The 59448-nt window shown below is 39.8% G+C and overlaps 2 protein-coding genes and 1 long non-coding RNA gene across 3 annotated transcripts; 1 reads left to right on the top strand and 2 right to left on the bottom strand.

Moving 5' to 3' along the window:
- Positions 1 to 13612: 13612 nt before the first annotated feature.
- On the bottom strand, positions 13613 to 38119 carry LOC309700551 (adhesion G-protein coupled receptor G7-like; the record flags this gene model as incomplete). Its single annotated transcript, XM_082524150.1, has 17 exons — positions 13613 to 15501; positions 19691 to 19847; positions 20203 to 20361; positions 26130 to 26211; positions 26526 to 26884; positions 27185 to 27297; positions 29769 to 29921; positions 30418 to 30608; positions 30804 to 30917; positions 31376 to 31524; positions 32136 to 32224; positions 32315 to 32455; positions 32628 to 32737; positions 32818 to 32922; positions 33497 to 33621; positions 36415 to 36460; positions 38116 to 38119. The coding sequence occupies 17 exons, from the start codon at positions 38117 to 38119 to the stop codon at positions 15292 to 15294; spliced, it is 2307 nt and encodes a 768-aa protein (XP_082380276.1). The 3' UTR covers positions 13613 to 15291.
- Positions 38120 to 39155: 1036 nt separating this feature from the next.
- ftcd (formimidoyltransferase cyclodeaminase) lies at positions 39156 to 53623 on the top strand. The gene is made up of 14 exons (XM_082524433.1): positions 39156 to 39318; positions 40850 to 41033; positions 41108 to 41236; positions 43009 to 43097; positions 43304 to 43483; positions 43785 to 43922; positions 45826 to 45957; positions 46045 to 46106; positions 52049 to 52175; positions 52254 to 52415; positions 52570 to 52613; positions 52855 to 52993; positions 53230 to 53325; positions 53409 to 53623. The coding sequence occupies exons 1-14, from the start codon at positions 39265 to 39267 to the stop codon at positions 53490 to 53492; spliced, it is 1620 nt and encodes a 539-aa protein (XP_082380559.1). The 5' UTR covers positions 39156 to 39264; the 3' UTR covers positions 53493 to 53623.
- Positions 47123 to 48723, bottom strand: LOC309700702. Its single transcript, XR_014274723.1, has 3 exons — positions 48663 to 48723; positions 47778 to 47901; positions 47123 to 47452 (listed from the first exon to the last, which is right to left on the bottom strand). It is a non-coding gene; the product is annotated as an uncharacterized lncRNA (long non-coding RNA).
- Positions 53624 to 59448: the final 5825 nt, after the last annotated feature.

Raw genomic sequence — 59448 nt, 5'->3', positions numbered from 1 at the left:
ACTATGGAGCCTGAGTGTGTGAATAAAACACAGGAAACCAAAGTAGAGCTCAAAAATATATATATTATGTTTGTTTTGAGAAATGTATAGACAGATGTACAAAAAAAATATGCATATATATCACAAACAGAAATAATGTTGACAATACAAAACAGCTTATTAGGTTCCAAAAGGAGGTGGGATGAGGTGTAGTCCAGTATGAGATTTAGTTTAGTTACATGGACCTGTGATAGGTCATGTGTCATAGTTAAATTCAGTCCATAGGTTTACGATTCCTACCGCAACGTAGCGGTGGTCGGGTGGCTCGCCATCCCGCGCTGATCAGGGCTGATCGCGGGAGGAAAAAAAAAAAACCTGACCTAAACAAGGTCAAAAACATAAATTATCATTCACCGAAGAAAATGAAACAGCATTCTACTGCTGTGACAAAATAAATACATAAATCCATAAATAACAAAGACAAGTAATTAATACCATGTTTCATACACCAAACCATCTCTTATAATGAATTTCATTCAACATACTATTATAGAAAAACATTCTCATGGGTCCCATCAAAGTATATCAGCAATAAAGCTAATAAACATTATCCAAAGTTACTCAAGTATATTTACAAAACTCATTTAACCACAGGTGTTGCGCAACAGATTCAATAATCTCAATGGAATTTAACTCCATTCAAAATCTCATAGGCCGTTTTGGCATTTCACCAGAAAAGTAACAAAAACATCCAAAACTGACAAAACTACAAAAATCAAATCACTCGTTCAACTCTAGATACGTTAAGTCAACATTCGGCCATAATGGAATAAACAAAAACAACAATATTCAATAAATAAAACTAGTAATTGCACTTACTGTCGCTAGCCTAGCATTAGCTTACTGGCGTTTTAGGATGTTCGATCGGGGCTCCGCATTTTCATTAATTGTGACAAAACAAACAAATAACTCACCGTTGAGTCGATTGTGAGGTGGTGTAAAGATGAATGAATCGGCCGGGTTATTGCACGCTGTCAACTGGTCTGCAGTGTAAAATTTGTCATATCTGACAAGTACGTCAACCACAGGGACAACAGCAGCCAGAGGAGGGACATGCAGCTGATTGACCCGGAACTTATATAGGGTTCATTCCCGCCACAATAAAGGGACTGGCGGAAGTGGGGTCAGAAGTTACCGTGGTTACACTCAGGTCTTTTGGACTCTGTGGTGGCCTTAGCCATCTTTTACGGTGTGGTCTGCTGGGGTGGCAGCATCTCTGCTGGGGACAGGAAGAGACTGAACAGGCTGATCCGCAGGGCCAGCTCTGTTCTAGGATGTCCTCTGGACCCAGTGGAGATGGTGAGTGACAGGAGAATGGTGGTTAAGCTGTCATCCCTGTTGGACAACATCTCCCACCCCATGCAGGAAACACTGACAGCACTGAGCACCTCCTTCAGTGGCAGCCTGCTGTGTGGGACGGAGAGACTTCGCAGGTCTTTCCTCCCCACTACTGTCAGACTCCACAACAAAGACTTCGCAACTGACCAAACACACACATCCACATATGTGCAACAGCAATAACACTAAGTGCAATACTCTTTTTCTGACAATGTTGTACTTTACACAGTTGTATATAGCATTTGTATTCTATTTTATTCTGTTGTATATAGTGTTTTATTTTATTCTATTCTATTGTGTACAGTATCTTATTCTTATCCTATTCCAGTGTTTTTTCTCATTTTTGCTATGTAACTTTGCACTGTCCACTTTCTGCTGTGACAAAACAAATTTCCCACGTGTGGGAATAATAAAGGTTATCTTATCTTATCTGATTATCATAGAGCGATAACATTCAATAAACTAGTACTCAGTGGTTTGTAATGTTAGTTAGCAGCAAAAACATGCTGACCATGTTAGTGGTTTCACATAGTTTCATCAGCCATCAACACTAACTAATATATCTCTTCACTCTACAGCAGGAGAAGGAAAAATATAAATTATTTTAAATACATGCTGCAAGTGTTTTTATCTCCCATTCTCACCCCGAGACATAGTGATTGATTTCTCACTGAGCAAATACGCTGATCACTGTTTAACCTTTCATTCTCAGTTTGTGTTTGGAGTTTACTGCTGTCTCCACAGCGCCCCCTGGTGTCCACAGTTTGTTGGTCATGACCCAATTGGTGTCCGTTTCCCACAGCTGAAGCTCACAGATTTATCAGGAACTTATAAACAGCAAACATGAAATTAGATGTCAGCTGTTGTTGTTAATTTATTATTAAAAGGCTGTTCTCTTTCCATTCTAGCTGAATGCAACATGTGGACATTAAAATCCATTACTTCAACCATGAAAACAGGCACACACACCAAGAACTAAACAGTTAAAAGAGTTTCAAATTTCAGATTTTGAAAGGATTGCCATAAAACAACAACTTAAGTCTGCATCTTTTTTATTTACATCATCTCATTGACTGGATTACTTCATATCAGAAGTGACAAAAAATGAAGCCCAAATATAAGTAAAGGACAGTGTCACATCGAGATACTTTTTCCCCTGCGGACATATTGATGGATGTTATGATTTCCAATTGTCTTCTGTAAGAAACTGTTATGTTTGTGGTGTGATACACATGTAATAACCTGTTATATAGTAACCTGTTTGGTTGTGTTCCTGCTGTTGCCTGGAAACTTTTACAGAGCTCAGAGGGAGAGGTCCCCCCTACATTTAGAACAACCAGGTAGAAAACTATAAAGTTTTTGAACCTCTAATTAAACTATGTTTATAACTGAATTATTCAGCTGCTGATTCAGGACAGTCTTCCTCGTTTACCTGAGCACAGAGGGGACACCTTGGTGTTCCCGTGCATCCTCAGCGCACTCCAGTGGATCACGCAAGGCAGGGACTCTGTGCTGGCCGACCTGGCCAAGTCGACATTGCCGGTTAAACAGAGTGTCACGGCCAAAGCTGCTCCCCTCCGTGAGGCCGCCGAGATCCACGTCCTCATCACCGGAAGCCTCCACCTGGTGAGCGGAGCACTCAAACACCTGGACCCAGCAAACATCTCTTATATTAGTCCATGTTTTATCCTTTGAATCCGCTCTTGCATTATTAAACTCAAAAAGTAGCGCGCATCAGGGGTGGGCATGGCCAAAACAACAAACAAAACATTCTAGTCATGAAATGGAACTGACTTACCTGTAATCAGAAACCCAAAAGAAAATACAGGCCTCTTACCTGTCTCTCTAACCTAAACGGGAGAAAAAGGTTCTAAAAGAAAACTGCATCCCACCCCTACAGCTACTAGATCAACAAAAAAGGTCTGTTCACACTATTTACAATATATACAATGCAGCCAAGCTCTTCTCATCACAGAAACACATTCACACAGCACACTACAAGGCACAGGGCTAAATGCACAGCTCGTTTGAAGCAGGATGTAGGCGGGGCTGCCAGTCTGGACGGGCCACAATAAGGCCGGTCCACATTCTCAAGTACGCGAGTCTGGACTAGCCAAGAATGCACGGGAGTACGGACTTGCCAAGGACGCGAGCACGGACTCGCAATTTGTACAATTGGAACACCAGCGTACTTGATGATGTCGCAGGTCCGGAGTCCCCCCCCCCCGTCTAATTTAACTGTGATTAATATATTATGAAGCTTAACTTTAATCTCAGCCAAACCAATTTACTCAGGAACAAAGGAAACACTGAAATAAACCAAGAATTAACATTTAGAAGTGATCTAAGTGACTTATATATCATGTTTAACCTCAGTTGCGAAATCTCAGTTAATAAAACTAGTGTACATGTATGCCTTAATAAAAAGAAACAGGTGAGATGTTAGAACACCTTTATTTTTATTTTAGTGAACACTCAAAAATTACAATAGACAGCTGCTGGGGTTTGGAAGAGAACTGAACACATATTTAAAATATAATCTGATTATTTTGAAGCAGCCTTCAAAATCTCCACGTATTAACATTATTAATGCTGTTTTTGTTCCAGGTGAAAATCTTTCCTCCTGAATTGAAATATATCTCAGCCAAAATGATTTACTCAGGAAAAAATAAAACACTGAAATAAACCAAAAATTAACATTTCGAAGTTACCTAAGAGACTTGTATATCATTTTATCCTGAGCAGCAAAAGACAGCGGGGGGATTGACAACGATGTGCCGGGAGTCTGCTGTTGTCACCGGCTAATCCTCGACCTCCCAGTCTGCTATGGAGCTGGTGGGTAACAGACGTCTCAGAAAATGTCGGAGCACGTTTGGAAATATATGATATCTTGATAAATCGAGCAGATGTTTGAAGTTTACACAGCTACATTCTCGCTTGAAAATAACTTAAAAGTTTATTTTGTGACCCAGAAAGAGTAATATTTAAAAGTTTTTAGCCACGCTCGTCCACCATTGCCGCGTTTGAGTTTTGGGCGAAATGCATTCTGCGATATTTAGCTGTACCAAGTCCACACAAGTCACTACCAATGCATGTTCGATAAAACAGCGTTCTTGGCTTGATGCGCACTTTGAATTGTAACAGTACTTGGTCTCCGACTGATGACGTATCACGAGTACACGAGAACGCAAGTACGCATAAGTACGCATAAGTACGCATATTGAGACAGGCCTTCAGGCTGTGTCCCAATCCAGTGACCGCACACTTTGGAGTACGCGCAGTTCGCATACTATGTACGGTGTGTACTAGGAAGTACAAGAAGTGCAGAAGTGAGAGGCTTGTGAAATAGGACGGTCTACCCTTCAAATTTGCGTCACCAGCTGTACCTTCCCATATCACTCCTCCCGATCAGCAAAATGGATACAGACCACATCCTTGCGTGTGTAATTTCTCTGCTAATGGAAGAGCTCCAACAACCCACCCGTCACAGACGACTGATTCTGTTGCAACTACGAGACAACCACGTTCAGGTACAGTGATAAATACATGTCGACATTTCTCCCCCCTCAGATATTTGACGTGTGTACCTGTGTACTAGCGTAACACCCTGATATATACCACTGAAGATGTGAGTCCCAGATAGGAGTGTTTGCACCCGTAGCCTGCACACTGAAGCAGTACATCCTAGGACATTCTACAAAAGTGCAATTAACAAAAAACCCAAATACTGTTTCCACAAGTACAGTGTCCATTGTCTGCTAAAAGAAGAACAGCAACAGTCAGAATAATGACAAGAATAAAACAATGTCTGTCATTTCCTGTATTTGCCTTCACCAGACCAGACCCTTGTTCTGCAGAATTAACCTGAGTGTCCCAGTCCTGGACAGATTCTTCAATAATGAGGACACCAGGCCTGATTTTCGCCTCAGCAGGGAGTCTGTGAGAGCACTGATGAATCAACTTAACCAGGTTTGGAGACATGGTTGGGATGCCCCGATTGAGGCCCTTGTGTTCCTTTTCTGGCTGGCAAGTGTAGCATCCTACAGGGTCGTGTCCAGGGTGTTTGTAATACCCTGTTCCACTGTTCACCGCATTGTGCACACGGTCACAGAGGAGGTGTGGCCACTCGCCACCAGGTCATCCACCTCCCTCGGACCCCAGAAGACCTAGATGCCATGTCCAATGGGTTTGCACAGCTGGCAGGACACAGAGCCTTTGTGAAAGCTGCTGGTGCAATTGACTGCTGCCAAGTCTGCATCAAGCCTCCCAGTGGCCCTGATGGTCAGTGCTACAGGAACAGGAAGTTGTTCCCGTCTATAATCCTGCAGACGGTATATAACCATCAGGGTCGCTTTGTCAATACACATGTGGGCTGGCCGGGGTCAATGCATGACTCCAGGGTCCTCTGCAGCAGCCCACTGTACCGACAGGTCTGTAACCCTCCCCCAGGGCATTTCATCCTTGCAGATGGAGGGTACCCATGTTTCCAACATCCACTCCCACTCATCACCCCCTACAAGAGGCCAGTCCACGGTGTGGGAGCCCAGCGCTTCAACGCACATCATTCCAGGGCATGCTCTGTCATAGAGCGTGCTTTTGGAATGATGAAGACGAGGTTCCGTGTCATCTTTCTGCAAGCGCTGGACCTTTGTGCCACATGTACGTCAGTCTAATACAATCATCATTGTTGTTTGTCGAATCATAATGGTAACTGTAGTGTGTAATCTGGCATGTACACTGTGCTTACAAGACAAAACATATGTTGCAGGTCATAACAGCATGTGCCATTTGCATAATATCTGCATTGGTGCTGGTGACATTGTGGCCCCAGATGAGGAGCCCGAGGATGATACCAAAGATGAGGGGGAGACTGGTTTGGAGGCAGTCAGTGGTGCACACTGGCGGGACCAATTCAATTCAATTCAATTCAATTCAATTTTATTTATATAGTGCCAAATCACAACAAAAGTCGCCTCAAGGCACTTTATATTGTACAGTAGATACAGAGAAAAGCCCAACAATCATATGAACCCCTATGAGCAAGCACTTTGGCAACAGTGGGAAGGAAAAACTCCCTTTTAACAGGAAGAAACCTCCGGCAGAACCAGGTTCAGGGAGGGGCGGCCATCTGCTGCGACCGGTTGGGGTGAGAGAAGGAAAACAGGGTAAAAGACATGCTGTGGAAGAGAGACAAAGATTAATAACAGGTATGATTCAGTGCAGAGAGGTCTATTAACACATAGTGAGTGAGAAAGGTGACTGGAAAGGAAAAACTCAATGCATAATGGGAATCCCCGGCAGCCTATGTCTATTGCAGCATAACTAAGGGAGGATTCAGGGTCACCTGGTCCAGCCCTAACTATATGCTTTAGCAAAAAGGAAAGTTTTAAGCCTAATCTTGAAAGTAGAGATAGTGTCTGTCTCCCGAATCCAAACTGGAAGCTGGTTCCACAGAAGAGGGGCCTGAAAACTGAAGGCTCTCCCTCCCATTCTACTTTTAAATACTCTAGGAACAACAAGTAGGCCTGCAGAGCGAGAGCGAAGTGCTCTAATAGGGTGATATGGTACTACAAGGTCATTAAGATAAGATGGGGCCTGATTATTTAAGACCTTGTATGTGAGGAGCAGGATTTTGAATTCAATTCTGGATTTAACAGGAAGCCAATGAAGGGAAGCCAAAACAGGAGAAATATGCTCTCTCTTTCTAGTCCCTGTCAGTACTCTTGCTGCAGCATTTTGGATTAGCTGAAGGCTTTTCAGCGAGTTGTTTGGACATCCTGATAATAATGAATTACAGTAGTCCAGCCTGGAAGTAATAAATGCATGAACTAGTTTTTCAGTGTCACTCTGAGACAGGATATTTCTAACTTTAGAGACGTTGTGCAAGTGGAAGAAAGCAGTCTTACATATTTGTTTAATATGTGCGTTGAAGGACATGTCCTGGTCAAAAATGACTCCAAGGTTCCTCACAGCGTTACTGGAGGCCAAGGTAATGCCATCCAGAGTAAGAATCTGGTTAGACACCATATTTCTAAGACTTTCAGGGCCGAGTACAATAACCTCAGTTTTATCTGAATTAAAAAGCAGAAAGTCTGCGGCCATCCAGGTCTTTATGTCTTTAAGACATTCCTGCAGTTTAACTAATTGGTGTGTGTTATCAGGCTTCATGGATAGAGCTGTGTGTCATATGCATAGCAGTGAACATGTATGCTATGTCTTCTAATGATACTGCCTAGGGAAGCATGTATAGTGTAAACAGAATTGGTCCTAGCACCGAACCCTGTGGAACTCCATAATTAACCTCAGTGTGTGAAGAGGACGCTCCATTTACATGCACAAATTGGAGTCTATTAGATAGATATGATAGCTACAAACCACTGCAGTGCAGTACCTGTAACACCTACAGCATATTCTAATCGCTCTAATAGGATATTATGGTCAACAGTATCGAATGCTGCACTAAGGTCTAGCAGGACAAGCACAGAGATGAGTCCACTGTCAGAGGCCATAAGAAGATCATTTGTAACCTTCACTAAAGCTGTTTCTGTGCTGTGATGAGCTCTGAAACCTGACTGAAACTCTTCAAATAAACCATTCCTTTGCAGATGATCTGTTAGCTGTTTGACAACTACTCTTTCAAGGATTTTTGATATGAAAGGAAGGTTGGAGATTGGCCTATAACTAGCTAAGACTGCTGGGTGTAGAGATGGCTTTTTGAGTAAAGGTTTAAATACAGTCACCTTGAAGGCCTGTGGTACATAGCCGATTATTAGAGATATGGCAGGACTTCTTTGAGCAGTTTTGTAGGAATGGGGTCTAAAAGACACGTTGATGGTTTGGAGGAAGTAATTATTGAAGTTAACTCAGAAAGATCAATTGGAGAAAAAGAGTCTAACTTAACATCAATGGTACTAAGAGTAGCTGTAGATAATATTACATCTGTTGGATGATTATTGGTAATTTTTTCTCTAATGATTAACATTTTATTTGTGAAGAAGTTCATGAAGTCATTACTAGTTAACGTTAAAGGGATTGTTGGCTCGATAGAGCTCTGACTTTTTGTCAGCCCGGCTACAGTGCTGAAGAGAAACCTGGGGTTGTTCTTATTTTCTTCAACCAGTGACAAATAGTAAGATGTTCTGGCTTTGCAGAGGGCTTTCTTATAAAGCAGCAAACTATTTCTCCAGGCTAAATGATGATCCTCTAAATTTGTGACATGCCATTTCCTCTCCAGCTTAGGAGTCATCTGCTTTAGGCTACTTGTTTGAGAATTATACCACGGAGTCAGGTACTTCTGATTAGAGACCTTAGTTTTCACATGAACTACAGTATCCAGAGTCGTACGTAGTGAGGAGGTAAAATTATTAACAAGATAATTGACCTCTGATGGGGTAGTGTTCAGATAGCTGCTCTGCTCTATAAGCATTGAAGATGCTTATCCACCAGTATGTGAATGTGAGAGTGAATGAATAGTGGAATTGTACAGCGCTTTGAGGGCCCCGAAAAGCGCTATATAAATGCAATCCATTATTATTCATTATTATTAAGATGATTACAGTGGGTGGATTATATTCTTAAACTTAGTTACAGCGCTTTCAGAAAGACATCTACTGTGATAAAGTCTACTCTCCACTGCTGTGTAATCAATTATTGTAAATGTAATCAGGAAATGATCAGACAGGAGAGGGTTTTCAGGAAATACTGTTAAATGTTCAGTTTCTATGCCATATGTTAAAACAAGATCTAGAGTGTGATTAAAGTGGTGGGTGGGTTCTTTTACATTTTGAGAGAAACCAATTGAGTCTAATAACAGATTAAATGCCATGTTGAGGCTGTCATTTTTAGCATCTACATGGATGTTAAAATCACCCACAATAATTATTTTATCTGAGCTGAGAAGTAAATCAGAAAAAAAGTCTGAGAAATCAGACAGAAACTCTGTGTAAGGCCCAGGTGGACGATATATGATAACAAGTAAGACTGGTTTCTGAGTTTTACAGCTGGGGTGGACAAGACTAAGCATCGGGCTTTCAAATGAATTAAAAGTCTGTCTTGGTCTTTCGTTGATTAATAGGCTGGTGTGAAAAATTGCTGCCACACCGCCCCCTCGGCCTGTGCTTCGAGATTTCTGGTAGTTAGAATGACTCGGGGGTGTTGATTCATCTAAACTAACATAATCATCCTGCTGCAACCAGGTTTCTGTAAGGCAGAGTAAATCGATTTGTTGATCAATTATTAAGTCATGTACTAACAGAGACTTGGAGGAAAGAGACCTAATATTTAATAATCCACATTTCACTGTTTTACTCTTTGGTTCAGATGTGGATACTGTATTGTTCCTTCTTTGTGATTTTTTATGTTTAAGTTGTTTGTTGCTGGTTTTTAGTTTGTTTTTTGTCTTTTTGGGAGCTGACACAGTCTCTATGGAGATGGGTTTTCTGGGGGGGTAGCAGAAGGAGAGAAGCTGCAGAGAGGCGTGTAAGACTGCAACTCTGCTTCCTGGTCCCAACTCTGGATAGTCATATTTTGGGGGGTTTAATAAATTTGTCCATATTTCTAAAAATGAGAGCTGCTCCATCCAAAGTGGGATGGATGCCGTCTCTCTTAACAAGACCAGGTTTCCTCCAGAAGGTTTGCCAATTATCTATGAAGCCCACATCGTTTCTGGGACACCACTCAGACAGCCAGCAATTTAAGGAGAACATGCGGCTAAACATGTCACTCCTGGTCTGATTGGGGAGGAGACCAGAGAAAACTACAGAGTCCGACATTGTTTTGGAAAAGTTACACACCGATTCAGTATTGATTTTAGTGACCTCCTCCCGTGTAACCGGGTGTCATTACTGCCGACGTGAATTATGATTTTACTGAATTTACGTTTACCCTTAGCCAGCAGTTTTAAATTTCCTTCAATGTTGCCTGCTCTGGCCCCTGGAAGACAAATGACTATGGTTGCCGGTGTCTCTAGCTTCACATGTCTGAGAACAAAATCACCAATTACCAGAGTTTGACCCCCAGCGGGTGTGTCGCCGAGTGGGGGAAAACGGTTAGACACATGAACGGGATTGTGGTGTACCTGGGGCTTCTGTTTAAGACTATGCTTCCTCCTCACCGTCACCCAGCCGCCCTCTTTCCCCAGCTGCTTGGGGTCTGCCGGGGAACAGCTAGCGGGGCCTACGCTATCTTCGGCTGCAACAGCACTTCAGCAGCACTGCCCGAGACTCCCTGCTCAGCCAAATGTCAGGCCTGGTCAACAATGCCTGTGCATACTGGGACACTCAGGTTAATCCTGGACCACAATGGGCATTTCATTACCAATAATCCTGTTGTGTTTTTCGTTGTACTGTTGTTATTTTCGCAGTTTGGCAAATGCAATAGGTCAGGCCCTCAGAAATTGTTTTATGGAGTTCGTTACAAACATGCAAATACAGTTGGGATGTTACGAATGTCTTTATTTACATAACTTAAATCATCTTGTTTGTACACAACAAAGGTTGGGACGCCAACATAAATAAAGTATGCAAATATGTACATTAGATGTCTGTGAACACGACTCAATCCTTTTTCTGCTCGACATGCTTCTCAAGGACACCTAGCAGCCCGTCCATCCTCTCGGCTCTCTGTTCCTCCATTTGACGTTGCTGTGCCATGTCCTCTTTTATTAGAGCAATGAGTTCATCCTCCCCGTCCCTCTTTCTTTTCGCCACTCGTGCCTCCAGCGGCTCCTCATCCTCCTGCTCTTCCTGGTGAGGAAGTGGGTTGCCCACTACTGCACTGGGCCCTGGTGTGTCCTCCTGGATGGAGGAAATTAGGACTGGAGGCCTGGTAGAGGGCCTCTGTCCTAACACCTCATCCATGGGTCCAAACCAGGGCCATGTTGCAGCAGTGGGCTTCCCACTTGCACTATTGCCTGTCGCTGGATACTTGCACTCCTAAAGGCAGAGTACATCAAAAGTGGCAGTTGGCAAAAACAGCTACAGTACAGGTTTACATAGATGACTTCGCAGTATTCCGTGTGGAGATACATCTGTCAATACCACTGTACATTGTATTTCCTTTTTAGATTCTCCCATTTTCGTTTGGCCTGCACAGGGGAGATTTTCCCTACCAGGTCCATCTTCTCCACGATTGCTCTGACAGACGAAATATGATAGAACATGAAAATAAGGTTATTCCCTGAATGGCATCCACAGCAAAATGTACTAGATTAGGACCGCAGGGCAGACAGTTCACTCTCCCTTGTGCCTCACTGATTGGAAACCTCATACTGTTGCTGTACCTCCAACCCACTGCGGCTGAGTGTTTTGCACCGGTGAACAGGTGCTCATTTTCACGGCGGAGTCGAATGAGTTTGGCCGTCTGCTCCTTGCCGTTGGAATGCAGCAAGACATTGGATTACATTCCTGACCATCTTGCACTTCTGTTTTATCAGTTCCCTATTTTCCGTATGTTCAGCATATTCAGCTGTGTGGGACATACAAACTGAAATGTCAGGTAAAACGATTTATTGTGGGACAGGGGCAGCACTAACTGAGGCCAAACATTTACTTTTTAAGGTTCTAGGTTAAGGTCAGGGGGTTCTCTATCATATTTGACATGGATGGTGTGACAACCTTTGCAAATATGTGATGTCTTGGTGGCTCACGCAGATATTTGGTGTGTACACAGCTACATTCCTGCCTGGAATATGTTGACATTTCAGTTTGTGGCCAGGGAAGGGTAATATTGGTACAATTGATTACACTTGTAGTGGTGATACTTCTATTCATACTGCCTTCTGTCTGGAAAATGATTCACAGATTTGCGGGACTGTGCATTTACGATAATGTGGTTCCAACAGGTGTCACAAGATTCATCTTGGCATTTACTATTCACCAAAGCGTGCGGTCGCTGGATTGGGACACAGCCTCACTCTTCCACTAATGGTCAGTCTCCATCTGGAACTTAAACAAGCACAAAATCAAAATCAAATCAATTTATTTATATAGCACTTTTCACAGGATAAAAACCACAAAGTGCTTCACAGTAATATAAAACAGAAATACATAAAATACATAAATAATAAAACACACAGCACAAATCTAATTAAAAGCCAATCTAAATAAATGAGTCTTAAGCTGCTTTTTAAAAGAATAAATACAATCAAGGCAACGTAATGATGGAGGGAGAGCATTCCACAACCTGGGGGCCACCGCTCTAAAAGATCTATCACCTCTGGTTTTAAAATATGTTCGAGGGACTACCAACAGCCTTTGATTAGATGATCTCAGGCTGCGAGAGGGAGCGTGGGGTTCTAAAAGATCAGAAATGTAAGCAGGGGCATCACAATTCAAAGCTTTAAAAGTCAGTACCAAGATTTTAAAATGAATTCTGAAATGTACTGGAAGCCAGTGTAATGAACGTAACACTGGTGTAATGTGCTCTCTTTTTCGCGTCTTAGTTAAAAGCCTTGCAGCAGCATTCTGGACTAACTGGACACGGTCAAGATTCCTTTTGCTCAAACAAAGAAAAAGGTTGTTACAATAATCTAAGCGAGATGAAATAAAAGCATGAATAACCATTTCCAACTCAGATTTAGACAGCAAAGTTCGCAGTTTGGAGATGTTTCTTAGCAAACAAGACAGAGAACAAACAACGCCACCCTCAGGTGTGGCGAGCAAAAGCAACACACAAAATCATGACCTGGGTCATAACACTTTCTTTGAAATCAGAGCAAAGCTTCAACACCTTCTCTATTTAAGACATTGTGGTGGGTCTGTGGCGCAGCTGTGGGGAGGCAGAGCTCATCACACTTCCCCTGCATTTAAGTCTGTACTGGGTCCTGACTGAAGTTGTTGGTGTATGTGTGGCTGGCAGCTGGAACGCTGCAGCCAAGAATAAAAGTGTTACAAAAGTGGTCATGTCTGACATGCATCGTCTACAGACATCTACTGGAAACTGTGGATAGAGGAAACCCTTGCCCCTGGTGACTGGGACTCTCACAACTAGTGATGGTATGATAAATGCCTGTGAATTTTTTTTCCCACCAAAAGGTAAATCATACAATGCACGATGTACTGACATCCGCTGATCATTTGATATACAGCAGTACTGCTGTGATATGTAAACGTATAAATGTAGCGATTGCAAAATACCCATATGAGGTTCTGTATATATCGTGTCACACTTAAATGTTTCAGATCATCAAAAAATTTAATATTAAACAAAAATAACACAAGTAAACAAAAATCCAGTTTTTAAATGAAGGCATTTATTATTAAGGGCCCTGTATGAAAAAGTGATTGCCCCCTAAACCTAATAATAATAACCTAACTAGTTGCACCTAATAACTGGTTTTAGAAGCAATAACTGCAATCAAGCATTTGCAATAACTGGCAATGTGTCTTACAGCACCGTGGAGGAATTATTTAAATAAAGTTTTTAGTAATAACTTTAGAAGATTTAGAAATAATTCAGACCTTTTAAAATAAGAATATATAATGCAAAAAAGAATATTTCTGCCATTTCCATTACAGAACACTGAAAAACCTGTTTATGCCAGTGAACTGTTAAATCATGAAGACCACATTAGAGTATAAGAAAGAAAATAAAAAAGACAGCAAACAAAATAACACAAAAAATTATTTAAAGTGGAAATCAGTTTTTAAAGACAACTATGTTCTCCAATTAAGTGTCATTTTTCTGTCACAAAGTTGTTCAATACAAAAATCATATCAAAAACTTCACATTTCATATTAAACCACAAGCTGTTGGATTAGTAGACAACATAACGAAATAACAATACGCCACTAAAGACAAATCTTTTAAAATTAAAATGACAAATTAAAGGCTCAAAACTTCGAGTAGAAATGCAGATTGGCTCCTTTCAAAGTGTTGATAATACTTTTTAGGCTGCAAATCTGAAATTAGTGGACAGCTAAATGTTTTCAGACACAAGCCAAAGCTTAAAATACAAATAACTGTAATTCATTAAAGAAAAAAGTGCAATTTTAAAATTAAAAGGTGTGACATTTCCAACATTTCAAAAGCTTCCAGTACAATTTAAATGATGATAAACATTATTCTCTGGTAAAATAAAACGTTTATCATTCAGCTCTGCTGTGAACTTTGAAGTCAAAACAAACTAACTGTCACCACCTGGAGGCAGCAATGATCACTGCTCTGTCCAGCTGGGTCACCAGTTTTTAAAAAGACACATTCACCATCATTAATCACTTCAGATCAGTATGAAGAGCTGCTTGGACACCAGCGCAGCACCTTGAATTCATAATGAATACAGAAACAAGAGTTTCTGCTGGACATAAATAACAGCACAAAAACAAACACTAAAAATAACAGTGCATCAGTATTGTACAAAAAGCATGAACAAACCTCAGCACATTTTCAGAGCCTTCAATTTTTGTATTTCTAATTTATAGGTGGAAAGTAAAGAATTGGATAAAATATGAACTTTACCACCTGACAACAAATATTTATTTATGTTGCCTATTTATGTGATGAACAAAACATTGTCTTTTATACAAGATACAGTGAACTTATAGATAGCTGTGAAGGAAAAATGCCAACTTAGGATCATAATTTTGGATAGAAAGTGCGTAGAAGAGCAGTCTTTATAATCTATGTCATCTCTGTCATCTTTCATGTAGAGAACGAGAGACTGTCAAAGCAGTCAGGAAATCCAACCGCTTCTTCCTCTGATGGCAGAACAGCATGTTGGAAATTCTGGGAAATGCAGTTCAGTCAGTCAAAAATACACTTAAAAAATCAGAAGCTCATCCAGGAGACTTCAGCAATATTCCCAGCTATTAGCTTACACTGAAAAATATGAATTTTCATTGTGATGTATGCATGTAATCCTTGTCAACATGACAAGTTTTTACTGCAAGAGGCTTTTTTGTAAGTCCTCCTCAGGTCCTACAGGGTTTTGCTGGTGGTCATTTCGATGTCACTCAGATCCCTGTAGGTCTCCGATTGGCTCATATTCCAGGTATTCCACTTCTTCCACAGATTGTACTTTGTGTTGTTCAGAGGGATGTTGATTGAGGAAATGTACTGCATGGACCGTGACATGGAGGCTCTGAAGGCCCGTGTTCGAGCTGTGAAGAGGAGGAAAATTTGTAAACCCTAAAAAACAGAAAGGGAAGATGATGGTTACTCTCTTTATTTTTGTAAGTAATGTCATGTTTGATGACATGTTTGACAAATTATTCTTTATAGTTATTAGTAAAGTACCTGAAATTATTTTGCAAGATTTTTCTTATTACTTTGTAAATTCTTGTGTGTTGTGTTTGAATCCTGCAGCTTATCACACATTTGAATTCCATGTGTGAAAACTGCAAATGTCCAGCATTGCACCCCTGATGATCCACCAGGACAAACTCAGCAGTGTGTGAGGAAGAGCCAGCAGCAGCTGACAGATGGAGGGAATAGACAGACTGTTCCCTGTTTGTGAATGACTGCTAGGAAAGTTTAAAATAACTAATTGTCTGTCCTGAATCAGTCTTATTAGGTAATGATAAAATAATTTTATCATTCAAATGTTTTCAGTGTGGGGGAAAGTACTCAGGGTCTTCAAGTTACACACTATGAAAGGCAGCAACAAGTTTAATATTCAGAAACCTAAAGTATGTATCAGCAGCAGAATGGACCTAAAAAAAAATGTTTGTTTCAGTTCTATGAAGCTTTGAGTATTTTGGATTAGTAGCACTGCTGTGTTTGTTGTATCATATTGCTGTAATTGTTTATATGCTTTATATATTCTGAGGTAAGTTGATCTATAGTGTTACATCATATTCTATAAGGATGTTATGTGTTTGTATTCTTTGTGCCCAGTTTGACCCATTTAGCAGAAGTCAGCCTGTTTAAGGCTCTGATATCTATTCTGTATGACTTAAAGCAGTTATGACATAGTCTGATTTTCTCACCCAATAAAGGAATATTTCATATATCAGTCTACTCTTCATTCTATCAGAAACAGTTATCACAGGTCGTACATTTTCTTTTTACACATATATGTAAGGATTCAGACATATTTACTAATGCCAATGTCAGGTTTATATTGTTGATTGTCATTTATGCTTAGAAATATTTAACCAGACCTTAGAGGTGTATAATCGATTGTGTAGTGATAAGATGTGTGATTCTTAGTAGTCTGCAAAGACTTTGTGTGCATTCCAGAGTGTTCTGGCATACACACTCACACCCTAGGGTCATGAGAGATCTTGTATCTTCTCTTACTGATATATGGTACAGCAAACACATCTATATCTGTTTTAGTATAAGTGCCTTTTGTTTAGATGAACTGCTGGACTTCCAGACCAGCAGGGTTAGGGAAGTTGTTTATGTGGTCACATTCTGACCCCCCCCCCCCCCACACACACACAGACAGTACTCTTTGTTTACATGTGTACCTATGTAAATGAGCCTATGTATATTCATGTAACCGCAATAAAAGAGCAGCGTTACGAGGGAGCAGACAAGAGCAACTGGGGTCAAGCGAAGGAACGGTGTTTGTCCAGTTGGTCTTTCTTGTATACGAGAAACATAAAGAACTTTGCCTGCTTGTGTCTTGCTTTGCTGTGTAGTAGAATTGTCTTGAACGTTCCAGCGAATAGGTTTATGCTACAAACCTATCAGCCAACATATTAAAAGAACAATATATAATACATCTATATATACACTGTAAAAGATACTTGTCTTTGAGTGAAGATATAAGGTTTTAGGAAATATAAATAACTGCAACTTGAATCTTTACTGAAGCCCAGTATTTGATACAGAGTTCAGGTTCACTGCTGTAATACCTAATAATAATTAATATAATAGTTAATTTAATATTGGCCATATTGTATTTACATTACCAAAGTGAGATGACTTTAGTCTCATGAACAACATTAGCTAATTGTTATTTACTAGCTAATCTTTAAATGACTGTTCAGTACAGAAATGAAGCCCAACAATCATGTTTTACAGTCCTGTGGTCTCAGCCTCAGATACTTATCAAATCAAACAAAGCTCATGTAAAAACAAACAGATGAACAAAAGAAATGTCTCCTTCATTTCTGTCAAACAATGCTGTATGAAACGTTTCCAGCGGTTAGTATCATGGTTGCTAGGCAACCTGAGCAGCGTGACAGAGGCTAGACGGTCCCATTTCACAAGACTGGCACTTCGGGCCTTCTCGGTCTTTGGAGGACCCGGCCCACGAAGACTGCGAAAGGATGCAGATCCTGAATTGGGATACAGCCAAGGACTTGACACTGAGACATGACTGACTGTATATGCAACATGGAACACAGGGAAGACACAGTGACCAAAACTAGGACCTAGAACTACAAATATAACATGAACAGCAAACCACCAAGAAAACCAAAGTCATGAATAACAAATAATCAAGGAATATAACTTAAACAAACACAAAACACTGGGTCACAGACCCAGTACCATGATAGAAATTCCTCCACAAATAGTGACGTACTTGCTGCAGAACAGAAGTTCAAGTCAGGCCATGATTGTTTGAAGACAGGTTGCCTCCCACCAGGCTATCTTTTTAAAATGGTGATGCAATTGGATACCAGAGCTACTTGCAGTCAGTTGTCAACAGCGACTGAAACTCGGGTGTGGCATCCTCTTTAAATGCTGTGGTTACTGAGATGAACCTTTGTTTTTCTTGGCTTTGTCACTAATATAATACTAATAATACCGGTGTACCACAAGGCTGTGTGATGAGCCCTTTCCTCTACTCCCTCTTCACCCACGACTGCAGACCTGCTGATGGTTCCAACACCATCATTAAGTTTGCAGACGACACCACGGTGTTTGGCCTCATCAGTGACAACGATGAGGCCGCCTACAGGGAGGAGGTGGATCGTCTGGCTGAGTGGTGCGACAGAAACAACCTGCTGCTTAACACCGAGAAGACCAAGGAGCTCATCGTGGACTACAGGAGGAATGCTGACCCACATCCACCCATCCACATTAAGGGGACGGCTGTGGAGCGTGTGAGCAGCTTCAAGTTCCTGGGAGTCCACATCTCCGAGGATCTCACCTGGACGACCAACTGCTCCAAGCTGATCAAGAAGGCTCACCGGCGCCTCTTCTTCTTGAGGACTCTGAGGAAGAACCACCTGTCCTCAGACATCCTGGTGAACTTCTATCGTTGCACCATCGAGAGCATCCTGACCAACTGTGTAACAGTCTGGTACGGGAACTGCTCTGCCTTGGACTGGAAGGCATTGCAGAGGGTCGTGAAAACTGCCCAGCGCATCGCCGGAGCACCACTTCCTGCCATAAAAGACATCTACAGGAAGCGGTGTCTGAAAAGGGCTGGGAAAATCATCAAAGACCCCAGTCACCCATCACATGGACTCTTCACCCTCCTGCCCTCTGGGAGGCGCCACAGGAGCCTCTGGACTAAGACCACCAGGTACCGGAACAGCTTCTTCCCCACAGCTGTCAGACTCCTGAACTCTGCCTCCTGACATCTGACCCACGTTAAACTCATGGACTGAACATACACACACCCACAATGGACAACTGTACCCTCAAACACACAATAATAACATGGACTGAACCACCACTCACAACCACTAGCACTTTATATAGCCTCTGTAGAAACTATCTACACCCTCACTTATCTTAACTGCACTACTGTATAGCTCTGTGTAAATAATCATTCTGTACATTCGATAATCTTTAATCCTACAACTGTTTACAACTTGCATAGTTCCCATTTCTGTATAGCTGTATATCTCAGATTCTGTAAAGTTATTTATTTCATATTCTGTAGTTTTTCATATTTATATCCTGTCCATATCCTGTACATAGCTTGTACTCACTACAGCCTGTACATACTTATAGTTATAGAATATTCACAACATACTTCATACCGTGTACATTATAACATACCATAATAGACCCATTCTGTAATATACTCACATATCTATATTATTGCTAATATATATTGTAATATATCTATATCACTAAAGCACTTCTGGATTGATGCAAACTGCATTTCGTTGCCCTGTACCTGTGCATGTGCAATGACAATAAAGTTGAATTCTAATTCTATTCTATTCTAATATCCTAATATTTGCAAGAGTTACCAGCATTTTCGTACTTTTATTACTACTACTGCTTCAGTTAAAATGTTTCAGTTTTCCTTGTTCCCTTCGATATACCATGAATTAAATATAAAACTTTCAACAATCACCTCCCATTTGTTTTTGTTTTTTTGCATTTTATGTGTTTACCTGAAGTCTGAGAAGCTCATGACACCTTTAATCTCAGTTCTAGAATGAAGTGGAAGGAGTCGTACCTGTGTGGTTGTACAGATGTAGAACAAAATGCTGAAGATCAGGTGTGTTTTTTCTGAACTGAGCAGCACGAAATATCCCAGAGTCCAGGACAGACCGAGTAACACCGCCAGAGATAAACTAATGAGGAACTTCCTGCTTAAAGATGACTTCTTGTTGCTACAGTAAAAACAGAGTTAAAATCCACATGGAAGCTAGTCAGAAAGGATTCTGCATAATCTTTTCATCACATCTGTGAAAATGGAGTGTATGCATTGATACACCTCTCCTGAAGACAAAGATGGAGCATTACTGTTATTGGTTATTAGTGTTATTATTAACAAAAAGAAATAAAGCCATTTTGTTTTGCTCACAGTTAAATTGTGTTCAAAGTTTTTCTTTTTCATTTCTCATTTTTAAATGTTGGTTTTCTTAATATATTTATATCTGAGAATTGCACCTTTTAACAGCCACTTAAATTTGGGTAATTTATTTTTGAAATATTTTTTGAAACAACAGCAGCTTTAGATGTTACCTGGTCAGTCTGGGTTCAACTTTGCATGTAGTCATGGAGGTAATAACCAACAAGACGATGTTGTAAATCAGGATCAGGCCGATTGGAAGAAGGAAAGCCCAAAACATCGGTTTTCCAAAGTTGAACTGTTTGTTCTTATCCAACGCTGCCAGCCAACAACTACAGCGAGAGGAAAAGAACATAAAAAAACACTTTTGTCTACGTGTTGATCAAAATTTTATAAATACTTTATTTACTGAAAATGACATTTTTTTTAGGCAGTGGATGTAATTTCTATGGAGGACCACAAGAGCCACCCTCATCAAAATAAAGAATTCTGTTCTTAATGAACTGTAGAATAAATTCTGCATTTGTAAATTCATTTTTGAACTCCACATTAAAAAACTGATTTTTAAAATGCTTTTTAGAAACTTCATTTCAAAATCCATTTTCGAATTCCAATTTAATACAATTAAGACAATTAATCAATTTCTCAAATAACGTCACTGCCATGAGGTCAAATATCTCTCCTTCATCTTCTCAGTATTAAACTTACAATTTGCTCTGATACTTGGTCCTCTTTTACACATTACAGGACATCAGAGTCCTATTTTGTCATATGAAACAGACTTCAAGCCTCTTGATGTCCTACCTGCCTCACTTTTCATTAGCGTGTTTAATTCCATTAGCCCCTGTATTGTGGAAGTGATAAATATTTCTCTCTATACTGGCTCAGTTCCCAGATTCTTTAAACAAGCTGTTGTTGAACCAATATTAAAGAAACCCCACCTGGATCCATCTCTTCCTAACAGTTATAGGCCAATATCCAAATTGCCCTTTGTATCAAAGATTTTAGAAAAAATAGTAGTAGAACAACTTGACTATTTCCTGGATAAAAATGCTGGTTTTCGTAAATTACATTCTACTGAAACGGCTTTACTTAGAGTATCTAGTGATATCTTGATGGAGAGTACAGAGTTCTGGTTCTGTTGGATCTCAGCTCCGCTTTTGATACTGTAGATCACACACACACACACACACACACACACACACACACACACACATATATATATATATATATATATATATATATATTTATATGATATGTAGACATATTTTTTTCTAACTTCAGTATGACTGTGGTACATATTACAAAAGAATAAAAACTTTATGTGAATAACTTTACTCTTCTTAAATATAACTCATAAAACAAGTAAAAGTACAAATGTGTAAAAAGTTACAGACTTCCTCAGTAGGTTTACACTCTTTTGGAGTGATTTTAATTGTGTGTTAAAGAAGAAAGAGCCAGTCAGTCATCACTGAGGCAGTTTTTCCTTCATGAAGTCCAGGTGCTGGTTTCCCCGTGTGTGTGTCTGATGCCCCAAAGCTGACTCAGAGCCATAACACCATCCATGACTGCGGTATGGAACAGATGTGGGTGTATCCTCATCTCCCAGAGGAGTCCAAATTGTTATCAAACAGACCTACAGACACAAAAACATTGATACTATAAACAACCAGGCTATCAGCAGTGATTTAACTACTTTAAGACCTCTGTGAAAATAATTTTCACATCATTTACAGTGTATATCACAGAATTCAAGGCCTTTATAAGCACAGAGCATACAGAGAAAAGTACAGGGTGGGCCACCGTAATAAAATGGGAATGGTTGGTGATATTAAAGTCCTGTTTGTGGCACATTACTATATGTGAGGGGGCAAACTCCTCAAGATGGGTGGTGACCATGGTGGCCATTTAGAAGTCGGCCATCTTGGATACAACTTTTGTTTTTTCAATAGGAAGAGGGCCATGTCACACATCAAACTTATTGGTAATGTCACAAGAAAAACAATGGTGTGCTTGGTTTCAAGGTAACTTTATTCTTTCATGAGTTATTTACAAGTTTCTGACCACTTATAAAATGTGGTCAATGTGCTGCCCATTGTGTTTGATTGTCAATGCAACCCTCTTCTCCCACTCTTCACACACTGATAGCAACACCGCAGGAGAAATGCCAGCACAGGCATCCAGTATCCGTAGTTTCAGGTGCTGCACATCTCCTATCTTCACACCATAGACAATTGCCTTCAGATGACCCCAAAGATAAAAGTCTAAGGGGTCAGATTGGGAGACCTTGGGGGCCATTCAACTGGCCCACGATGACCAATCCACTTTCCAGGAAACTGTTCATCTAGGAATGCTCGGACCTGGCACCCATAATGTGGTGGTGCATCATCTTGCTGGAAAAACTCAGGGAACGTGCCAGCTTCAGTGCATAAAGAGGGAAACACATCATCATGCAGCAATTTCAAATATCCAGTGGCCTTGAGGTTTCCATTGATGAAGAATGTACCCCATATACCACACCAAACCATCACTTTTGTTGTTCCAACAGTCTTGGAGGGATCCATCCAATGTGGGTTAGTGTCAGACCAATAGCGGAGGTTTTGTTTGTTAACTTCAATTTTCAAATCAATTCAATTCAATAAAACTTTATTGATCCTGAAGGTTGACCCCGAAGGAAATTGGGTTAAGGCTGCCGACCTTACCCTTCTGACCATACATACATGACACAAACATCACATGGGGAAGACAGGTCAGAGAGGTATAACAATGGAAAATGCACAACATGAGGAAAGATCAGGAGAAAAGAAATAACTCCCCCCAGACTGAGCTCCAACAGGGAGATCAGTTTGAGAACAATAAAAAAACACCTCTGCACATAGCACATGAAAAAAACTCTTAATACACCAAAGAAACACATGAGAAGACACAGGGGTGGGTAAAGGGTGAGAGACAGCCAATGTAGACAGTGCATCCAGGCCTGCAGCATAAGCGCTGGTCTCCTTGATCCACTGTCAGCATCGGAGGGGAATAAGCCTCAAAGGCGTTTGGAGGGGGGAGGGGGGATGAGTGTACATCTGCATGTGTATATATGTCTGTGTGTGTGTGTATGTGTCTAGAGCTGAGACAGTGTCCTTCGCCCTGCCAGGCTAAGTAAACAGTCTTCCAGCCAACCCAGGTAGCCTTGCATAGAATGGGAAGAACAGTCTAAACACAGTCGTTATCAGGGTGTTTTTGTTCAGCTCCAGCCTTGAGACGGCAGCTGGCGCTGAAGGGATATCCACATGTAGTAATGCTGGTTTTTACTTTAGTGCGAACAACTCATGAGAATTTCAAAGCTGTTCTAACAGTCCGACACTGGTCTTTCAAGCTCCCGTTGGAGAGCCGTGAGCTTCTCCATGATGTTATCAAACTTACGCTCCGTGATGTTGTCATTCTTGTGCTCAAAGAGCCGATTCTGAGAACTCATGACCGCAGTGAGCTTCTCCAAGATGTGATCCAATTTGCGCTCAGAGGTCTTATTCTGAGTATTCACGGCAGCCGTAAGCTTCTCCAAGATCTTATCCGTGCTGCACTCAATGAGCCCATTTTGAGAAACTCACGCCTCGTTCCATCGTTTCAATCCCAGCGGAGAGCCTTGTGGGGGTTTAAACAGCCGGTTCCACTTTCTTGATTCTTCGATAAGTCAGGGCCAAGCCAGCTCCGATCAGCAAGAACCCTGTTATCATGCTTCCTAATAGGTAGATATCTTCAGCACTCAGGCTCACCCGAGCCCAAACTTCTCATTGAGAAAAGGGTGTCAATTGCATTCAAGGACCAGTTGATCAAATCCATAATTCCTCTTTTAGGTTTTAGAGAACAGACTGTGAGAGAGTGTTCCAGGGAAAAGTAATACAAAAAACACGAGCCTAGACAAGGACACAAGAGGCTAAGCAGGGAAGCTAAGGGAGAGGAGGAGGAGAGGAGAAAAGTGCGACAGCCTTCGTCAAGAGCAAGTATTACATAAAAGTTTGCCTCATCACTGAACAAAATCTTGTGCGTCAACTGAGGGTCCTGTTCCAATTTTTGTTTTGCCCATTCTGAAAATTCTGTGCACCGATCTGGGTCATCCTCGTTGAGATGCTGCAGTAGCTGTAGTTTGTAAGGGTGCCATTTGTGAGTAGCTAATATCCGACTAATGCCACTCTCCAGTGACATGCGGCAAGTGCTACGCTGTGGGCTCTTGCTGAATGAAGCTAGGACAGCCACTGATGTTTCTTCATTAGTGACAGTTTTCTTGCGTCCACATTTTGGCAAATCCAACACTGAACCAGTTTCACGAAACTTAGCAAGCAGTTTGCTAACTGTAGCATGGGAGATGGGCAGTCTCGTAGGATGTCTTGCATTTAAATCTGCTGCAATGACCCGGTTACTGCTTTCAACAGATATCAACACAATTTTGATCCACTCCTCACGTGTTAACCTCTTCGACATGTCAATGGCTTAGAACAAAGAGAAACTTGTAAATAACTCATGAAAGAATAAAGTTACGTTGAAACCAAGCACACCATTGTTTTTCTTGTGACATTACCAATAAGTTTGATGTGTGACATGGCCCTCTTCCTATTGAAAAAACAAAAGTCGTATCCAAGATGGCCGACTTCTAAATGACCACCATGGTGACCACCCATCTTGAGGAGTTTGCCCCTTCACATATACTAATGTGCCACAAACAGGACTTTAATATCACCAACCATTCCCATTTTATTACGGTGTAGCCATATAAATGGCCCACCCCGTACTCAATCAATTTCATCTTGTGTTTTTCATTATGCATATTTTATTAATAATTACATGTCGTGATCTGCATCTTTACCACACATTTGCCACAGAGGTGTAGATACTGTAGTTGCAGTGAATGCTTAAAGTGTGCTGATTAGAATATACTGGACATTAAATGCTAAGATTCAGCACACTGTGTTAGAGGCTGGGATTTGATGAATTCATCATATATACAACCTTTGATCATCATTTATGTCCAGTTGAGAATGAATCTGTGCACTCACATATTAAATGAACTGAAATCAGTAGTGTGATCTCCAGTTTTGATATAAGGAATGAGAGAACTGACAGCTGTTATTTTAATCAGCCTGTCTTAGTTGTTTTAATTCTAAGTATCATAAAGTAATCTGGTAACATCTGGACTGATGAGTTTACTGTCAGCATTTTAATCGCTAGTTTAAAGGCTGTAGGTCGCAGCTCTAATGCTCTAACACTGTATAAATGTAATAGGGCTCAGTGCTAATAGTCTGAGCTGCTTCAAGCTTTATTTGTGAAGACCACAGCAGCGTAAAAAAAACGTAGCTAGCTTGTACAGCTGCGACGTAAAAGATTCATAAGCTAAGATGACCTTAAAATAACAGGGATACGTGCGGTGATGCTAGCATTAGCGATGTTAGCACGTTACCTTCAACAGGTGGTCAGACTGAGTAAAGAGGCACACAGTCAGAGGTTCAGCTCTCCGTTTCGCTGCAGGGTCCCTTCATTCTTCACATATCCGTGTCGAGCCGAGTGTAAATCCCGAGGCTGAACGGCCTTTGTACAAGCACACAAGCCTCTTAGCAGGGCAAAGCTATGAGCAAGAAAAATTCAGGCTGGCAGCCTGTGTCTGTCCAACCAATCAGAGAGCTCCTTACATCTCACGGTGTGGCTAATTTGTATTGCAGCAAGATTTTTAAAATGAAGTTACTAATCCAGTTGCTAATGCAAATGTAAATCCCTGAGCTAATCCGTGAGCGAACAGGAAAGGGAAATGGATTTTGAAATGAGAAGTGGAATTTAAAAAGCATTTTGAAAATAAGTTTTTTAAATTGGAATTCGGAAAAGGTTTTTGAAATGAATTTTTTAAAAAACATTTTAAAAATCAGTTTTCTAATGTGGAATTCAAAAATAAATTTGCAAATGCAGAATTTATTCTACAATTTATTATTCAAGCACAGAATTCTTCATTTTGATGCGCGTGGCTTTTGTGGTCTTCCATAAATTTCACAATATATAAACTATTCTATAATCCAAACTGGGAATTTAGGTCATTGTAGGGTGGAGAATTTCACAGATTACCCACAATTCCTCTTGTCTATATCCCAGCGGATTGTCCACCCTGTAGCTCACCCCCAGTGTGATGACCATGAAACACGCTGGCATTCCTAACAGGACACAACAAATCAAAACAACAGTTTAAGTAAAATGAAATTTAACCTGAGTAGCGTAAGACCGCGGTGATCTGAAAATGATGTGCCGGGGGTTTGCGGATGTAACTGTGTATCACTGCAAAATGTTCAGTTTTTATTTTAATTTTGTTTTAAACTAAAATAAATGATAAGAAGCTCAAGATTTTAGCACAGTGCTGTGTATCTGCATTCCTTAATGTTATGACTTTTTTCCTTCTAATTATACTACTTTAAAGTTCTTCTAAAATATTTCAAATTTGGCATTTTTGTTTTCTTTCTGAATGTCCTACCCCATCCCAGAGTCACACTCAGTGGAGTCCAGTGTGTTGGCAGGCTGCGGCGCATTGACCGGACCAGCAGCACCAGTTGAGTGCTGTATACACTGTTCCACATGAAGGTGGCCATCAGGAGGAAGTGCAGCAGAGCTGCTACAGCCGTACACGAGCCGCGGTCTGGTTCTATGTGTTCATCAGAGTTCAAGATGTTGTTGATCCGATCATCACTCTGCACCTTAGTGTCGTTCTGTCTGCTGGAGTTTTGGACTCCAGAGAGGAAGGTGATGATGAAGGCCAGCAGGCTGAGGTAGATGCACAGCAGAGCCAGCTTTGAATTCAAGTTACTTGGCTGCCCATGAGACTTGCTGAAGAAGCTACAGAGAGAAAAATAACAAAGAAGTTTTAATATCTTTTAAGTTTTGGTATTTCTTAAAGAAAAACACCACAAAAAATATATATAAAAACAGACAGACAGCAATTTTACTACTTTTAGACTTTATAGGTCAAATAAAATAATCAAAGCATTAATGTAAAATGAAAATAACTATTTGTTGCATCCAAGAAAGTTTCAGTTTGTTAAATAACAACTAGAAGTGTTTGGTAAATGTGATGAGAGAATTTTAATGCAGCATAATTAAACATCATTTCTTATCTGTGAAGTAACCCAAACTTACTTTTCTTTAATGTGATAAATGATCGTCACAACCAAACCCAGAATAGAAAGAGAAAGTCCCACAATGGAGATCACACCCAGAGCTTCTGCATACTCGTAGTTCTCTCTGTATGACTGAAAAATAGGATTCAGATTTAAACTCATAAAATATCTGCGATGAGTTAGATTTACATTTTGAACCATTTTCATGACCAAGGTTTAACAAGCTGTTGTTGAGGTTTTTTTGTATGATACATATGACATATATACCTGTATACACTTGACATATACTCACATATATACTATGTAATCATATATACTCATATACACTATATATATATATATATATATATATATATATATATATATATATATATATATATATATATACAGTTTTGGGGAGTAACGGAATACATGTACCGCCGTTACGTATTTAAAATACAAAATATGAGTAACTGTATTCCGTTACAGTTACAGTTTAAAAAGGTGGTATTCAGAATACAGTTACTTTGTTGAAATAAATGGATTACACTGCGGTACTTTCCTGTTTCATTTTGTCGCGGGTCAGGACTTTTTAGGTTTTGTTTGACAGCTACGTTCTGTTGTTCCAGGCGGCAGTGTTACGGTTGCCATGGTTACCGGGCGATGCTCTCTCTCTCTCTCTGCGACTGTGTGTTTCCTGGGTGAGAGAGCGCCTTTTCGTTTTTGTTGTGCTAAGCTAACAGGCAGAATGCTACAAGCATAGCTCTAAAGAATGTAGCATCATGGGCAGTGTATTCCGTGTTGCAGGGAGAATGGACTGCCATACACGTTAGGGGTCTGTGAGCGCTAGGAGGGAGAAAAAGGGGAGTGGAAAGGTACGAGTTGTCACTGAGGAAAAACGGGAGCTGGAAGCATGTAAATATAATAATAACCACTGCAGCCAAGAAGAGTGCCTGACGAGCCCAGTTGTAAGTAAGCTATGAAGACTCGACTGTACACCGTGTTCGTGTTTTCCTCTGAAAACAATAAGTTCCGTTGGAGCAGCCTTTCAACGCCTCTCTCTGTCTCTCGCAAGAAAAGTTGACCCACACAACAAAGTAAAGCTATTTTTCAGCTACGAGCCGACAGGGACCCCGCCGTATTAGTCAGAGGTCCCTTTACTACAGTTCGGAGTCGCGGACCTTCAGTAATAGTAATAAATCACACAGCAATAGTACATTCACGTTGTTGTAAAAAGCATGATAATATATTAAGTAATCCAAAGTATTCAGAATACGTTACTGTCATTGAGTAACGTAACGGAATACGTTACAGAATACATTTTGGGGCATGTATTCTGTATTCTGTAATGGAATACATTTTAAAAGTAACCTTCCCAACACTGTATATATATATATATATATATATATATATAACAGCTAAGATACTGCGCAGGACCCTCAAGCTCCCAGGCCTCTGGTAGAGGACCCGAGCTTGAAGGATAAACCGCCCGCAGGGGGGCGTGCTGGGTGGTTTTTTTTTATATATATATACCTATACTGGAGTATTTTATATAATGGAATCACATGTTCGAGATCACAAGACCCACATATTTAAGTCAAATATTATCTCTAATTATATTAATGAAGTTTGTGCCACTTGTTGTATGAACACATGTTGTTCAATACTGTTTGAAAATGTAGTAATTAGGATCAGTAAGTAACCTTTGATTGTGTTAAGGCCAATGGTGACTAGTCCAAACATAGGGTTAATTAAACTTGGCACTGCTAAAGCATGCACCTGGGACCCTTTTTCTCCGTGCTCATCTTTTTTGCTCCACGTTGTGTCCAGCCCTTTCATTACCTATACGGTAAACAAACCTGGCCCCGGTGGGCATGCACCTGGGATTCAGTTTCTCGCATCAGCCGCCAGAAGATGAGAAAAACCCTTTCTTAGCATAGATACCAGTTTACGTCTGACAAGTGCACCTGACAAAATTGTCAAATTGATTAACTGTTAGCTGCCGTTTTGCAAACTTTTGGAATCACTTTGGCCATAAAACCGATGAAGGGACACATTTCAAAATGATGGATGTAAGACTGGTGCTTGAAAAGTTATGGGGTAGGGTCAGAAAGGTATGTAACATAAGTGTAAGATTAAAAGAAAGGAGCAAGGTGCAAGTATGATTAACAATGGATTGGAGAAAAGTATCAATAATAGAGATAATATTGACATTTGTAGATTTGATCGGAAATTCCTGCTCCTCCTCCTGCTGTTGGGTGGAAATTTACCAAACAACAGGAGGAGCGGTCACTGATCCTTTGTAAGAGGAGGGTCGATATGCCCCAGACTGCTGCTTTTTTCCTTTTTGTCATTTTGTGTGTTGTTGCTGTTTGTGCTTTAAGACCCTACACCCCAGGGTTTGCTTTGCTTGCTTTCCATGTGTTTTTTTTGCTGTAAATGTACTGTTCTGCTCTTCATATGACACTGTTTAATAAACTCTGTTCCAAGAATTCTAGTCTTTTCCAGAGGATCTTTCTGAGTGTTTTGGTTTTAATTGGATCTGAAGGTTATCATATAGGCTTCAAAATTTGCAACCCAACACTGTAACGTCATCTATTGCCCTGAAAACTTGTGACCCTCACCCAGAGAGCAGCAAAGTTGGTGGTGTGGTTACAGAAACACCTCATGAGTCCATCTGAAGTGTTTCCTTTAGAGCAGCCACTGGTGCTCCAGTCCTTCTGACTGTAGTTCCAGAAAACACAAGAGAAGTCGTACAGAGACGTCCCACTTATGTTCTGAAACAGAAATACACAGCCTTACTCAGAAATCCACAACTCTGATTTACATGTAAACATACCATTTGCTTTCAAAAGCAGATGGTATGTTTCACATTTTTAGAGTTTATAGCACATATGCAGTTCTTTGAAAATAACACAGAACCATTTTAACAATAAAAACACAACTGGTCATAAGTTAGGTATGAATATTTTACTTTGTGATGTGTATATTGGTATTGTTCTATTTTTACACCATTATCACAGCTGCTACAGCTACTGCAAGTTTATTAATTTATCTGTCTCATAAAAAACACCATAAACACTGCTCACTATCTGTGTGCCCTAAACCTGCAGATAAAGGTCAAACATGATACATTGTCAGGTGAGATCACAAGTTATTGAAGGAAAAGCTGTCCAGTGGTCACCATTATCTGAAATCTTGAAGATAAAACTGACTTAAAATAGGTCAACAAATATTAAAATTGACTTTAATTTGAAATGCTGGATTTCTTACTCTTGGCCTGAACATCATCTCCACATGTTGTGGCACCATGTTGGGTTCCTGCCCTCTGACGCTGGCTGACAGGACCCTGATGGTGGCCCGTCGCCTCATGTAGAGTTTTGAACGGAAGAAACGATCGTTCTGATAGAGAACGAAACCCAGAGAGACGTTTGAGTCTGTCTGACGACTTCTGACACCTTTGCCTGACATAAGAGAAAGAAATCCACTGCAGTTGGTAAACTTTTGTGTGGGTGTAACAAGAACTGACAATGTCTGAAATAGAAGTGCTCCATTTTTATTAATAACAAACTAAAACAGCTCTCTTAAATACCTCTTAGTGACACCTTAAGCATCTTAACAAGTTCTGTTGTAAGACTGTGTAAGTCTAGAAAACTCACCTTGAGGGAATCTTACATAAATGAGGGCATCAGCTATGAAACCGTTTCCCACCACAACCTGTGTTGCATTTGTGTTCAGCTGAATTCTCTCAGCTACAAAACTGCCAGATGTCCCTGTAGCAGCAAAAGAAGTGAGCTGTTTGTGATCACATAATAAAAAATGCAGAACCTTACCACTGGATCTTTAATCTTAAAGCTACAAATATTGAAATTGTTCCACTACATCATGATATTCTGAGAGGAGACCTGTGGGTGCCTGTCCATGCAAGAACCTGGACAACTGTGGGGGGAACACAAACAGTTCTGTTAACTGTCCCCACTTCAACACAGTTTTACAGTTTAAAGATTCCCTAAAACCACAATATTTCTTGACTTGACGCACACCGGTGGATCTAATATCTATCTGAACAGATATGCCTTGAATGTTAAAAGTTTTATTAGCGTATTTTTATTAGTGTCAAATTTAGTCAAATTTGACCCAAACTGTATGTAAGGGATGAAAAGCAGTAAAATGGGGGAAAAAAATTAAAAAATTGGAGGATTACTTTTCTTTAACACCGTTTCTCACTGACCTCTAAGAGAAGTGAACTGGACTCCCTGAGTGTTTGCAGCAGGGATCTGTGCCGACTGGACCACCAGGTTTGGCTGAACCACCTGAGATTGAGATGCATTGAGACTGAGGCTGAGGTTCACTGAGAGCTGGTCCAGAGTCACCGTCAGCCTGGACATAACAAACAAAAGCAACCACAAAACAGGCTGTCTTACACTCACTGGTCTGTTAGATACATTTACAAAATTGCTCATTAATGAAAGTATCTAATTAGCAAATCACATGGCAGTGACTCAGTACATGCATGCATATAGACATAGTCAAGATGACCATCTTGGATTTCAAACTAATCATTAGAATGGGGACAGGTTGGGACTTTGAATGTAGTTTTTTGGTGTCAAATGCACTGGTCTGAGTATTTTGGAAACTGATGATCTGCTGGGATATTTGCTTAAAACGGGTGTTCTCTTTAAATGTCGAGTTTACAGAAAACAGCCTGAAAAAGGGTTTATGGGTGTGCAACCAAAAAATCTCTAGCAATTGTGCAATGCTATCATGACAATATGGACCAAAATTTGAGGAACATTTCCAGCAAATTGTTGAATCTATGCAGTTCTGAAGTTAAAAGAGCATCAGTCCAACCTGCAACAATCAATGTGTATTTAATGAAGTACCTAGTGAGTATAGTTGCTTTAAACCAGGAAAAGCGGCTAATTTAAGCTAAACACAATTGAAGACGTCATATGAGTTAATAGATTAATATTTTATTCTTAGTACTTCACCCCAGAGTTGTGTTGTTTTCCTCTGTGTCATCTGATACAGTGGTGTTCAGCAGCTGACTGACCGTTGCTACTGCTGCCACTCTGACACTCTGCAACACAAACATGAACCAGGATGCTACAGTCAGTAACTACTGATGCTACAGCAGGGTTTTTTCTTAAGTTTTGTTGACTGTTTGTACCTCTGTGGCGTTTGCAGACAGCAGCAGTGTGTTGGCGATCTCAGCCGCTGCTGTAACATTTTCGGCCGTCAGCTCTTCTGGGTTGGATGTCAGAATCTGAGTGCTGGTTGCCAGCATCTCTAAATCAGCTGGACTGGTCAGCTGAGTGGAAGAAATACGTTTTTTCTTTTTTTTTTGTGGTCCTTAAATGAATGTGTAATCCTGTGCATGTCTTGCTGCCTTTTTACCGGATTACATAAAATACTCAGTTCAAGCTGCAACTGTATAAGACCATCAAGTAATAAGTCTTCAGAAGAATAAAAACAGTTCTTACATTTTGTTGTATATCACTGAGTGTCAGGTTACACTGGAAGATATGTAGAGTGTTGAAACCTGGTGATTCGCTCATGAACAAGCATCTGGTTGAAGCCTGAGGTTTTCCAGCTGAGTGGGGATAGAAAGACAAACATCACTACATTGGGGTGTACCTGACAAAGTGATGTTGGACTGAAGGGATGACTTACCGCCACTTGTTCCCACTTCACATATTTCATCAGAATATGCGAACCAACCAATGGGTGTACGGGGGAACCTGAATCCTTCAAATCGTTGGGCTGCGCAGAAATTTACTAAGAAGACAAAGGTATTAAAATATAGGCAGAAAAAACATATAATTAGTTATTTATATAAAAATACAAAAGTGGAAAAAAATCGATGATCCATGTTTAGAGAAAGAATTTGAGTTTCAGTGATTATTTACAATCTGAATGCTGTTGACTGTTGACCAATCACATTTGAGCGGACTCCAATGGCATGTTCTTTTAAAATTGCATTTGCATAACCCTCTCTTATTGTTTTGTTTTGTTTTATAACTGAGACAGGATTTTTGTAGTTTAAAAGCTGGATCACACAATAAAGTAAAGACCCGAAGATCCTAAGTTTGGACATGTAATGACTGCTCAAAGTGTTGGTTAGTTATTTATTTCAGTTAACGATCTGGTTGTGGTTTCCCACATCTTTATATCACAGAAAAAAATGTAATTTATGTAAACTTTAATGTAACAACAAATATAAAAGTAAATTACTGACACAAAGCATCAGCTTGCGGCTAATAGCATCACATAGTTGCTGTTTTCTGCAAATCTAAAAAGTGAACAAAAAATTCAACCTTCTTTGTTTGTTTGTTTGTTTGTTTGTTCTTACCTTCTGAGCATGTCTCTCCAGTCCATTCATCAGGACAGAGGCAGACACCGTTTACGTTTTCCCCTCCATTATCACATTTCAGGGCAGTGGTGGTAGGCGGGGTAACTGAAGTTGGAGATGTAGTACTAGTAGAAGTAGAAGGTGTAGTGTAAGTTTTAGATGTAGTAATAGGAATTGTTGGGGAAGTAGTAAAGTTTTGTGTAATAGTAGTAACATTTGGTGCAGTAGTAATGTTTTGTGTAGTTGCAGTAATTTTTTGTGTAGTAGTAGCAGTAGTGCTTGGAGTACTAGTAATGTTTTGTGTAGTACTAGTAATGTTTTGTGTAGCAGTAGTGATGCTTGGTGCAGTGGTAATGTTTTGTGTGGCAGTAGTAATGTTTTGTGTAGCAGTAGTAATGCTTGATGCAGTAGTAATGTTTTGTGTAGTAGTAAGGCTTGGTGCAGTAGTAATGTTTTGTGTAGCAGTAGTAATGCTTGATGCAGTAGTAATGTTTTGTGTAGTAGTAAGGCTTGGTGCAGTAGTAATGTTTTGTGTAGTACTTGTAATGTTTTGTGTAGCAGTAGTGATGCTTGGTGCAGTAGTAATGTTTTGTGTAGTACTAGTAATGTTTTGTGTAGCAGTAGTGATGATTGGTGCAGTAGTAATGTTTTGTGTAGCAGTAGTGATGCTCGGTGCAATAGTAATGTTTTGTGTAGTATTTGTAATGCTTGGTACAGTAGCAATGTTTTGTGTAATAGTAGCAGTAGCACTTGGTGCAGTAGTAATGTTTTGTGTAGTACTAGTAATGTTTTGTGTAGCAGTAGTGATGCTTGATGCAGTAGTAATGTTTTGTGTGGCAGTAGTAATGCTTGATGCAGTAGTAATGTTTTGTGTAGCAGTAGTAATGCTTGGTGCAGTAGTAATGTTTTGTGTGGCAGTAGTGATGCTTGATGCAGTAGTAATGTTTTGTGTGGCAGTAGTAATGCTTGATGCAGTAGTAATGTTTTGTGTAGCAGTAGTAATGCTTGGTGCAGTAGCAATGTTTTGTGTGGCAGTAGTAATGCTTGATGCAGTACTAATGTTTTGTGTAGTAGTAAGGCTTGGTGCAGTAATGCTTTGTGAAGCGGTGAAGCTTGGTGTAGTAGTAATATTTTGTGAGGTAGTAGAATGATCAGGAAGAGCAGTGGGCAGGAGTGCAGTAGTTGCAGTATCAGGGATGTCTGTTATTGCAGTCAACTCTGCTCCAGCTGTGGAGGAGGCTAAAGGAACAGATGTGGGAAACGCATCAGCATTACAATGATCAGTTTGACATTAGCAATGTTAACATGCTTTGTAATTAGTGATTGTCAGCAGAAGTGATATGTAAAAAACAAATACTATAAAAGTACTACAAATTAAATGTAGAGTATTTTCTGTGCTTACCATGACTTTAGTGTGTTGTTATTAAACACAATGCACAGCTTAGGCTGATACAGATAGTTTTACAGGTACTGCACATTAAAATGATGATCTGATGGTAGCAGTACAGGTAGAATCAGGACTACTCAGGTCATTCAATTTCAACCTGAGGGGACATGAACGTCTGAACCCTGATATCCAGTAATGTTTTTTTCAGTCTGAAATAAAAGTCTGAATGACAAAAATGCACTCAGTACTAAAATCTATTAATATGGAGCTCCTGAAAGGTAATAGCGAACGATTTATTGTGTAACACTTCTGTTTTCTATAACTTTTTTAAGAAAAACACCAATGTGTCAATTAAGTACAAGTCTACAATCTAGTGTTGCAACTAATTAATAACTCTTTACTTGATAATGATGCCTAGGCTTGATCCACAGAGAAAATCTGGGCTGTTTTATGATGAACTGTTATGTTTTATAGCTGGGCACTGCTCATTATGATTATGGGACACACATAACAGTCATAGTTTTGCAAACAATTAATCTCGAGCAGTGACATAAAAAATAGAAAAAAAAAGTGTTTAACAGACACTGCATAGATCACTGTGAGCATCAACATCTATATGATGTAGAAAAATAATTAATACAAATTCTGCACTCGTGTGTGTATATACAGGTATATATATCACAGAGTTTGCTAGTTATAAAGATAATGACAAAGAAAAGTCTTGATACATGCTCAATCATCCAGGCAAGGAAATCCCAAAAACTTGAGTCTGTTCATTTGGATGTAGCATCTTTAGTGGAAGAAACAGCAGTCATCAAAGTGATTTCTTTAGTCTCACAATTTTTATATTAACAATCAAGGAACTGACCTCCCAGCCCATTTTTCATTCAGTGGGCTGGTATCAGTCATTGTGCAAATCAAATTCAAATTCAAATTTTTTTTATTTGTCACATACACAGTCATACACAGTACGATATGTAGTGAAATGCTTGGACAACTGCTCGTGACCTAAAGAAAACAAAAAAATGTACTGTTTATAAGGTTGGGGAATCCACCAGTCACCTGAGACTAAATAAGTCACTTGGATGACTTAGGAGGAAATGTTTCGCCCACTGAAAACGCTACGTCCAGATGAACAGAATCAACTTTTGGGGAATGACAAATTAACCAAAACAATAAAATGACATGTTTTTCCATTCTGTTGCTGAGATGTTTTTAATTGTTGGGTTAAGTCTGAGAAAAGCAAAAAAAAAATAGACAAATTATATAAATAATTTTATATATTGCATGCATAACTTATCTGTTCATACTGTAAACATTAGTTTAACCTTATTTATCTAAAATTAAGAAAAATCAAGTTTGACTTAGATGAGATTTCAGTGATGACTAAAATAATAGTTATTGTTGTCAAGGAAAAAATACAGTAGAAATTGTGTTTTATGGTATCATATGATGTGACTTAGGTCACACTGTGTCTCACTAACAACTCCAGAAATGCCAGCAACAATCAGATAAACTCAGTTGTTCTTACCCAGAGTGAAAACGAGCCAAACCCAGCCATCCATGATGTTGAGCTGCTGCAAATCAGATTTCTTGTTTGTCCGGTTTGGTAAAAGTTTACATATTTAAAGACGCCACTCTGTGAGTCTGCATGAAACCATTCAGCTGCATTATTCTGCTTCACAATGAGCCACCAGATCATATAACACATGATTGTTTTACTGCACGTTTTTTTCAGGAAAAAGTTCCTGTATCGACTGTCTTTGCTCATAAGTTACCTATAAAGGACTTTGAACTGCAGTCCACCTTCGTAAAAGGTGCTAAATCAATAAATATGGTGTGATTTACCGTAGGGAAGGTGCACAGTGTGAAACCTGAAGTGTCACTGGTAAATCTCAGTATCTGCAAACTTTTAATGTCGTTTTTGTTTTTATTGTAAAACGATCAAGGACCTACAGTCAGCAGCAGTGAAGGTAAAGGTAACACGTGTTCATCAAAAACAGGTCAAAATAATAGAAACACCATAATACTGTATAGCAGTGATGTCCAACTCATTTTACATCATGGACCATGCACCACCCACTTTGCCTTTAAGTGGTCCTGACCAGTGAAACCCTTCTTTTTGTCACTGTACAGAAGTTTAACTGCAATCCATGAGATATCTTAATACGGGAAAAAGAAGTGTTGCTACAATCGTATGTCTTTTTTTTCTACATGATAGAGAAATGCTAATGTAGTTAATCAAAGAAATCTGTCAGCATGACTCTTTGGGTTTAAACTTTAAACAATCATTTTGTAAAATTACAGAGACGTCCTGGTAGCGCACTGTCCTCTACCTTTTTATTATTATTATTATTATTATTATTACTATTATTATTATTATTATTATGAGCCGATTGTAAAATAAATAAATAAATAACAGAGAGATTTCTATAGTACACAAAGAAAATGCAACTTTTCTGTCATTGAACTTTTTATCTATTACTTAATTACTTTAGTGTGGTATGAATGCACATGGGGGAGGTCTTTATCAGCAGGACAAGCAGTAAAACTCATGAAAATACAGTTAAAATCGAACATTTATGAGCCGACTGTGAGCCTCGAGCCTTACATTTGACACCCACTCTAATAATTTAGAGCCAGTTTACAGGGACTGGCTGTAAATTATTCAGTAGGGGGAGTTTTGTTTTAGGACAATTTAACCCAGAATTCAAATGTACAGAGAAAACAAGTAATGACCACTGATGCTGACCATGCTGGTGGCTGCCCACTGCTCCTTATGAGTTAAATGGAACAAAAAAGCTTCCATGTTTGGGTCAACCTCTCTACACCTGAAATGTAAATCATTATTAGGCAAAAGTGAGGAACATCAACTCCAAGTCCCAAAAAGTTGATTCTGTTCATCTGGACGTAGCGTTTTCAGTGGGAGAAACGTTTCGTCACTCATCTAAGTGACTTCTTCAGTCTCAGCTGACTGCAGGTTTCCCCAATCTTATAAACAGTACATTTGTATAATGAGAAACTAGCACCACTGAAGGAACAGTAGGCTGGGAGGTTAGTTTCTTCATCATAATTATGCAAATTCTCATGACCATTGATCAACAACTAGTGATCAAAGATCATTGATCAAAGACCACTGATCAAAGACGACTGATCAATGGCCATGAGTACCATTTACAGAGAGCTGGGGAATGGCTGCAATCACAGCATTGTAAGATAGTGAAAGATGTACCCATAGGCCCCCGCCTGGATTCCTCGCCTTTTCACGTAAATGGCCTCCTTGACTCCGCACTCAAACCAACGTTCCTCCCTGTCCAGGATGTGTACATCCTCATCATTGAAAGAGTGTGCACTGGCCTGTACGTGTAAATAGACCGCAGAGTCTTGGTTTGATGAGGTAGCTCTTCTGTGTTGTGCCATCTGCTTTGGCAGAGGTTGTTTGGTTTCTCCAATAGATAAATCCTGGCAATCCTCTTGGCACTTAACAGCGTACACTATCTTACTCTGTTTGTGTCGGGAGACCCGATTCTTGGAGTGGGCTAATTTTTGGTGCAGCGTGTTTTGGGGTTTAAAAGCCACAGAGATGCAGTGTTTATAAAAAAATGTGTCTCAACTCTTCCAATACTACAGACACGTACGTGATCACTACGGGTTTTCGGCTAGGTGGCAAATTGGTCACATGCTGCCAAAGCCACCCTTGTCATTTTACAGCACTTGTACCTAGACTGACCTGGTTTAACCTAATGTTGATACCTACTTTCTTATGGCCTCTTTGTCTGACTGATGATGTTAGGGTAGGGTAAAGTCATAAATCCAGGTAACTGGAAGTTATTCTGAGTATGTTGAATTTGTTTCACAGCACAGAGCCCAGATGTTTATGGCTATCCTTATATGTCTCACACTGTACTGAAATTGGCAAAAATTCAGCTACAGGACGCTAGCGAGACAGATCTCAGTGAACATAGAGCTAAAGGATAAAATTATTAGAATGAAAAGTCTATGTTTTATTTTAGTTTTCACAAATTCAGCATCAGTAATGTCTTGAAGTATGCTGATTGGTTGGTCAAGGATTTAGGAATAGAAGGAAACATGCTTTTTCTGCCCTTCTGGACTGGACTATCTCAAGAGCGCAGCCTGTGATCAGAAACTGAGACAGAGTTCTCTTATGTAGAAAAAATCTGCTGGCATTTGAAAGAGTGTCTGTGTGCAGAGGTGGTAATCATTGTCAGGTGACCTACATACTGATCTGCTGCACACAGTTAATGATTGAACCGCTGCTCAGTGTCTGTCTGAGGGGTTCAGAGGTTTTTGGAGGGGGGTATGTGAGGTTGGACTTGGGTGAAACTGAACTCTTTGGGTTTTCATTCAGTTAGCAGGCACCATGGCTCGGCTGGTGGAGTGTGTCCCCAACTTCTCCGAGGGCCGAAACAAAGAGGTGAGAGGAGGACTTTTCTGCCTAATTAACATTTAAACAGTTTAAAGTAAATAAGTAAAGGTGTGTGAGTATTATCAGCAAAATGTGATTCAAGTATAAATGTGCTCATTGTGAATTGAAATGCTGTTTGACTTTAGTTTTAAAGTTACAACTGCAAGTGTTTGTATTTGCTGCTTTGATCTGTGTGTTTGATTTAATAGTTTATACATCTTTGACATTGAGATGATTTTAAAAAATCAGAAAAAACTTTAGGCTCTTTTGGCAGTTTGAGATCATGAGAGAGAGAGAATCGGATGATTCCCTGTGAACAGCACTTGGTGACAGTGGGGAGGAAGAACTTCATCTTACAGGAAGTAGCCTCCCTCAGAGGAACAGCCATCTGAGGAGAAAGGAAAAGAGAAAGAAGAGCATAGCAAGATCCTAGACTTCATTCTTCATTTGCCTTTGAATTTAAAATAAAAATATTGACAGATTTCTGGATCTTTACTGAACAGGAAGTGCATAAAATGCTAGAATATAACTTAAACTGTCAAAAACTGCGGTTCAGTAAAAAGTGACCAAGATATGGTTTAGAGTAATGAGATATGTCATTAAACATTAAACAGCTAATCTTTTTATCTTTAAACAAACAAAATATCTTTAAACTGCTCTGAAAACAGTTTAAATGTCTCAACATGAAATCTGCAGGAGACTGATGTGTTTAACGTGTGAGTGAGGTGCTCTTGAGTTCAGATTATCTGTTGAAACATTCGTTAAACAGACATTAAAGATTCACTCCAGAGTAAAGCTGTGTACTGACCTTTGCCCTCTGTTCCCACAAGAGGAAAACAGTTCCACGGAAGTGGGAACATTAAATAATCAGCTGATTTTCTGTTTAACCACAGAATATGCTTGTTTTTTGACAAACTACACTGTTCTCATATTCCAGCAGCACTGGCTTGTAAAAAATCAGCTGCCAATCAAACCAGAGTACAGTCCAAATTGGACACTCACTGAAAGCATCTGATGCTTTATGATACCAAAAATACAAAACAGGTGAAGCTGAAACCCAACTTTATGAAAGAGAAAGGACGTATGTCGTTTTCAAACTGCAGCAACTGGTGTCCTCATAACAATGTAAATAAATAAATAAATAAATAAATAGAGCCGATGCAGTACATTGAGAAACATGTTCCTAATTTAAGATTTTGATACTTGTTGCTAACACAAATTCTCAATTTTTTGATGTTATCTTTGTTCTATTTCCAGTTTAATGCGGGTTTTAAATCATTTCAAATTGTTTCCATTTTATTTCAATGACAGCTGAGTGTAAATTTCTACAGTTATAGAATCAATTCTGCATAAAATTCTGGTCATTCACTTCATTGTGATGCTCATTAGAGCCATTATTACAGTCTAAACTCTGGCCACCACAGTATCCTTACTCGCAATCCAAAGTGTTCTTGCTCTTTATTAACACAATATTTCCTTTGAGCTTGACTAACTAAAGCAGGTGAGCCACATTATTACAACTTCTCTATGAACTGTTTAGGTGATCGATGCCATCTCAGCAGCCATCTCCAGCACACCCGGCTGCAGCCTGCTGGACGTCGACCCTGGAGCCTCCACTAACCGCACCGTCTACACCTTTGTGGGCTCTCCTGAGGCAGTGGTGGAGGGGGCGCTGAACGCCGCCCGCCAGGCCTTCAGCCTTATTGACATGAGAAAACATTCAGGTGTGTCTGAGCCCAGCAGCTCATCTCAGGGAGCTGCTTCCTAACATCAAGGCATTAACATGTTTCCTGTCCAGGTGAACATCCTCGGACCGGGGCCATGGACGTTTGTCCCTTCATCCCCGTCCAGAACGTCAGCATGGACAACTGCGTGCAGTGTGCCAACGTGTTCGGACAGAAACTGGCAGAGATGCTGCATGTGCCCGGTGAGGCTCATTAAAAAAAACAGCTTCAGCTTTATTGCAGTCAAACATGCAAGAAAACAAGAATGAGAAACAGAATAAAATTATAAAACTAAATGCCAATGTAAAATTAAAAAAAAATAGTCAATTTTTATTGTTTATTAGGAAAACTAAAAAAAAACAAAAAACAGCAATACCTGGATAAGACAGACGAGACATAAAGCACAAAAAGCAAGTAACACAGACAGACTTATGACAACCTGCAATGTTTCACAGTTGTGAGGTTTTTGTTGTTAAGCCTTTTTCTCCACCCAGTGGTTTTCTAATGATGGCAACAATGTCTCCTTGTTTTGTGGAAGGTGCTGATCAGTGCCCAGAATTTTTGTGTGAGTTAGGTAAATGACAGAGGTGCTACTTAATTCAGAATTTCATATTGTAAGTAAATAAGTCTGGAATTTAATGTCTTTTGTAGCTGAGGAAATCAGACTGAAGTGGAAGGTTTTGGTTTGTTATTCAGGACTATAAGAGCTGTACGGAGACCGATTGCACAGATGCTAGTGTTGTATCAGTGGTGAGAGACCAAGTACATGAAAAAAAAAATCACCTGTCGCATTCAAATGAAGCCAAAGAGTCAGAAGTTGATTTATTTATTGTTTCTTAACTGAGTCAAAAGTCTTATCTTATCTTGACTTCTGAGATGAAAATAAAACACTTTATGTTAGAGCCCAATAATAACATAATCCTGGGCCAATAATGTGGCAATAAAAGAGTGGGAACTACGTATTACTATTTAATTTTAATGTACATACAAGATAATAAACAAAGTAATTTTTAGTTGACCACTATTGGCCGAAATGTATAGCATAGAATAATGATGCCTGTGAGGGTAAAGCTGTTAGTAACAGTACAGTAATATTTTTCTAAGAATAAGAGAAGCTGTGAGCAATAAAATAGTAATTTCTGTGCAGAATTATGGGAATACATTTATAATAACAGTGATGTGGTAGTAATGGCATGATAATAAGATAATAATGCACGTTGGTGTTTTCATATATTAGGATAATATTACAATATTTATATGTGAAATGAATTTTCCATATACCTTAAAAAGGGTCCTTTGTTTGAATGTAATAATATTCAAATATTTTATATTTGATGCTGTGGTGTACTTGTGTGGTAGTTTTTATATAATAACTATAAATCAGTGCAACTAAATATAAGACTACCATTTCTACTATGCTGCATGCAAAAGCTAAAAGCCAATGAAACAAGCTATTACTAGTTATTATATTGTAATTGCATAGTGGTATACGGTATTATGGAACTATTGTCCCTTTATGCCACACTCCACACTATTACCATGTTCTTACTGAGTTGTCAGTAAATTGCTGCCAAAGTCAGAGAGCAACTTTGTCACTACAAATGCAAACATTTGGACGTCAGCTCCAGTGCATGCTGAGCCCAGAACAAAACTCCAGAAGTGCAAATGAGTGGGTGGCACTGTATTCCTGGTCATTCTTTTAAGAGCTGTTAAAACAGACTGGTCAATTTTGAATGAGAACACTAAAGTAAGGGGGATGGGGGAGCACAGAACTGGAAGGTTAATGAGTTAAAATGATTTGGGGGTTTTTTCCTGACTGCTCTGATTTTTAAAAACCACAAAATGTTTTTACATTAGAACCAAAAGGGAGGCTTCACCCTCTCAGCAATAAACCCGAGATTCAAGTCTCAGCTTACTATACACTGTTTTTGGTTTAAATTCAAATTAAGAAGTAAATAAGGTTCTTTTTCCACAGTGTATCTTTATGGAGAAGCAGCTCGAACAGAGACCAGGAGAAGCCTCCCATCTGTGCGAACAGGAGAGTACGAAGCTTTGCCTGAAAAGGTGAGGACTCATCAAATCATTATCTCCTTTCTTCTTCGCTCATTTAGTGTTGTGTGGCTCTAACTTCTGAGAATGATTTCTAAAAAAAAAAAAAAGGTTTCTTTGTAACAGCAGGGTCAGTGATTGATTTTTATTTTTAACTTGAAATATGGTTAACCACAAGAAAATTGTCTCTATTTCCAATTACAATGTTTTTCTCCCTCCAGTTGAAACGTGATGAATGGGCCCCTGACTTTGGCCCCGCCGACTTTGTACCATCTTGGGGCGCAACAGTAACTGGTGCTCGTAAGTTCCTCATTGCCTATAATGTGAACCTGATCAGCACTAAAGAACAGGCTCATCGCATAGCACTGGACATCCGGGAGCAGGGTCGAGGGAAGGACCAGGTGCGTCCTGGGAATCTGGGTTATTTATTTAGCTTTTCATGCTGTGGGTGTTGCTCGTTGTCATGACATGATTAAAATGTCCTTTTAGGATTTCTTTCTTCCTGTTTTGTTGATGAATTTTTCAGATTTTTCTTTTTTAAATCAATTTTTTTCTAATATTTTCCACTTTTTGGAGAATTTGTTGAAATTTCCAATTATTTTTGAATTTCTTATGTTTGTTTGAAAGGTTTACTTAATTAAATAGGACTTGATATAAAACTAAGTATTAAAATCTTTTTTTCTTCTTCTCTGTGTTCATAAGCCTGGGCAGCTGAAGAAGGTGCAGGGGATTGGTTGGTACCTGGATGAGGCTAACCTTGCTCAGGTTTCCACCAACATTCTGGACTATGAGGTGACGCCCCTCCATGCTGTGTATGAGGAGATCTGCAGAGATGCGGAGGTTAGAGCTGTGTACTTTGTGTCGTTTCTGGGATGCTTAGAACTCAAATTACACTGCTGGAAATAGTTTATTTTGATGCACATGCTGGTTTTTTTTGCAAATTAGCATTATAATACTCATTTTCATTTTTCCTGTAGTATATAAAAATTGATGTATCTCAAAAATAAAATTATGAAGACACTCAAAATAAATTTCCTGTTGTTGGAAACTTTTTTGTACAACTTTTTTTTATTTACAGTTTTGAGGGATAAACCTCTTAAAACCACTTAAGCCCCACGCCCCCGGTACCGGGGGCAAAAAGGAGGACATCTCGTTTAATCAGTTATAACACAGGATGAGAAATATAAGTCCAGACATGTGTGGTATCCACAGAAACCTCAGAATCTCAGCTAAAATGTCATACAAACCATTTCTACAACCACCAAACACATTGAAAACAAGCCATGATTAAACAAGCAGTTACGTAAATGCACAGAAGACCGCTAAACAAACAAAACTGAACCGGAAATTCTCCAGACTTCATGTAACCGGCTAAAGATAGGCTGGTTAGCTTCCAGAGCTATCACTGACTCCACACACACCAAAGTTTCACCACGATCAGACCAAAATTCACTGAATGAGCCGCAAAAGAAGACCACTAAAACACAGAGTGGTGCAAATGCGCTAAGACAGAGATTGGCTTACCATCCCGATTTCCTCCGTTATTTTCGCTGGTAGCCGGTAGCCACGTGATTACAATGGTACCATGCCTACCTAGCCGCATCAGAGCCGTTTTCTGTCAACAACCTCCATTTTAGACCCACCTCAGACACGTGACTGGACAGACGCCACATGCAGCAAATTTGGGCCCACGTCTGATTGGTTGAAGTGACGTGAACGTGGGGCATCGTTCATTCTTGATTTATCTGTTGAAAACAATTAAAAAGAGGTGTCAATCATGCAAATTGACCAAAAGAAACCAAAGTTACAGCTCCTCGGAGTTTAAAAGGCCAGAGACCACATTTAAACGCTTCATGCGCACTGCAGAAAAGGGCCATTACCATGTAAATGTGTGGTTAATTCTTCAAAAATATATTTTAAAAAATATTTTAGGCCTGATAATAAAATTTATTAATTTCTGCTCTTTAATACCTAAAAAAATTCAACTGGCATGGTGTCCAATTATGTGCCAAATTTGGTCTTTTTTGTACTACGTCTGGATATTGATGTATTGACAGGGCAGTAATTTTTCACTGTTTCACTTTAGAAACATAAATCTTTGCACAGATGATGTTTATATGTTGGTTACTGAAATCCTGGAACCAAATGTGATCTGAGGCATATTTTTAAAAGGGTTATATGCTAAAAATTAAAAAAAAAAAAAAAATTAGGCGAGGATAAAATATACTTACTTTTCCTGTGTTCCAGTCTCAGGAACTTTGACACAGTAATATCTGCTTCAATATTTACACCTCTGGTGAGTGTTAGCTTTATTTTGATACCAAGATTGTAAGGACAGAGTTTGTAATTGGAGAGAAATAATCAATTAAATTTGGGCATTACATTTTCGAGCAGGAAGTTCAGAAACCCCCCTTGGTGCTTAAGAGGTTAAATTTCTCTAACTATAAATATATGTAAAAAAAAAACTAAAAACGATTTTAATTTCTTTTGTGGTTTATTGCACTTTTTTGCAATTTTTGTGGTTACTATGGACTTAATGCATACATATTATTAAAATTTGAGCTATAACTGTTGTATTAACGTATAGCAACTTGAAATGCTCCCAAAAAGGGAACTACAGCATGTAAAAATATAAATATAAGCTCTGGCAGACTATGGTAGGTCTTAAAGGGTTAAGTAAAGACCAACAAATCCTTAGACTGTTACTGACTTAATTTTTTCTTTTATTGAAATTGTCTTTTAGGACCTAAACTTGCCTGTGGTCGGCTCTCAGATTGTCGGCCTGATCCCTCTGAAGGCTCTGCTGGACTCTGCTGACTTTTACATCCAGAGAGAACGACTCTTCATTATCAAAGAGGAGCACAAAGTCCGACTGGTCAGCAGATGACTCTTTTTTTTTTTTTTTTTAAGATATTTTAATAAATTATAGGCTCTGTTTGTTTGTTTGTTTGTTTGTTGTCAGGTGATCAGTAAACTTGGCCTCGACTCCCTCGGTCTGTTTAATCCAAAGGAGAGAATCATAGAGTGAGTATTTACAAACTGTGATGTAGTCAGCTGATTCATTATATACTTTATATCCCGAAAAATATATAAGAACATCGAAGAACATTCAGCCCTTATAATGACAGGATTACATTTTATCTGTGAGTAATAAATTAACAGAAAGCAGAAGGACATTATAAATCCTTTTAAAGTCTCTAGAACATTTGTGGAGTGGATTGAGAAAACTGCCAAACCCACCTAATAATCATTGAGGGTTAGTAGGTTGTCTCTGGTACCAGATTTTACATCATGTTTCTGAACTTCTGAACCCTAGCACACCAGTCGGATGCTTCTTTTCCACTGAGATGATGCCAGCATCTGTTGTATTTTGGTGTCTTTTAAGGACCATATTTCAACAAATGTGAGAACCATTTCTTATACAGTGTTAAGGTGGGACATGTCTTAAAAAGAATCATGGCAGACAGAATCTGTTGGTTGACAACCCGTTCTCACTCCCAAAGCGTAACATTTTACGCTAGGTGACAAATCGTCACCATATTACGTTTTCGGCTACCCACCACGTTCCTAAATGACGACCTCGGAAAAAGAGGAAATATGAGAACCGTCTGGACTGAACCTACACATGTTCGCTCTTTTTCTTCAAATCGCTTAGAAACACGCTATTTAACATCATTAAAGTCCTGGTTAAGGTCAGGAATAAGGTTATGGTCAGGGCTAGGGATAAGGTTAGGTTTAGGGCTGAAATACAGGGCTGGAACGTCTACTACCGCGGGAGCGTCATTGCACTGGATTCCAGCAATAACCCGCCGCGTACCATAAGAACGCCGAAGGTCTCCTTTCGCGTTCCTCAGGAACGCTGCGGGACGTGACAAAACGTCGACATGTTACGCCTCGGGAGTGAGAACGCTCTGTGGTTGAATCAGTTATTTTTTTTTATAGTAGTCCCTCCAGTAGTTACTGATATCAGTGGTTCCATATCAATCATATTTGTATCAGTGATATCTGATATCTTGTATCAATGTCAGTTTGTTCTGCAATGACAATATCAAAAACCGTACGTCTCTCACTAGCAGTGCCGTCACTAGAAAAGAGGTCAAACATGTTATGATTTTCATGAAGGTCCTGTTGGGGGATTTAGAGTTTCTCTATTCAGGTGCTCAGAAATTCCACTTTGTAGATGGAGCAGTTCATCTGTCTTCATCTGAGGCAAAAAAAAAAATAAAATTTGAAACATGCCTATGAGAGCCCGATCCGTATGGTCCATAGTCCCAGATCTGTGAGGCTGTGGTTCACCTAATTTGAGGCCAAGCGTCCAAAACAGTAGTTTGCTTGGCGCTTTTCAGCGCTGTTAATTCAATCTTGAAGGCCTGCTTACAAAAAATGAAAAAAAAGAGAGCTGATTATTAGGTCATCAAAACACAACACATAATCACCTGACAGGTTTTCTCTAAGTGCACTGTTACAATTTTAAAGGGCCCAATTCTAGACATGTCCATGTTTACTAAAACTCCCTCTAATAAAATAAGAAAACAACCCAAATCTAACTGACAGAATCCACCCATCACTCAAACAACAACCCCAAGGATCTTAAACACACAAAAATGTTGCTTATTAATCTATCAATATGTTATGGAGATTAAAACTTCAGGGCCACAAAAGTTTTGCCCTACTCTTGGTTTAATTAATACTTACATAGTCTGAAATCAGACTTAAAATCACTCCCTCTGTTCATTCTTCCCCACATCATATCTCAGTGGTTGGCCTCAGATTCCACAGCGTCCTGAGAGTCCGAGGTCAACTGACATAATTTCACCTGCTAAATACACACAAAAAATCTTGTTAAAAGCCACACAGTTATGTTCCCCTTTTAGCACTTTAACATACATAGATTTAGCATAAGATATAAACCCGTTATAACAATGTGTCATCACTAAATTATAAATTTCTTGTCCAAATCTGCCCTTCTGAACAGACCTGACCACCTTAATTTATTATCCTGTTACTTTGCTATTATATCTTTCACCAAGTAATCCTCCTCAGTCTCTGCTATGTTTCCTTCATTGAAAGCCTCAGACACACAGCCACACAGGAAGCTTCTTTCTCACCACTCATTTCAGGTAATTTGCATACTGAGTCATATCTCAAGAAGTTACCATGACAAGAGAAAGGCATATTTAAATCTTACCACATTATTAAATTATTTTATTCCTTCCTAGAAAAATCACTTGTTTTGCTCAATCGACACAAGAGCATTTCCAATTCACTATTTTAAAACTACTTCAAGCTCTTAATCACTTTTTCATTTTCACCAACGTCACTCTCTTGTCATGGAGCTTTTCTGAGTTATTCCTCAACTTCAGAGTTTAAGTGTGTTAAATTCACACTATTTTAACACTAATAAACAGACTCACATGCTCAACATGCTGTCTAATCTTCATGAGCTCTCTCGTAGTTGTAAGGTTAATGCATTTTCTGTTTGTGTGTGTGATTTTGTATGTTTCTTTTTGCAGTGTTTTCCCACTTAAGCAGTCAGTTTTCTCTTCCCCAAGTTTACTAACCCAAATTTTGATGTCCCACCTTAAATAACAGCATTCCTTGTCTTCAGCCAATTCAACCAGAAACTCGGCCTATAAGTTTCTTCCGACCGCTGCATGTGGAAAATTGATCCAGGTCTGCTTTACACCTAAAAATAACAAAACTGAGACATTTTCATTATTATCATGAGTGCTTAAATGACCCACTTCTCTCTCTCCGGCCAGAAATACCAATTTATTTCATGTATTCACCTTGATAAATGTAAGCGTGTTCTTCCTTGCGTTCATGTTATGTGGTCATGTTAATGGAGTGTAAGCTGCTTCTTCATTGCATATGTATTTTATAATCAGGTTTAACTCATGCCTCTTTGCACTGAGCTGTGGATTCAAACTATCTCAATTCTGCTTCTCCCCAAAAGTAATTTCACATGTAACCCTTTGTATATGTGTGTTTTGTATAACCTCATTGTTGTGATATGGTGAACGTCAGAGATGGGCAGTAACGCGTTACTTGTAACGCATTACTGTAATCTGATTACTTTTTTCAAGTAACGAGTAAAGTAAGGGATTACTATTGCAAAAACGGTAATTAGATTACCGTTACTTTCCCGTAGGAACGCTGTGTTACTGCGTTACTAAAACCGTGATTTCGTGCGAGAATGTCTCACGACAGTGACGTAAGCGAGTGCGCCGTTAGTGACAACAGCTGTGTGCAGATCAACAATGGATCACATATCGATTGTGGGAGAGAGTATGAGCGTGCAGCGTTTAAAGCGTGGAAGTACTGACCTTACTTTGAGTTTGATTCCATAAAAAGTGACAAAAACATTAGTGTCCATCGTGCGTGGGAAGAAAACTTCTTTTTACAACGAAAAAACTTCCTAAACTTTCAAGCAAGCACCGAGTGCGCAACGATGTAATGGGAAACTCACAGAGAAACTCGCGGATTCTTCAACTGACCGCGGCACACCTGCACCAGGGTAAACCTCTGCCTACCGCAGTCCTGCTTTACAGGTGAAAATAGAGCAACAGGACCGCTGAGTCTTTGACTTTATTTATGTTCTGCTGTGTTTTACTTGCATCTATTTGAAAGAGTGAGTGTAAACAAAAAAAATATTTTATTTTATGTGCTGGAATGTGTAGAAAATAGGTTTAAATGTTAAACTAATTTATTCAACTCAGAGAATGTTGCATATAATTAAATTTTTGCTTGATGCATAAAGTTAAAAGATTAAAACTGATAAAACAAGTTAAAAAAAAGAGACTTTTCCATTTGATTACATTTTGTATGATGGATTATGCAGAAAAAGTAGAATTGGACTGAAAGATCTATCGCTTTATTACCTCTTCAGGTTGTAAATCGTGTTTTTAAAAAGTAACTAAGTAACTAAGTAATTACTTTTGAAAATAAGTAATCAGTAAAGTAACAGGATTACTTTTTGGGGGAAGTAATCAGTAATTAGTTACTGATTACTTTTTTCAAGTAACTTGACCAACACTGCTGCTAAGTCTTGATCTAAAGACAATGTGCCCTTATTTCACGCACACACACACTTAAATATACTAAGCTCTTTCATTTGCCAGCATTCACACCAAATCTTCAGCGTGCCCAGCAAAGCTCTTTCAGACATCAGGACAATTAACAATTTTCCACACATATCACCATTCTTTCAGCTCAGTTTTGTAGCATCATTCACGCAATACTTTCATCAGCATTTTACACACTTCCCTGAACTTCGTCGTCTCACACACACTTTTTTCTCAAAACAATGTTCACCTTTAATCATTCATTCCAAATGACAATTTTACACTTCACTTATACATTCACACATTTATATATAACAAAAGACTCCCAGTAACTGCCAAGATAAATTATTTCCATTACCATATTCACATCTTCACTTCATCTTCCTCTAGTACTAGTCATCCTACCATTTCGACTAATTTAAAAGCATCTAAGCCCAACTTCACCCACCTTGCTGGTCAGTTGTAGCCGTTATCTGTCCGGGACAGCGGCCCGATTACTAAGTCCTATCTTAATCTATAAGAGCTTCACGCAGCTCGACAAGAAGCTCCACCTCATGAACGCCCAGCGTCGTGCTGGCGCCTGAAGCTTTATGTAAAGCTTACATGTGAGCCACGTTTAAAATGGTCACGCCCGGGGGCCCCACCCCTGTCGGTCAAATGGTGCAAGAAAAGTGGTGCTTGACCACTAGCTATTAACGAGCGTCCCCAGTGCTCGCAGTTGCCAGCTGAATTAACCCTCTCGCCCAAGGACAATGTTCCGCGTCCGGAACAGAGTGGAGGCATAACCCTCAGAACATTTTGCACCCCTAGGAAGTCCAAATTCCCTTCCTAAGTACTTTAAATAATTCTGGAAGCATCACTGTGGACTATAACCGCCAGTTTATTATCTGATGCCCGGGTCCCACCCTATAATCAATGTGGGAATAAAATTCCCTGACCAAATGTCCTAATCTAATCTCTTTTCTTGGCTGACTTAACACACACATAACACACCAACTTCAAACATACATCACAACAACTTTCAACTTCACCCTAAAATTAATCACAATAAATTTTATCAAATATCCCCAAACTTTACCTGTATTTATTTCTAATTACCCAAAGGTATCATGGACATGTCACCTGAGATCTACTTAATAGATTTTATAATTTAGTTTAATTTCCACTACTGAGCCACTTTAATGGTAATAATCATCAATTCAGTGGACAACTAATTTAGAATTCATCCAATGTGCACAATTTTCAACAGGCTTGCGCTTACCTATACTCTTTTGTATAGGTATGAGGTGGTCTGTTGTCCACCTCATATCAGATCGTACCTTAAGGTCCAAATTAGTCCCCTCAGCCGCAAAAGAATCCGGGTCACTGGCACCAAGTATTAAATTCCGGTTCTTTTGGATTCTTTAGGGCCAAGAAAGACATGGCTCAAAAGTGGTCCTTTTACTTTAAAAATTATCTTTATTTTACATATCCAGGATAATGAGACCTGAACACAAAACACACAACCCCAGGTCTGAAGCACAAACGGCAGCCTAGGTATTTATATACTTGCTCTCTACGTCACACCACACTTTAAGTTTCGATCAAACAGCCTAGTTGGTTTCACTTTCTACTGCAATTACAATGCTTCTGCAAAAGCATGCAGTTTCGTGTCAGCACTTTTGGCACAGAGTGTACTCAGAGTTAGGCCTTTCTTATATAAAGCAATATAATTAGCATATAAACATTTAAGATTATAAATTTAAACCTCAACAACATCCAGCATCAATCCTGTGACAAACCCAGAATATTTTAAAATAAAACAAAAGCTATATATAACATTATTTGTCAGTATTATATAGTAGATGATAAATGATGATGATATCTTGTTAAAAGTAGGTGTGGTGTGTATCACCTGTGCAGGTACATGGTGAAGTCACAGGAGGATGGACAGCTGGTGTCTTTGTCTCTGCGGCAGTTTGTTCAGAGCGTTGGTGCTCGGACAGCAGCTCCCGGAGGAGGATCAGTTTCTGCAGCAGTTGGTGCAATGGTACGAGCTTTTAGGTTCATAACAAAATGATACAATTTTACTTTTAGTTACTTATTTTATTTCGTATCCCTCTTGTAGGGGGCCGCACTGGGTGCCATGGTTGGTCAGATGACGTATGGGAAGAGGCAGTTTGAGAATCTGGACAGTGTGATGAGGAGGCTGATTCCTCCATTTTATCAGGCCATGAATGAATTGCTGGACATGGTGGATGCCGACTCCTCCGCCTTCAACAGCTACATGGTGAGGAGGAAGGTCCAACAGCTGCAGAGCCTCAGAAACATCTGCAGGCACCCGGAACCATTTCCACTCTTTACTTCTTTCACTGTAACCAGAGTGTGATTATGTTTTGTCTTCATGTCAGATTTGAGTTGATCATATTCGTCTCATGTTGTAGGCAGCACTGAAAATGCCAAAGAAAACTGCAGAGGAAATGAAAAGGTGAATACTCAAGACTTTAAGACCACCAATTACTGCTAATGACTGAATGCCGTCAGGTTACATTTTTTAAACGTCTTTAAAATGTCCTTGTAACTTTCAGAACCACGTTTCCACCTGTGATCATTTTTTTAAATAATCAAATATTCACTTTGTTCTTTTTACAGCTGAAAAGGTCAAAACTAATTTCATTTCTGTCAGCTGCAGAAACACTTCCTGTTTATTTGTTTGTTGTTCTCATCAGGAGAGAAGCTGCGATGCAGGAAGGACTGAAGCAAGCTGTTGCCGTCCCATTGGCTCTTGCTGAGAGGATCAGCATCCTTTGGCCATCTCTTAAAGAAATGGTTGTCTACGGAAATTTTAGCTGCAAGTCTGATGCTCAGGTGTGAAAAAACACTCATTTCTACTTGTTCTGCTCAGATTCTCTGAAGGTTATAAAGTGCACCTTCAGCATCATGGTGATATAAACTGAGAGGAACTTTGTCTTTTATTAGTGGTGTGTTAAAACATGAATGCATATTAAATATTTTAGTCTTTACTCCCACTTTTCTGTCAAACATCGCCTGCAACAGCAAAGCTGTAAATAAGCCCACCTGTCATGTTTTATTTCTGGTCTCAGGTAGCAGCTAAAGCTTTAGAAACAGCTGTTTTTGGAGCATACTACAATGTCACGATCAACCTCAAAGACATCACAGATGAAGCCTTCAGAGCAGCAGTAAGTGTGTCCATGAGGTTCTTCAATGTTGCTGTTGATATGCTCTGCTTGTGAATAACTCGTTTTTTTTGTTTCTGCTGCAGACCCAGAAGAGAGCGTCAGAACTGCTGCATGAAGCCAAAGACAGCAGTGCTGCCATCCTCCATGCTGCAGAGAAAAGAAACTGAATAGACTGAAGAAATAAATAAAGCTGCACAAGGAAGATAATCTGACATTAATGTGACTTTAAACACTGAAGAGCTGGATACAATGAATGTATTACAAGGGAAAATCTTCAGAATAAAGAGGTTACTTGAAATGGTAAAAGTTTTTAATTTTTGGTCATTTCTTTCCGTTCATATTCACAGAGCAGAATCACAATAACATTTTATTGTAAGATGATTTTCTGTCGGGACAGATTATGTTGCAGTGGACGAACATGGTACTAGAAATACTGGTAAAAATTTTATCGTATGCGATGGCAGACCGTGGAGATGTGGGGAAAGAGGACCCAAACGCCGGCAGGGCTCTAGACTAACTTTTTGCCATGGGCGTACCGGTACGCCTAACTTTTTAAAGTTAGGCGTACTGGCACAAAAGTTAGGCGCACACAAATTTTATAATAATTTATATAATATAATGTGTTTTTCTGGATACACTGTGCTTTTTCAGCATTCAAAGATTGATGACACCGTGTCAGAGCACTGGCTATGAATTTCAGAAGGATCAGGCCTTAACAGAAAAGTTAGCAATAGTTCTTTTCCTATTACAGCTACATCCACTTCTGTCGTGCCTAGGCTGCTCACTAGGGCTGGGTATCATCACTGATTTCTATAATCCATTCGATTCCGGTTTTCAAAGTCCCAATTCGATTCAACTTAGCCTCAGACAGTCAGAAATATTATAATTCTGATCATTTATCAGTACTGACTTCATCAGAATTGTGAACATCACAGCAGATGCCTTTGTGTGAAAGTAACTGAGAATAAAACACAGAAAAACATGAAGGAGATTTTCCTGGTCTGGCTTTTTATAGCAGATAACCTTAAAAATATTCTACAATGTTCTGCATATAAAGTTTAAATTTCTTCAGTATTGAACAACAGAAAAAATAGGCTTTCTTGTCCGAGGTCATTTAAGTGAAAAAAAGAAAAGAAAAGAAAAAGCCAGCAGCCGACAGCGCTGTAAACAACGGTAGACTGGTGGGTAATAAGCGAATGAATAATACAGAAAACAGAGATTGGAGACTGTTCTTGAAGTACAGAGAGAGATAGAGAGAGAGCTAGCTGTGCATGGAGTAATAGTCATGGAAGCAAAACGGCAAAATTCATGACGACATTGATCAAATGTGAAGCGCAGTTTGCTGCTTCTTTTGCTGCTGGCTCGGTGAATTTTGGTTGGAGAGAGACAAAACCTGCAGCTCAGAATCAGCGCGGACCGGACGCATCAGAACCGCTAACCTCCGACAGCGTGTCCGTCTACGGGCCGTCGGGTTAGAAAGCCGAGAAAGACAAAGTTGATTCTGATGCGTCGGTCCGTTCTGTGTTTACGTCTTTGTGTGGAATCCGTGTACCTGCTCTCATTTACTGTTTGGTTGTTGTTGAAATGGTTTTGTGAGCTTTAATCTGAGAATCTGACGTTTCTGGCAAAACACAGTTATATTTAAAAGTCGATTCAGGATTTAATGAATTGATATCGCTTTATTCAAGCTACTCACCTCCCACTTCCACCTGCACTTTCAACTGGACCACGGCCAATCAGAGAGGTCCCGCCCCTTACTATCTCTGATTGGTTTAGTCCACGATAGGGGCATAATGTGTGTCTGTTGTTGACCACAGGGAAGGTTGCAGATTTTTTTTTTTTTTTTTTTTTTGCTACCCGAACAGTTGGTCGCACAGGTGCAACCAAATATTTTTTTTTAGTCGCACCACTGAAAAATTTGGTCGTATTTGCGACCAAATTGGTCGCACTCTAGAGCCCTGGCCGGACTCTTTAATGAAGACAGTGCATTTATTTACAGTGAAGTAAATAATCAAACAACAATAAATCCCTGTGCGCCCCCGACTCCCATGCCGTGTAAACACATGAAAAATGTGTAAAAAGCTTAACACACTTGATGTGTTAAAACAAATTCTGCCCAGTAACATGACATACCAGCGGCGGGAAGGGGGCGCTATCGTTTTGCGCCACTGAGACAAAGGAGACAAAGATGGAGGTTACGTTGCCTAGTATGTTGTCAGACCTTACAGTAAGTATGATTTACCAGTTTATCTTAATGTACTGAAAATATGTCGGGTTTCTGGAAGAATGTGAAACGCTGAATTTATATAAAATATATGAGTTAAATAGGAGCTTTGAGTTTAAGCACTGTTAATTACTGCTTAACTATACCTAGCTAACCTTAACGTAACAGTCTTGCTAACACATCCTACCCTTAATTTTAGTATTAGTTCTTGGCTTTAGTGCCATATTTCATTAGTGTTAATGTGTTTTTGGTAGTATTTTTATGTATTACTTTATTCATGTATTTATGCATTTACTTTATTTATGTATTACAGTATTCAGAAATTGCTCTTAGTACTAGTGTTGTAGTTGAGCTAGCAGCTCCGACAAGCATTCTGGTGTCTATGCGCAACACCAGACTCAGTACCTAACCGTAGCAGTGTTGTGTAAAATGACAATATTGTCGTTAACTCTGAATATAGCTAATGCAGTTATCACCGCGTTATCATCCATTTGTTTACTAGCACAGAATAGGAACAAAGACTGAGCAACTTTAGTTTGATGTCGCCCCTCTGTCTTCTGTTATCACACTTAATAGACTACATTTAGTAGTGCTGTGATAAATATTTGTTATAATTACTTATCACTGGTTAACATGAAATATACCTCATACAAAAATAATGATTTTTAAGCAGTTAAAGCAGTTTTTGCATCTAGCATGCTTAACTAAATTATGTGTGCATTCTTTTTTAAGGCTTGTTTCTGGAAACATGATCTGATATTGTTTCTTTTTTATGCAGAACTTCTGAGGAAGTAATAGTCAGTGTTATTTAAAAAACAACAGTAACTTGACCATGCAAATTATCTTACTTATTTAGCCATGTGTTTCTTTTTTTTTCAGCACACATATGACAACTTAGAATCTGTCAAAGTCCTTGTAACCACTTTTATAGATGAGAAAGAGATTTGTAAAAAAAATTCTTAATGTCAGCAGTGCCAAAGACATCATAGGTCAAAGCCAAGCTCAGCACATGGGCTATGTGCTGAGCTAGATAGGCTGCTAAAGTATAACACTGATTTCATGGAATATATTGATATTGACAGTAAGGTAGACGTTAAGGACTTTGATAGATAGTCCTACCGATTAATTGCTCCCTCCATAATTCCTCTTCTACACCACTGCAATCTGGAAATATAAAATATTTAGGTATTAATGTTTCTCCCAAGCTTGCAGATCTAACTAAATTAAACCATATCCCACTTTTAAAGAAGGTAGAAGGCGATCTGGCTAGGTGGAAATGTCTACCCATATCACTCATGGGAAGGGTTGCCGCTATAAAAATGATGGTCTTACCAAAAATAAATTATTTATTCTCAATGATCCCAACTAAACCGCCACAAGATTGGTTCAGATCTCTAGATTCATGTATGTCCAAATTCCTTTGGAAAAATAAACCTCCACGTATAAGCTTAAAAACACTACAAAAGACCAAGGATAGAGGAGGATTAGAACTACCTAACTTTCAGCACTACTTCTTAGCCAACAGGCTTCAGTTTATCTCAGGATGGCTAAAACATACCCTCTTAGATGAACCTTGGCTAGATGTAGAACAAGCACTTTGCAATAATCTAGAGATCTCAGACCTGCCATTTATCAGCTCAAACATCCAACGACATGAATGCTTTAAAAGCATCAACATCAGCTCTTCTCTGACAGCATGGTGGGAGTTTCTAAAATTGACGGCGTCTTCATTAATCCCATGCAAACGTACACCTATCTGGAACAACCCTGACATATTACAAAACAATAATATGATAAACTTTTCAGATTGGAGTGGTAAAGGAATCAAATATTTAGAACATATACTAGAAGGAACAGAATTTATTTCATTTGACGGACTAGTTACACAATATGGGATCAACAAGAAAAGATTTTTAGAATATCAACAAATTAAATCCATACTAAAAAAGAAATTTAAACCGGGTCAAGTTGAACTACAAACACCACCAAGTGTGGTTCAATTTCTTACTCTTAAAACCCCCAAATTACTATCCAAAATATACAGAATGCTTTCTAAAACAGATGATTCAATATCACTTCCTATTGCAAAATGGGAAGCAGATTTATCAGTTAACTTAGACCTAAACTTCTGGACTCAGATTTGCTTAAAAACCTTTCATCTAATTAGAAATCCCAGTCTTCAATTAATTCAGTACAAAATATTACATAGAGTGCACTATACAGGTCATCGGATGTTCAAGATGGGCTTTACGTCTACCAACAACTGCTCACACTGCCAAACCAAGTCACCGGACAATTATATCCATGCTCTTTGGTTCTGTCCACCAGTTCAGAAGTTTTGGTGCGAGATATGTGAAGACTTATCAAAGTGTCTGAAATGTAACATTCCAACTTCCCCCTTAGTGTGTTTGCTGGGCAGCTTAGATAATGTCACTTCAGAAAAGAATATAGCCCATATGGTTTTCACTGCCCTATGCATAGCCAAGAAAACAGTCCTCATGAACTGGAAAAATAAAAATAATCTTAATTCTAACCAATATAGAAATTATCTATTAGATTACATTAGTCTTGATACAGCCTCTGCCACCACATCAGATCAATTGCTCTGGGCTCCTTTGATCAGCTCTATCACCTAGTGGGGGTGTGGGGGGGGGGGGGGGGGGGTCATAGTTTGGTCCCGCCTTCACTGTTGTGATTGGTGTGGGGGTAGGGACAGGCTTAGGGCGTCGGGGGGTTCCCCGGAGGCATCTTCTTTGGGGGGCTCAACCCGGGGTAGCGGTCATGTCTGGTTAGGGGCTCTGTTGGCTCTCAGGTGACTGTTTCCTTGTGGCTGCGTGCAGCAGGGCTAGGGGAGGGTCTGTGCTGACAGACGTGGGTTACTGACCTGGTAGCCTGGCTGCCCCTGGGTGGGTCCGGGATGGGCGTGAGGTTCTGGGGGCGCTCCGTCTCTGGGCTGGGGCCCTGGCCGGGCCTCGGGGGCTTGGGTCCTGGTTGGTGTGTTGCCGGGGTTGTGGGCGGGTGGGTGCATGGGGGCCCAGCCCTGGCGCAGGGTGCCGCCGGGGCTCTTCAACTGGTGGGGGAGATTGTCACATCTTGCAGGAGCTTTCCTCTCTTCAGGAACTCTCTCTGCAGGAGACATATTGTCTTATGTAGTCTGGAAGATGAATGGATGGTGGGGTGGGTGCAGTTTTCTTTGTGGTGGGGTTGGGTGGACTGTCCTGGGCTCTGTGGGGCCGGGAGGCGCTGCTGCACTGGGCCCCGGTCTGGATGGGCCTGGGCCCCCTTTCCCTGGCGGGTCGCGGAGTATGGGGGTGCCTACTGGGGTCAGCGGGGGAGCTGGCCCCAGGGAGGGGTCACTTGCCCCTCCCTTCCTTCCTTCCCTCCCCATCTCCAGCTGCCTCCCTCTTCCTGCTCCACCACAACCACCCACACATGCAGGGCCTTGGAGTAGGGGTATGTCACCAGGGTGCAGAGGAGGCTACCCCCCTCCTCTGTCCCCTTCTGGCTGCCTCTGCCTCAATTTTATCCCACAACTTAGACATTCACATTACTCACACTCTCATTACACATACATATAGGATCTTGGGGGTGGGCACGATACACGGAATCCAAATTACCATCAGGGTGTACACCTCACCCCTGGCGTCGTTGCCCACCTCTCAATTTTAAATACACGTAGACATTGAGGGCTAGCAGGGGGGACTATGCGCTTACCTGCTGCTCTCTGGCAGGTAGCTCCATGCCCTCCTGGGTTTTAAATGCACCTTAGAACACACATGCATCAACACTACAATGAGCGGGTGGAGGGAGGTTTGGAGTCTTCTCTCACCCCCGTTCTCTGCGGCCTGCTGGAGCGGGGGGGCTAGGAGGAGGAGTTGGCCGTCCGACTGCGGTCTGGA

This window comes from Aulonocara stuartgranti, assembly GCF_965226115.1.
Source record: "Aulonocara stuartgranti genome assembly, chromosome: 23".
NCBI classification, from domain to species: domain Eukaryota; kingdom Metazoa; phylum Chordata; class Actinopteri; order Cichliformes; family Cichlidae; genus Aulonocara; species Aulonocara stuartgranti.
The sequence above is the reverse complement of the archived record's forward strand: the minus strand, read 5'-3'. Positions and strand labels throughout refer to the sequence as shown.

What these genes read in the sequence shown, in the direction of transcription:
- ftcd (XM_082524433.1), top strand. Translation starts at nt 39,265, where the DNA reads ATGGCTCGGCTGGTGGAGTGTGTCCCCAACTTCTCCGAGGGCCGAAAC. An exon ending in AGGGTCGAGGGAAGGACCAG is followed by an intron (nt 43,484 to 43,784) that starts GTGCGTCCTGGG and finishes TGTGTTCATAAG; the next exon opens with CCTGGGCAGCTGAAGAAGGT. An exon ending in CCAAAGGAGAGAATCATAGA is followed by an intron (nt 46,107 to 52,048) that starts GTGAGTATTTAC and finishes TCACCTGTGCAG; the next exon opens with GTACATGGTGAAGTCACAGG.